The 71,085-nt window shown below is 52.8% G+C and overlaps 3 protein-coding genes across 3 annotated transcripts; 2 read left to right on the forward strand and 1 right to left on the reverse strand.

The window, feature by feature from the left end:
* The first annotated feature begins 10,452 nt into the window (after window positions 1-10,452).
* Window positions 10,453-17,834, forward strand: LOC100828086 (lysine-specific demethylase JMJ18). The gene is made up of 11 exons (XM_010233254.3): window positions 10,453-10,836; window positions 13,309-13,359; window positions 13,471-13,548; window positions 13,635-14,150; window positions 14,223-14,444; window positions 14,721-14,882; window positions 15,206-15,574; window positions 15,660-16,611; window positions 16,691-16,794; window positions 16,886-17,083; window positions 17,183-17,834. The coding sequence occupies exons 1-11, from the start codon at window positions 10,717-10,719 to the stop codon at window positions 17,504-17,506; spliced, it is 3,096 nt and encodes a 1,031-aa protein (XP_010231556.1). The 5' UTR covers window positions 10,453-10,716; the 3' UTR covers window positions 17,507-17,834.
* A 12,179-nt stretch (window positions 17,835-30,013) lies between these two features.
* Window positions 30,014-37,655, reverse strand: LOC106866053. Its single transcript, XM_014898579.2, has 3 exons — window positions 37,583-37,655; window positions 30,411-31,163; window positions 30,014-30,306 (listed from the first exon to the last, which is right to left on the reverse strand). The coding sequence occupies exons 1-3, from the start codon at window positions 37,653-37,655 to the stop codon at window positions 30,290-30,292; spliced, it is 843 nt and encodes a 280-aa protein (XP_014754065.1). The 3' UTR covers window positions 30,014-30,289.
* Window positions 37,656-43,855: 6,200 nt separating this feature from the next.
* On the forward strand, window positions 43,856-45,472 carry LOC112271070. Its single transcript, XM_024459981.1, has 2 exons — window positions 43,856-45,307; window positions 45,412-45,472. Exons 1-2 carry the CDS (start codon window positions 44,452-44,454, stop codon window positions 45,426-45,428), a joined length of 873 nt encoding a protein of 290 aa, XP_024315749.1. The 5' UTR covers window positions 43,856-44,451; the 3' UTR covers window positions 45,429-45,472.
* Window positions 45,473-71,085: the final 25,613 nt, after the last annotated feature.

Genomic DNA, 71,085 nt, shown 5'->3' on the forward strand with positions numbered 1-71,085 from the left:
CCCTATTTATGTAAAAGTACTCCCTTTGTCTTTGATCTTTAATGCATGTGATGTTATCACTTTAACCGTGCTCTATGATGCTGATCCTTGGATGACTAACAACTATTAAAACCACATGTTGTGGGGAATCACTAGTACAAAATAGGCTATACGCGATCCCCATCAGTGTCGTGTGAGGTGCACACGACACTAATAGGTAACTACCAGTGGCGGGTAACACACCACACGCCACTGATGGACCGACCGCGCTCCCCTGTCTCGTCCCACGGGTCACCATTAGTGACGGTCCAATTGGAAACCGCCACTGATAGAAAGGTATCAGTGGCGGTTGTTATTAGTGGCGGTTTCTTGTAAAGAAATGACACTGATAGGTGGTCTATCAGTGGCGTGTTTCTTAGTGAGAAACGACACTGATGGTTCGATAGTATCAGTGGCGGTTTCTTACGTGTGACCGGCACTGATAGGATTGACTTATAAATAGGCCTAGCGGCCGCTGCTGGTCGCGCGCTGCGCGTCTTCCCCGACCAGCTGCGGCCGCCATACTACTCCTCACGGCGGAGCTTTGCCGCGCCGCTGAATGGCGCCACCGGCCACCAGGTAAACCTCCTCTCTTCCTCCCCCGGCCCTCCTCTCTTCTCCTTCCTCCCCTTCTTCTTCCTCTGCCCGGCCCGGCCCCCTCTCCCCCGGATCTACTCGCGCGGCCGCCAGGCAGCCGGCGCCGCCGGCCGGCCGCTGGCCCCGTCCTTCTCTCTGCCCCATGCTCTTCTCCTTCCTCTCCCCAGCCATTCTACTTCTCCTTCCTCCCCTTCTTCTTCCTCTAGTCCCTGTCCCCGGCCCATTCTCTCCCCTGCGCGCGGCAGGTGCGGCGCCGGCCGGCCGGCCCCCGCCCACTTCTCTCTGCCCCATCTACTTCCTCTCGCCTCTGGCTCTCTCCCGCAGCAGCCGGCGGCAGTATAGGGTCTCAATCCCCATTAATTTGCCTGATCCCCATTAATTCCCCCCCGCCCCAACTCCCACTGCCCACTGCCCCCCAACTCCCACTGTCCACTGTCTGCCTCCCAGCGATGTAATTTACGACTGATTGCTTCAATTTCTTCTATGCTTTTGTAGCTCGTCTCTACGTGGTTGGATGTATGAGGAGAGAATGTCGGCTTCTTGGGTAGCAAAATGGGCCACATTTTATGATTTCGCGGTAGCTGATATGAAGAGTAAGGGCAATGTGAAGATGTGTTGTCCATGTGACAGATGTCGTAACACAGTGATGCACCTGCCAGTGGATGTTGAGATGCACGTAATGGCAAATGGATTCGTAGAAGGTTATTTTTGCTTGACTTCGCACGGGGAGGTTGCGGTAGAAGTGGATAGTGGCTTTGAAGAAGAACACATAGAGTTCGACCAAAGTGGTGAAGAATATCGTGGTGATGACGCCATGGATGAAGAAACACCAGTCGATGAAGCTCCGCGTGGTCGGATGGGGGAAATGCTAGATGACGTACACTTACAGAATCAACTGAAGGACCCCGACAATGCCACAGATGAGAAGAAGTTCCAGAAGCTAGTCGAGGACGCAAACACACCAGTGTATGACAATGCCGGCATCAACAATAATGTCCTAGAAGTGACACTTGAACCTCTTAGGATAAAGGCAAAATCTGGGCTTTTTGACAACGGCTTCACGTAGATGTTGAGTTACCTTGCTACAGTCTTTCCAGAGGGCAACAAATTGCCTAAGAGCACATACGAGGCGAAGAAGATTACCTGCCCGCTTGGATTAGACGTTGTGAAATATCATGCATGTCCACTGGATTGCATTGTATACACGGGACCGCACAAAAACAAGGACAAATGCCCAATATGTGGTACTTCATGGTACAAGAAGAAAGATGGCAATCACGACGAAGTCGATGAGGAAGAAGTGAGGAAAGGTCGGCCGGCGAAGATCGTCTGGTATCTTCCGATGGGTAGTCGGTTTGAGCGTTGGTTTCAGAACTTGAAGGATGCGGTGAGACTGGTCTATCACGATCCGAGTGAGAAGATGTACGATCCAGACGGAGAGTACCGTACAGACAATACTGAAGCTGGGATCCTCAAACACCCAGCCGATGCGGCTCAATGGAGGACCTTGGACGCGGAATTCCCAGATTTCGCCAGTGATCCCAAGAACCTAAGGCTAGGGCTGAGCACTGATGGAATCAATCCATTCGGCAACATGAGCAGCACGCACAGCACATGGCCGGTGATCATATTTGTGTACAACCTTCCTCCATGGTTAATCATGAAGAAGAAGTACATCCACCTGTGTATGCTCATTCAAGGCCCAAAGCACCCCGAAGCTGACCTAAATGTTTATCTTCAGCTAGTGAAGGATGAGCTTGCTAAACTTTGGAATACAGGTAGAAAGGTTTGGGACGCTCGCAGGGAGGAGTACTTCACCCTTAGAGCAGCGTTGCTAACTTGTGTGCATGACTACCCAGCAAACGGTAATACATCATGCCAGTGCACAAAAGGGTACAAGGCATGTACAAAGTGCACGGAGAATACAATATCGGAGATGTTGCCCACATCACGCAAAATTGTGTACATGGGACACTGACGGTGGTTGCACCCTAAAGACCCGTGGAGGCTTGATGCGGAGAGCCTCAACGGAAAGGAAGAGCATGAGGGTAAACCTAGGGAAAAGTCTGGTTTTGAAATCTACGATATTGTCAAGGATCTGGAGGTTAGGCCTGGGAAAGCAGAAAATGTCAAAGATAAGGATGGCCCGGACACCTCCGTGTGGAAGAGGAGGTCTGTATTCTGGGGCCTGCCATACTGGCCACACTTGCGATGCCGACACAGCGTTGATGTGATGCACGTCGAGAAAAATGTATGTGACAGCGTGTTGGGATTGCTGATGAACATCCCTGACAAGACAAAAGACGGACCGAAGGCAAGGAAAGACTTGGAAATTTTGAAGATACGGAAAGAACTGTGGGCAGAAGAAGAAGAGTCACCGGAAGACAAAAATGGTTTCGTGACGGTGACTACACGTTTTAATCCTGCTTGTCACAATTTGAGCAAGGACGAGCTGCATAGAGTATGCGAATGCTTTCGAGGCATCAAAGTCCCTTCGAACTACTCCCCGACCGCCGTCCCTGACCCGGCCCGACAGCCGTCTTCCCCGACCGCCCCCGAACGCCGCCGCCGTCCCTGACCGCGCCGCCCTCTTCCCCAACCCCGACCGCCGCCGTCTTCCTTGACCTCGTCCCCAACCGCCGCTGTCTTCCCCAACCCCGTCCCCAACCGCCGCGGCCGTCCCCGACTGCCGCGGCCGTCTCCCCCTACCCCGTTCGTAAGCCCTAAGCCCTAATTCGTATTGCCTCCTCTGTTCTTTGCTCAAATTCAATATAGAAATGGAGTGTTGCCTCCTCTGTTCTTTGCTCAAATTCATGCTCAAATTCAATATAGATATGGAGTGTTACCTCCTCTGTTGAAGCTCTGTTCTTTGGATGATTTAGCTTATCACTTTTACATTGTTTTAGTTTGGATGATTTAGCTTATCACTTTTACATTGTTCTTTGGATGATTTAGCTTATACATTGAAGCTCTGTCTGCGCGTAAACCCTAACATTTCCTGCTTTGCATGATTTAGCTTGCCGCATCTAAATTATATGGCAAGTCATTAGCTATGGATTCATGGAGCATATAGCAGCTTGTGTCATTTCAAAGCTCGATCATCAAGTGATGTCAAAGTTAGCTCTCTATACTGTTAGAACTACAGTTTCAACCTCTGTTTATTTTGAATGTTTGTGACTAATCTGTTTCTGAAACTGCACATAGATAGAGCAACCCAATTGTTAAACATACAGCAACCCAATAGATAGAGCAACCCATTCTGCCTGCCACGGTTTCAATAAAATTTGTCTTAGTGTAGTAATTTGTTTGTCTTAGTGTAGTAGGTACTCAAAATGGCTAGGACTAAACAAACCCGTCGAAGACCACACCCAATTGTTGAACTCCGGCAAGAAGCACCTCCGCAAGATGACAGCGAAGAAGCACCTCCGCAAGATCATAGCCAAGAAGCACCTCTGCAAGATCATAGCCAGGAACCGGAAGAAGGTCCGAATGAGACATATTCAAGTGGATATTCTTCTTCGGGCTCATCACTTAGTGGTGTCGGCTCTTCAAACCCAAGTGACGAAGAGCAACCCACCGATGGGGAAGTAGAACCTACTCCCTCGTCTAGTAAGGAAAAGAAGGTTACCAGGCGAGGGAGCCACATTTTGAAGGACGATGTCTATGTCGTCACTAGGATTTCTGCTAGAGGCCAGCCTTTGAGTCCTGAGAAGGCAGCTGATACCTTCAGCAACACCCTAGGGGCCATTGTCCGGCAAAATTGCCGTATAGTTCACAAGTGGACCCAGGTTTCTAAGACGACAAAAGAACTTTGCTTCAACGATGTCTGGGCCAGGTTCAAGGTTAAGCCCGAGCATGTCAAAGATGTTCATAGAGCCGCCAACCAAGCAATGCGTAGGGGCATAAGTAACTGGCAATCCAGTGCTAGAAAGCATTGGCTCGATGCCTCCATTGAGAAGGTTAAGGAAAAATGGCCTTCCATTACCCCAAAAGATTGGGCATCTTTCAAGAAGGAATCACAGGACCCCGACTTCATTGCGAGGCAAGAGAAACATATTGAGATGCGCAAGAAGAAGAAGCACAACCACCATCTCGGAAGTCGTGGGAAAGAGGGCAAGAAGAAGGTTTGGGACAAGAAGGACGCCCAGTTGGCCAAGCTTGGCATAGTGCCTCCTTTGAAAGGGAAGCTTAAGCATCAACGCACCAAAGATTTCATGCGAATGCATATGAGAAAGGAACAGTGGACGGGGCAAGAGGATTTGGAAGAGGACCTCCAAGAAGTTTGGGTAAGGCAATGATTACAAGTGCTCATGTTATAGTGTAGCTTCCTATAACACCGTCAATACTCACTTTACCTTTGTCTTACTATTACAGGACCGAGCTATTGATCATGAGCAAAGGAAGGAGGAGCTGTCAGAAGGCTCCAACGACTCGGTCCATAGCAAGAGGTGGGAGTCGACTCTGACCTATGGCTTAAACAGGCCCGAGCATACAGGACGTATACTTGGGGAGGGAGAAGGTGCACCATGGAAGAAATTTTTCGGCCAGGATGATTCCAAGTGCCAAAAAAGGAAGTGTTGCGACAACGATGATATGCTCGAAAGGGCGGAGGAGGCCGGAGTAGTTGGCGCAGCGAAAGCTCTCTCTGTGCTACTCAATAGCTTACATGAAAGTGGCGTCGACGTTAATGCGGTGCTGCAAAAGTCCGGTGCGCAAGGCATTCAGGGACTATTGCTTCAAGGTCTCCCCACGCGCAATCGGGGTCTGCAACGTCCGCCTAGGAGCAGTAGCGTTGCTTCCGGGTCTGCCACTACCGATGTTCCAATACCTAATCCGGGTCCAAGCGACAACACACGGTAAGCATCTTTGCCTTACCTACTTCACTCCTTTCATTGCTCAACAGTCTTTCACACAATGTTACATTGTTACGCGCAGGATGGCATCCCTTGCCGGATTCTTGTGGACAAGGATGGCACGATTGAGGTGGCCGCACACGGCATCTTGATGCCTAGACAAACACCGGCGCTTTTGCATGGAATAGTCATGCCTGATGACCATGTGAAGGTGCAGGTAAACTCCGTCGTCGAGCAACATGTTCAGTACATAGTCCCTTATCCTCCAGAGGAAGACGTGGATACTCTAGGCGCATGCGAGAGCAACTTCATTGCATGGCCTAGGAGGTTGGTAACGACACGGAGCATGCCTTCTCCTACTCCATCTCCATCAGTGAGAAAAGGTGTGTCTCCATCTCTTTCAAACAAGCGAGCTCCTTCTTCATTGCCTCTTGGCTACTCCCCAGGCATGCCGTCCCCTGTTGACCCCTCGGATTTCCAAGACCCTGAATTAAACTCGTGCCCTGCTGACGTCGATGGCGCAAAAAACACCCAAGTGTCGCCGCCATATGAGAGAGCACGCCTACCCAATAGGCAACCAAGCCTCCCTCCACCTCAGATGGAATCACTGTTGGGGGCCGCGGAGTCAGCGTTTGGCTGCAAGATCCCCCAGGTCTACAAAGATGAGGAGATGAAAGTCTTCAAAAGCAGGCGAGGCAACACAAAGAGAGGGAGGAGGGGAAAGGGCTGCAGAAAGGACACCGAGGAGAAGGGCAAGGATCCATTTCATGTGCCAGAAGTCGATGAGAATTGGGAAACAAGGCCAGATATTTCAAGCTTGGACCGCTTGCCTCAATATGGGTCCAGATTGGAAGATGGGTCCTATCTCGTGAGTAGAATGGGGGACAAATATCTCATTACTACCCTGGACGACCAATGGTAGGGCCCAATAACCTTCGTGGCTTGCCCTGAGAGATGCAACAACTTCACGAGTTTTATATGAGCCAATCGAGGGGTTCTGCACAACATGCCCAGCAACTAAACGTTCTAGTGCCAGAGGACTATGGCTTCTTTAACCCAGTAGAGGGGGGCATGCAGAAAGGTTCCTTCACTTTCGCACTGGATTTCGTGGATATGTTTCACCTTTTCAACCGCCAGAAGCTTGACGACAGCTTGCTAAGGCTGTGGTGTGTGTACTACATAAGGGAGGCCATGCGGATAAAGAAGAACGATGTGGTCGTGCTAGACCCATTACCATTTTCCTACGAAATGATCGGTCCTGGAGAGCATAATGATGTTTCAAGAGATATGTCGCAATTGTACCTTCAGCAAGCAATGCTCAATACCGAGACCGCGACTTCATCCTTTTAACCTACCATTTGGAGTAAGTTTATTTAATAACATATACCTATTTGTTGATCCACTACATTGTTATCCTTGCCTATAACTATTTGTTTCTTTTCAAAATAGGGAACATTGGGTCGTAATAATCATTTGTGTACCGTGGGGCACGGTTACGTACTTTGATTCACTCCGAAAAAGCAAAGATGAACCACAACGCCATTGGGGACCCATCCGAAATCTGATCGACTCGGCTTGGGATTCAGCAAAGAAGGACGGGTTTCCTACCTATGGCAAACATAGGCTCCAATACAATTATAGGTTCCCCTGGCTGCAGCAGCCTCAAGGCACCGTGTACTGCAGCTACTACTGCACCCACCACATCGAGAATTGGATCACCGACTTCAAGCCCGCATGGAGGACGTCATTGAAGGAGCTGCACAAGAAATGGAATGAGGAGATGCGGGATATACACGATTCAGATTGGCTTGTCTACAATATCCAAAGGGACATGGCCAAGATAATCAACGGGGAGGTGATTGATGACGCTGGCGATTTCTACGCAGGACCAATTGCTCGGTCATAGGAGCTTAAACTTTGTAATCCATTCATGTAATATGATGATTTGCACTCATTGTCTCTATAACTTAACAATGTAGTGCTACATGAAGGTTTTTATTATGCATATGGATGCTGTTTTGATATATATATGCTCTGGAATGAACTGTGTATATTTCTGTGTATAATTGTGATATATTAACCTGGGAATTAAACAAATTAAACAATTTTTTTCAGTGCCGTAAACCTATCAGTGTCGGGCCACAACCGCCACTGATATCCAATGGAAACCGCCACTGATAGACTATCTGGGCCTGTTGCGTGGCTCGCCGGGAACCTATCAGTGTCGGACGTCGACCGCCACTGATACCAAACTGCAACCGCCACTGATAGAATATCTGGGCCTGTCGCACGGCTCGCCAGAACCTATCTCTGTCCGGCGCTGCTCGCTTTTGGTGTCCCTATCAGTGGCGTGTGTCGGACACGCCAGGCCAGAAGTCAGTGGCGTGCTCCCCGCACGCCACTGATAGCCAATTTTGCACGACACTGATAGCCTGTTTTGTACCAGTGAATCCAAAAGATTTCAACCATCCAACTAGCTAAACCTAGCATCACATATCGTTTCAACGATGTATGTTGCACAACAATTTCTTACTACTGTCTCTGATCATTTTGTACTAAATCGAAGACACTTATTATGCATCGGGTTGAGCGAGAAATACGACTACTAGTTTACCTAGCCGCCTAACCTTTTGATTTCTGTTTTTAGGACCTAACCTATTAATTATGGAAACACCGTTGGTTGCATGTGGAAACACTGAAAAGTTTTAGCTCGAATTAACCTCACTAATCTGAAGTTATCGTTGGAGTTTTTCTTTCACCAATATTTTTTATGTATTAGTCATGTACTACTACATGTATCAGTTAAGAGGGAGTATTAGTTTTGTGAAACTGTGCTCTACCGCCCACCGTCAACTTGTAAGTCGACAACAAAAGTCCAGAAGTCCGGAATCCAATGTCGAGCCGCACATCAAAGAGACATCTTCTTGATCGGCTGCTGCTCGCTTTTGGAGTTGAAGTCCCACCGGAATTGCAATTTCCTTGTGGGTGTTTGCAGTCCCTGCCGACACCCACCTGAGGTGCTGCCCGTTCCGAGCCGGCCGACATCTGCCCTCGTGGCCTCGCCAGAGCCGGGACCCCAAAGGTATTTACTTCTCTAGCAGAATTGGAAGCGGCAGCCAAACTCAAGTGATTCGTTCCTTGTGGTGGAACCAGCCCATCCAGGTTCAAATCCCAGACTTGGTGACATGGGTGCTCGCATTACTTGAAATTGTTCCAGGCTTTAACCGGCATTCTGCTTTCAGTGGGAGTGACGTGCCCGTCAACTACGAGGCGTCTGCGGTCACTTCGTTAATCTCAAGATGATCGGTCGGTGGCTCAGTTTTTCGGAGGTGCTCATAGGGATAGTGTGTCCGTGCGGCGTTCATAAGGGTGAGTATATGTGCGTGTGTACGAGTGTTTGCGTTTATACTGTGTTTCTTAAAAAGAAATGGAATCAGCAGTCGAAGCTTTTTCTCGCGTGGAAAGGAACAGACGGGAGGAAGGACCGAGCGAGACGAGAGGCTGGACAGATCGATCGATTTGATCGGCCTCAGACTCGCTCGGGCTGAGTTGGGACCGACCAGGCCAAGCCTAGAAGAGCGAAGAGGGCGCAAGAGGCCCCGTCGGCTGTTCCGGTGGCGCAACGACGGGTGGAGGGGTACGGTGCTTCTGCTGCTTGGTGGCCGGGCTTGGGCCGGTTCCGGCCGGAACTGGAGCTTGGATGCGGCGGCGGTGGTGCCGTGTCTTGGTGGTCGGCGGTGCTTCTCGGCGCAGCGGCGGACGGCGGGCTCTCCGGCAGTTGCTGGCTCTGTCCTGTCGTCGCGTCGGCTCGTGTTGTGCTCCTCTGGTTCTGGGCCGTCCTGCGTCCTGGCAAGGGTTTGCATCTGCGGGTTTCGGCGCTACTCTGCGGATGTGCTTTCTAACGCCACTCCTTCGTGGGTGTGCGTGGCTGCGGCATTTCTCGCAGGTTGGTTGGCCGCGGTTCTGAGAAGAGGGTGGCGTAGCCTCGGCGAAAGCCGCGCTACAGCCTTGGCTAGGGCAAACGATGATGGGCGTCGTTCAACTCCTTGGAGGCATCATTGCTTTGGCTTTGCTGCTCTCTTCTCGTTGGCAGAGCTCCGTGGGAAACCTCCAGTCCAGTGGTGGATTGGGCGATGGTGACCTCCAGTCCAGTGATGGATTGGGCGATGGTGACCTCTAGTCCAGTGACGCTCATTGCGTCGCTTCCTTCTTTGGTGGCATCGTTTTTGGGGTTCTCACCTGTCGTGAAACTAGTGGTTGTTGGCGGGCTGTCTGCATGGTGTCCGTTGCCGACTTTTGTGGCAGCGACGGCGGTGTTGGGAAGAGGTGGGGCTGCGGCTTTGGTCCTGGTAGTCAGTCTTTCCGACGTGTCCGTTGGCTTTCTAGAGTTGGTTGCTTCGTTGTTGGGGAGTCGGAGTCAACAGCTCAGAGGAGTGATACGTGGTCCGATCTTTGGGATCCTTTTTCAACGCAGGCCTTGCATATCGATCCTCCGAAACTCGCCATCAGAATTGGCGTCTTTGGTTCGCTAGCGAGGGTGGCCGGTTGTTTGGCATGGGTCGATGCAAACTTGCATGCCTGTGAGGGCAGAGTACCCGTTCTTGGAAGCTGGTGAAGGAAGTCGGAGTCGCCAGTTCAAGAGGAGTGTTTGCGTGATGACGATGACTTCTGCGTGCAACCTCGACGGAAATCTTCTTTCAGCAGCGTGCGTTGAGTGAGTGTGGGTGTTCAGGTCGGCCGTGTGGTCCTTGGTACGGTCATGTTTCAGGACGGTGCTATGAACATTTTGTTACGATTTTTATCCGGTTTTCCGTTAATTAAGTGAGTAATTCTATTCTTCTTAATTAACTCCGGAGCGAATTATTTTTTCCGTTACGACAAAAAGAAGACCCAGTCGGAGACAGGACATTAAGAAGGAAATAACGCTTTGGTCTCCAGATAATCGAATCGAGTGTTCGTTCTCAGGCCACGATCGGTTCCTGACACGGGCGATTCGAAAAAAAAAACAGCCCGTCGGAGCTCCGAGAGCCGGCGCCGGCGAGCCCGGGCACGTGCCCTAGGTGCCCCCACGGTGGGCTAACCTAAACCGACTCGGATATAGCGGCCGGTCGCAGCACTCCTTGTGCGGGTCCCTGGGTGCAGGGCACGTGCGAGGTTCGTTACCTCTCCGTGAAACCAAAGCGCGACGCAGTGGTGAGGACTTCTCCTTTCCGCGATAGCTTCCTCTGACCACCAACAAATCTCGCCCATGGGTTCCTCCTCTGCCTCCCCTATGGAGGAGGAGGGCAGGCACCCGCGCCGTGAGAAGAGGCGAATGCGCTGCCGCACTGCCTCGCAGGAGCCCGGCTCCACGGCCTCGACATCTCAGGTACCGGTCTCGTCGATATTACATACCTTTAGATCAGACCATGCTTTTTTTTAATACCATATACGTGTCTCTTCCTGTTCAAGAACTGTTCTTGGTGACCCCTATGGTTTTGTTGGGGAGCACTAGTGCTGTTTGGTTTGATTGGTAAGATATAATCTGTGTTCTGTTTCTCTGTATGAATTGTGTTTGTAGTTTCCTCCTATGAACTTGTATGCGTCAGTGGTGATTGAATTCTAGGGCAATGTTAGCTCGTTGGATCTGTGCAGTAATGAGATGTGAATTTGTGGAGGGGATGTGCTTGATGCTAGCTCCCGTTGGTCGATGTGAAAACATTAGCCGAGCCAAATCCGCATGGATTAGAACTATGGGGTTAAAAGTGGTGTGCAATTTGGATGCCCGACCGATTTGCATCTGTTCTAGCATGTCTTAGAATTTTGGGGTTCAAAATTGTTGCAATTTGGATGGTTCGACCATTAGCATCTGTTACCAAGTAATAATCGTTTGTGTTGATGTGCTTGATTTGCGCGAGAAAAGGTCAAATGTCCCCTCAAAAGTTATGTTCATTCCATAGACTGCAGTGCAAAATATGGGTAGATCTGACCTGGTCAATTTGGTTCTTGACCTATTGGGAATACAATTTTGTACTCCTGTTCTGGTTGGGTACTAACTCTGCACAAATTGATTGGAAATTCCATGGATTATGTTGAAGAAAGATAGAGATCTCGACCTATGAAGTAATTTGACTAAGGGTCCTTTCGGGAGCTCTCCAGGCTCCCAACATCCCAAAATCTTGCTCCATGATCCTGGTTCCTCGCTCCACTGCTAGAGATCCTGAATTTAGATTTTGTTCGGCAACATTCAGCGTTCTGGAGTCTGGATTCCGTTTATGAGCCAGCCTGGAAATCGAGCTCTGCAGCCCACAGGTACAAACCCTTCAATTTTCGGCCACACAGTTTTATTTACCCACCAATGCCACAGGTTCACCCAGCTGCCTAACCTATCAATTATGGTGACACAATTAGTTGCACGTCAAAACTAATTTGGAAAGCATTCACTCTATTATAGAAACCTTCAATTGACTAAAAACCAATCTCACTAATTTGAAGTTAATTAGTTTTGGACAGTTTTCTGTTGCCAATATTTTTTCTATATTAGTTATGCACGTACATATATTAGTTTTGAGGGACTATTGGTTTTGTTAAACTTAAAACTGCTCTAGCCTAAACCGAGTAGGATATAGCGGCTGGTCACGGCACCCCGAGCACAACTCCTTGTGTGCCCCCCCCCCCTCCCCTGGGTGCAGGGCATGAACCGAGTAGGATATAGCAGCTGGTCATGGCACCCCGAACAAAACTCCTTGTGTGGTCACCCTCGGGTGCAGGGCACGAACCAAGTAAGATATAGTGGCTGGTCACGGCACCCCAAGCACAACTCCTTGTGCGGTCCCCTGCCCCCCACCCCATCCCACCCCCCCGGCCCTGAGCACGTGCTAGGCTCCTTACCTCCCCCATAAAACCAAACCGCGGTGCAGGGGTGAGGACTTCTCCTTTCCGCGGTAGGTTCCTCTGACCACCAACAAATCTCGCCCATGGTTTCTTCCTCTGCCTCCCCTATGGAGGAGAAGGGCGGCGGCCTGGGCAGGCCCCAGCGCCGTGAGAAGAGGCGGATGTGCGGTCCCGCTGCCTCGTCGGAGCCGGGCTCCATGGCCATGACATCGCAGGTACCGGTCTCGTGGATACTACATACTTGTAGATCTGGCCATTTTTTTTCTACCATATGCATCTGTTCCTGTTCAAGAACTGTTCTTGGTGACCTGTTTTGTTCAGGAGCAGTAGTGCAGTCTGGTTTGATTGATGAGATGTAATTTGTGTTCTGTTTCTCTGTATGAGTTGTGTTTAGAGTTTTCTCTTCTGAACTTCGATGCGTCAGTCATGATTGAATTCTAGAGCAATATTAGCTCAGTGGATCTGTGCAGTAGTGAGATGCGAATTTGTGGAGGGCATGTGTTCGTTGCTGGTTCCCAGTGGTCTATGCGAAAACATTAGTCGAGCAAATTCGCATGGATTAGAGCTATGGGGTTAAAAGTGGTGTGCCACTTTGATGCCCCAGCCGATTTGCATCAGTTCTAGCATGTCTTAGCATTGTGTGGTTCAAAATTGTTGTGCAATTTGGATGGTTCGACTATTGTCATCTGTTCCCAAGTAATAATCGTTTGTGTTGATGTGCTTGGTTTGTGGAAAAAGATCAAATGTCCCCCCAATAGATCATCTTCATTGTATAAATTGCAGTGCAAAATCTGGGTACATCTGACCCGATCAATTTGGTTCTTGGCCTATTGGGAATACATTTTTGTACTCCTGTTCTGTTTGGGTACCCCCGCTGCGCAATTAATTGGGAGCACATCCAATCATGTTTGTACGTTTTGCAGTTAAGTAAAATGTTAATTCAGAAATTTCGACTATTCTTTCTTAGGACCTCTGCTCATCAAGGAGTTGTGAGGAAGATGGCGGCGGAACGGCAACTGTAAGCCCTTGAAACGTTTCAACTTGATTAGCGCAAAGCTGTCATTTCCTATCCCCTGTATTTATATTATTATTAATTTGCTTGTCTCCTTTCCTTTCGTTTTATGGATAGACCCATGGAAAGTGGAATCCATATGAATCACACAGACCTGAAATTGATGATGCTCCTGTTTTCACCCCAACTGAAGAGGTTTGTGGTCTATTCTCTTCGCTACAAGAATTATGTTATGCGGTATGCTGTTTTGGATAACAATATATAATCTTCTTTCACATCAGGAATTTGAAGATCCCATTGGGTACATTACTAGCATTCGTCCACAAGCAGAAAAGTATGGAATTTGTCGTATTGTTCCACCGCCTTCTTGGAGACCACCATGTCCTCTAAAGGAGAAGAGTTTCTGGGACTGTACAGAGTTCAATACCCGAGTTCAAGAAGTTGACAAGCTTCAAAACCGGGAACCCACAAAGAAAAGAACACAACCTCGAGTTCAGAAGAAAAGAAAGCGAAGAAAGCGTCTGAGGTTTGGGATGTTTCGCAGGCGACCTAGCGCAAATGCCTCAGAAAATGCTGACTCGGAAGAGAAGTTTGGTTTTCAGTCGGGCTCAGATTTCACACTAGAGGAATTTCAGAAATATGCAGACGAGTTTAAGCAGCGGTATTTTGGAATGAAGGGAAGTGATGAAATTTCTCTTTCTGAAATCAAGAACCACAAAGAAATATGGCGACCATCAGTTGAGGAAATTGAGGGAGAATACTGGCGGATAGTAGTATGCCCTGATGATGAAGTCGAGGTACTCCGATTTCTTATATGTAGATTTTGTTATTATTAGGATTTTACTTTGTACTGATGGTTCTTTGACTAGGTGGATTATGGGGCTGACTTGGATACTGCAACGTTTGGTAGTGGATTCCCGAAATTGTCTCTATCAGATGCAAATAAGCAAGATCCATATTGTTTATCTTGTTGGAACTTGAATAATCTGCGACGGCAGCATGGGTCTGTTCTTTCATTTGAAACGGAGGATATATCTGGAGTTGTAGTCCCTTGGCTTTATGTTGGGATGTGTTTCTCATCATTCTGCTGGGTAAGATTATCTCTTTTCTATTTGTCATCCGTGGTGTGAAGATACAATAGTATAATGATTCTAAAATTTTGTACTTGAACGAACCGTGAAGTAATATGGTCGCTTTAGACCTTGCTCGTCGAATGCATATTTAGTATTGCTGCCTCATCTTTTGTGCTATGCGATCCTTTTGGTATGTTCCATGACATCATAGTTTTATATAAAAAGAAGTGATAACTGTGTTTATGGCACATGTTCTCATATAGTCATATATCTTTGTTATTAACGTTGTTGCAGCATGTGGAAGATCATTTCCTTTATTCTCTGAATTACATGCATTTTGGTGAACAAAAAGTATGGTATGGTGTTCGCGGTGATGACGCGGTGAAGCTGGAAGAAGCTATGAAAAGGAACTTACCAAGACTATTTGAAGAACAGCCGGATCTCCTGCATGAACTGGTAACATTTTTATGATCTGTAATGACCTAGTGATTCTGATAACCTGAACTCATTGTTTGTAAACTAAAAATTTCAGATACAATAACATTATATGCCCTTTCCTTGTGCAGTGGTACTTTATTTGGTTCGGTGCCTGCTTTTAATCATAATATTGTCACGTCTTATAATTGGATTACTATTAGAATAAACTATTTTACTGCTAATCTCCACCAGCATGTAGCAAAATATGTTCATAACTTCATATGCTAACAACTCATCTTGGTGCATTATACAATTATATATTTGCACGTTCACCCATTTCTTTCTGAATTTTCCTTGTGCAGGTTACACAGTTATCCCCTTCTGTTCTAAAGTCAGAAGGAATTCCTGTTTACCGTGTTGTTCAGAATCCTGGCGAGTTTGTTCTGACACTACCGCGAGCTTATCATTCTGGGTTCAACTGTGGGTTCAACTGTGCAGAGGCAGTAAATGTTGCTCCTGTGGATTGGCTGCCCCATGGACAGTGTGCAGTCGAGCTCTACAGAGAGCAGCGGCGCAAGACATCAATATCGCATGATAAGTTATTACTAAAATCTGCTCAAAGAGCTCTCAGACAACTTTGGATAAACCTTGGCAACTGCAGGAGTGGTCAGACAGAGTATCTATGGCTGGATACCTGTGGAAAGAATGGAATGCTGACAAGTGCAGTTAAGGTACTTCTTAATTTAGGCATTTACTATTTGTCAGTTTTCACTAAAAAAAGTAGTTATTACTTGTACTTTTGGTTCATTATTTCAGACAAGGGTCAAAATGGAAGGTGCAGCACGGGAAATGAATGCTGTTTTGCAATGCAAGAAGATGGATCAGGATTATGATTCGACAGACCGGGAATGCTTTTCATGCTTTTATGATCTCCATTTATCTGCTGTCAGTTGCAAATGTTCACCAGACCGTTTTGCTTGCTTAAACCATGCAAATCTTCTATGTTCATGTGAAAGTGGCAGAAAATATTTGTTATATCGATACAGCATGGAGGAGCTAAATGCTCTTGTTGCAGCTCTGGAGGGAGATTCAGCTGCAGTGTACCGGTGGATACAGTTCGATCAAGACTTTCTTTGCCAATCTGGTTCTAGGCAGCAGCAGAACAATATGAACTTCAGTAAAAGCAAAGAGTTACCTGAATCAGCAATTGATCTGAACATTGGTTGTGGCTTTGATGACTTTCATGACCTTGATAAGATAGCAGGAAATCAGAAAGAAAAGAAAGTTCAGAATAAATGTGCTGATGTGAACATGGAAAATAAATCTAGTCCTGGAATAAAAAATGAGCTAGTGCGTAGTTCTGACACATCCAATGCAGCATGTTTCTCGAGCTCTTCATGTACAGCTTCAGAAAAGCATGACAAGGACAAAATAGCTATCGATTCAGAGTCTACGGTGACAGCAATAAACCCACCTGTTTCAAATTCCCAATTTTCACAGTCCTCCAAGTGTTTATCTGAGTTGTCATGTCCAAAAGGAAATTCTACCCCAAGTTCAAAAACTACTAAGAAACTGTTTGGTTTTGATATTGAATGCAATGTGGCCAAGACTTCGGATTCCCAGGTAAGTCAACTGGTCAAGCCTTCTACAAGCCAGCTTGATGAAGTCTCCAGGCCAACGATATTATGGAGTACAGTTGAGCCACTTGAATATGGTACAGTGATGGTAGGCAAAAACTGGTGCAACCATCAAGCTATCTTTCCAAAAGGTACATGCACTAAATATTGCAATCAGTATTTTCATTGTAAATAAAAATGTTAAATTAAGAAGAAATGGCATCTTCGCAGGGTTTAGGAGTCGAGTTACATTTCACAGTGTACTAGATCCAACAAAGACATGTGGCTACGTTTCAGAAGTTCTTGATGCTGGACTTCTTGGACCATTGTTTAAGGTATATGTGAATCTAAATGCCTCCTATTTTAAGTCTTGGACCTCTTTTGCTTTCTTCTGACATGACGGCTTCCTTCCCAAACTAATCACAGGTGACTGTGGAGGACCTTCCTGAGATTTCTTTTACTCACACTTCTCCAATGGAATGCTGGAACAGCGTGAGGGACAGAGTGAATGAAGAAATAGAGAAGCAGCATAGGGTTGGAAAATCTGGCGGACGCGCTATATTATCCACCAATTCTGTAAATGGGCTTGAAATGTTTGGTTTCTCTTTCCCACCAATCATTCAGGTAGATTTCTGAGAGATGCATAACTCCGTTTTTCTGAGATGATCACGTTGGAGCATCAGGTTATTGAAATTTACTAAGAAATTGTTTGCTGTTTCACAGGAAATCGAGGCTCTAGATCCCAATCACAGGTGCTTAGAATATTGGTTGTCGAAGCATATGCCTCCTGTGAAAGAACTCCCTTCAGGGTCTGTGAATGGCATGAATAATTCCCCTATAAGGTTACCTGGGGTTGATATTACCAGTAATGAGTCAGAACACTCAAGTTTCCGCCATAACTCCTGTGCTGAGGAGGTTAAACTCGGTAGGCTGCTTAAGAAGGCTAAACTACCAGAAGAACCAGAATTAATTGACACAAGCAAAGTATTCAGCAGCCAAGAGCATAGCAGTAGCAACTGGAGTGGCAGTCGCCACTGTGCAGGATGAGTCGAAGATAAATAGTGTCTTGGATAGGTGAATCATTTTTAATAAGTCATGTTAGAAAGCTTCCCTAGGGAACCATTAGAATTGAACTAGAGCCACCATTGATTTGCATCCTTGTAGACTTGCATTACCTGATCTTCCATTAAGCCTGGCATGATCCCAATTTATTCTAACTCGATGGCAACAAGTCGTTGTGTTTTCTAGTCTGTCCTGATTAGGCTGGTTCGTCGTAACCAATGTAACAAGTTGATCATTCGTTTATCAAAAGTTTACATGTACATAACCTTGTTGCTGGAAATTGGAAAAGAAATGAAGAAATTGTTTTTCATTATATGGTGCATTACATTACTGCCAATTTGTGTGAGACTAGTAACTTTTTTCATCATATCATGGATTGGCACTTGGTGGATCTCACCTCATTTTCATAGCTAACATGGCAAGCAATTATGTTTTGTCCTTAATAATGGCGATGAATATATTGCACCCTTGATTTCCATAACATACGGTTGATAACTTGGTAGATTGTCAATTGTGGCCTCGGGTACAGTTCTAAAACTCCATTTAAGTACGTAGGATAATGCAAAATGTCATCTAACGCGTGACCGTACACGTGCTGGCTGGGCGAGTTGCAGAACATAGCAAGCCAACCCTGTCAAAAAAAAAAAAACATCCCCAGGTGAGAGACTCTTTGGAAATCTGTAATTTGAAAATAAAATATTTCTCAAACTACGATATGTATTCATTGTCAGTTTTGTTTTGCGTTTTTCTTCTTTTCTTCTTTTCTTCTTTTTGCGAATAGACAATTTTGTTTTGCCTCGAAAGTTACCACCCATACGAAAGTTATCTATGTCAATCTGATTGGTCTGTTAGAGATACCAAAGTGGCTTGTTTTGGCGAAACGTCAACATGAACTCTTTAGCACCTGTATAAAGGTGTAACCAATAATCTATTACAATATATTAAATTGAAATCGGTGATGATGGGTGATCGGTGTTGGTCGGTCAACTTCATTAAAATTACAATCAATATGTCACTGCCCCTTATTTTCTTTCCCTCCCGCCTTATTCACGATTTCAGTAGCAGAAATTCTACGGTTTAGATTTACCGAAAGTTATCGTACGGTCCAAATTTGTCACAACATAATACAAACAGTCCTAAAATAAATCAATCTTCTTAGCATGAAATCCAAAATTCTTCGTATCCATCTCAGTATGGAAATCAATCCGAACCCAAACAAAAAATCTCGGTATCAATCTCAGTATAGAAATCAATCCAATCGAAAAATCATTGTCCAGACTTCGCCTCCACCGGCTCGTGCTTGATACACTTTCCGTTGTTCCATAGCATCGCACGGGTTCTTTTGCTAGTATAGACAATACCAACTTAAATTCCGCTAGCTAGTCCTTTCACGTTTTCCAAAAATTTAACAGCGAAGTGGTGACGTCACACTAAAATGGCCGCGACTGCCATCACTTTTGTATTGCTTGCTTGTCTTATTTTTGCATCACTTGTTTATCTGATACGTCAAGATACTAACATATATGGATTGCATAATATAAAACAATATATTATAATATTATGATATATTTTAAGCATATATTTGTTAGTTTATAGTGACGTGCAATATATTACTCCCTCCGTCCCATATTAATTGACTCAAATTTGCTCAAATATGAATGCATCTATGCCTAAAAAGCGTTTAGATACATTAATAGAATGTCACTTGATATGAGACGGAGGAAGTATACAGTACTAGTATTCGTATACACCATAATGGGTATTTAGCTGCCATATAGCTGGCAATAGTTAGATCACCACGTCCAAATTAAGAACACACATCTACAGCTGACTTCAGTACAGCAAAAACCACGGAACCGAGTATAGCGAGATCGTATCCACACAAACGTCAGACACAAGCACACGCAGGGACACCGTAGGAACTGACAAAGAGAACAACGAGCTAGAAAGAAGGAAAAAGAGGCACCGGAAGATAAAGACCCATCGACATGCGTGAGACCCAACGAAAGCCACGACCAACGCGCACAGATCAGACTGCGTGGCTGCGTCTGCAATAAAAAACGGGATGAAGAGAGCACATACAATAAGCTAATTAAACTAAACAAAGAAACATCCGAAAACAAAAAAAGCTGAAAAAGAATCAACAAACTAATTAGACCAAACAAAGAAACAATCGAAAACAAAAACAGCCGAAGAACAAACATACAACCACTATCCCAAACGTGTCTCATCAACGAAAGAGCGAACAAGGCCATCAAAGGAAAGCAAAAACAAAGTGAACATAGGAGAGGAAGCAAAGCGGTGAACACCCTGACCCAGAAGAGCTGCCGGGACAAGCGAAAACCCACGAACAGGAACCACCCAAACACGAAGAAAAGAGACATTCAACGGACATGCACCTCTTCCCAGAAAACAATATAGTCAAACAAATAATTCCAAAGCATGCAATGACTGCACAAACGCAATCACAAAACATAGACAACCCTCCCAAGGCAAACACAAAAAAAAAGTTGAACTATGTGTAGCTTAGGTGGTTTGCTTTTTTACGGTGGAACCAACTCACCTAGGTTCAAGTCATATACTTGGCACGTGCGCTCAGATTTTCTAAATTTATTTCAATATTTAATCGACATTATTTTACTATTCTTTCAGTGGTCGGTGGTGTATCCACCAACAGCGAGACACCTGTGATGGATTCATCAACATCAAGATCTGCGTGCTCAATCTCTCAAAGGTGCTCATAAGGATAGGATGTGTGTGCGTTCACAAGGGTGATTGTACCCTCCTTTTTTTGGCAGCAACGGGTCATGACCGACAACAACTGGTGAAGGCAACTTAGAGTAATCATTGATGCTTAACAATGAAGAACGAAGCATTCAGCAGAGCCCGATAGGCGAGAAAGAACAAGAGCGAAAACTATTGAATAATTAGGTAATTTTTAGTGAATATTTAATCCAGAAAAGCATGGCATAAGCCATGTATCATATTATATCATGCAAAATAGACAAGCTAAATAGTAATGCACAACAACAAAACAGGTCTAATTCCACGGCATGAATAATATAACTGCTAATCATAATCAACAAAAAAGAGCAAATTACGTACGGTACGGTGCTCTTCTCCTGAGTTGGTTGTTCCTTGTTGAAGTCGGTGATGAGCCTAGCAGCATCGATGTTCACACTAGCTACGGTAGCTGCCGCCTTGGCAACCTCCTGTGCAGCGGCCGACAGTGGCGGATCCAGCACAAAGGTCTAGGGTGGTCCACAAGTGACATTGTTCATATAAATGTATTTTGTTTTATTGTTTTATCCTTTTTGCCATGGCATACCTGAGGTATAAAAAAATTTCAGGGTGGTCCACCCTCTGGATCCGCCACTGGCGGCTAGCGCTTGTTTGTGCCTAGGTAGCATCAGTTACCTGTTGTTTGATCTGCTGCTGATGTTGGAGTTGGGCAGCCTGTTGCTGCGAAGCTTGACGATAGCCTGAGCCGCGGGATCGGTGTTGTTGGGAACGATGTTGGCAATTGGTGATGAAGAAGTCGATGAAACAACGACGTGATGAAGTAAGCAGTCGAGTAAGAATGCTCCCCAAAAGCCTTATCGACCGTCTCCCGGGCAGGATCTCGAAGGTCGGGTGACGTGGTTATGACTAACCACGTACTTGACTCGAGTATACCCGGTACAGCCCAGCTGGGGGCCCACAAGGAAGCCTACTTCGACTCCAGGAGTTTACATGCCAAATCTTGCGACTCAAGATAAGAAAGGTTAATTAGAGTATATCTCCTCATTGTAACCGAATTGGACTCTACCTGAGATCTGAGTTCCTGCATATATAAAGGACTAGGAGGGGGAGCCAAGAGAACACCCCAAATTAGATACAAGTCGCCTAGACGCACTCGTCGACTCGGTGCATCTAGACTCTGCGGCACCCATTGTAATCGACTCATCAATACAGATCTGACAAGCAGGACGTAGGGGTATTACCTCATCGAGGGCCCTGAACCTGGATAAATCGTGTCCCCTATGTCCTTGTTAGCCGACGAGTTCGCCAATACACACTCAAAATCTTTCCTTGACACAAGTCCATCAATATGGACATTGTCGAAGTTACATCTTCGTCATTGGTGCCGTCTGTGGGAAAGACGTGTGTTGGAAACACGACCTTGGCGGTTCCAGATCCAGCAGAACCATCATCGACTCAGGCAGAGTCGACGATCCTCGAGTCTTCTGCCGCTCGCCTCCAGTCCAACCCCGCAGTCTTGGACAAGCTTGATGCCCGCTTGGACCTCATATTCGGCGAGTTCCATGTCCGATCCGGTATCCTTCGATTACCGTGTCCGACTCCTTCGACTCCGGAAGAATTGCTTCTCCTTTCTTCTTCAGAGAAAGACCCGCCGACAAGCTCGTCGGAGCTACTCAAGGAGGCAGAGCAAGTCCCCTCTTGGACCTGCTCTGATTTTAAAGACGATCCATCCTCACGTGCGGACAGCCCCGTCCCTAGCGACGCTGGGGATCGCTCAGAACAAGGGAGTTTCCATGACAACCTCACCTCGCCGGGTTCACCCGACGAAACAGAGCAGGTTTCCCTAGGAACCTGCTCCGATTCTGACAGCAATCCACCCCAGTCTGCAGAAAGCCCCGTCCCAGGCGACGTCGGCAACTGCTCAGAGCGGGAAGGCTACCATAGCAGCAGCGATCTTGCGCCCGAGTGCGCCATTGCTCAAGTCTTCATGACAAATCCCGTCGCCCCAAAGCAAACTCCTCCGGTCGCGAGTGCATCCGCAAGTCTACCGACTGGATATTCTGCGGCAGAGAAAGCTCGAGTCCAGGCAGCTCTTGAGTCGGGAGTCCTCATGAAGGATGCCACCATCGCTGAGTTGCAATTATATGCCAACTCACTTGCCAGGCCCAACGTGACCTGAACAAAGAAAAGGAGAATTTCGTCAAGCAAAAGCTTGAAGCGGAGAGGCTGAAGAAACTGGATGAAGATATCCAGGCACACAAAAGAACTCGCCCGGGTTCACTCAGTGACTTTGATGGAGCCACACCTCCCAGAGATCTCCCCAGACGAAACATCTCGCGTCGTGATCACACGACCCGAAACCTGGCTCCAAGCTTCATGTCAGTTGACGACCACGGCGATATGATACCAGAAACCCCGGAAGCTGCCTTACTTGCAGCCAATACCTACGTACAAACAATCCAGCCACCCGACAGTGACCCGTGGTCGTGGCTTCACAAACAGATTCTGGAAGGATTGAATAAAGTGGGGGCTTCTTGTATCAGCCAATATTTCAACAATCGAAGGTAGCCGCGGGACAGGACTCCATCCCGCCCCGAAGGAGAAATCCAGGATGACCTCGACCCGCCTCCCTAAGGTCGTAGGGAGCGCGACTCGCACCCGAGGGAAACATTGGGGTCTCCCCGGGTCGCAAACTGCGATCGGCGAAACAGGTATCGTGTCGTACCAGTGGCCCACGGGGTCCGACTGATACGGGACGCGTGGGTCGCCATTGACGAAGCCCCGTCAGGAAGGCCACCCGGGAAGCGGCAAGTCCGGGAAGCTTGCCCCAAGGAGACGGCCTTTGGCGAAGTTAAAGCTAAGGGCCAAGTACAAGATGCTCACGGGAACCTTGGTCCCGGGAAGCCGAAGGAACGCCTCCCGGCAGCTAGCAGGTGCGCTAGCCGGGAGGGTGCACCCCAGCAACCCGCGCCCGGGCATGCAGGCGGGACCCGCAGAACAGTGAAGACAGGACAAGACGGCGGGCGCAGTGCATTTAATGCACTGACAGGAGTTTTATCAGCAGGCCTAGGCTTGCTTAGCAAGGCTAGGGCGACTACCCTGAGAACCATTTTTTCTACCGTGTACACTGGACCGGGTGCTGCATGGCATCCAGCATGGATGAGCAAAAGTGTATTCCGTGTGGCTGTGACACGCGTCTAGGCAACGTGTCACGCTGCATGCATTGGCACCTGTGGTATCCCCTTGTCTATAAAATGAGGACCAACGCCACCGGTCAAAGGGTTCCAACCCGAGTGATTAGAACATAGCACAGCGTTCACCTAAGTAGCCAACCCGGGAATTCCCCGGATGATCTGTACGCACCGAAACTTGTGAATACAACTCAAAGCAGGACGTAGGGTATTACTGAAGGGGCGCGTAGAGATAAACAAAAACTTTTCCTACGCGAACTCCCAAGATCTAGCCGAGGTAGAAGGCCACGAGGATTACCACTAGACGCGCAGTTGCGGATTATTGATGCGGCGCCTTGATGCAGTGCAGTCCCTCGATCCGATCCAGCCGATCCAATCCCGCGATCGTCGAAGTGCTGAACGTACAGCACCTCTGCCGGTATCCACACGTGCGAGGAGGAGCTCCGGCGGCGGACTGCTAGATCCGGTGCGACGGTTGAACTGAATCGGGCTAGGGTTCTCAACGCATGAGAGTGGAAAAAACCGTGCCCTTTAGGCATCCCACGCCCCTGCTTATATATCGAGTGGAAGTGGGCTCCAAGCCTTGTGGCCCATCCACCCTGCGAGTCCAACTCGCATTGTCAGCCCAATTCCAGTTCGGGTCCAACCCGACCAAATACTTGCTCCCGCTCTTAAGTGTGTGACCCCACAGGCTCATGGCGACTTGGACACGATTGGAGTCCGACTCACAATCGATCAATCGGTAGCGGCTCCTAGCAGAACGTGCCGACTCCCAAGTACCATCGAGTCATGACGACGTACCTTCCAATGTGACATACGTCTTAGTCCCTTTTTGCCTCACGATATACCTTGTCGAACTATAGGCGATTAATCGTCATCCCTTTAATAGTTCAACTCTCTTCTCGATCTGTGATATACGATTCATCCGACTAACTCTTAGTCGATCGACCCGGTTAACAATTAACCAAGTCGCGCATGGCCATGCTTCCCGAATCATATCACTCGAGAGGGCCCAGAGAATATCTCTCCAGTCGGAGGGGCAAAATCCCATCTTGGTTATCCACATCACACAGCTTGATTCTCAGTCAACCCGAACTCTGCCTTTATAACTGCCCTGTTACGGAACAACGTTTGACAGAACCTAAGTTGGTGATCCACAACTCGGATTGTGCGATAACCTCAGGTCTAAGGATTACATTGATTGAGACATGCAAATGACGACCTACTCGTTGCATCTCAATATGGGTCAGTCCGACTCGCTAAACTCTTTAGCCGAGTCCGTGTAAGCTGGAATGACATCACCATGCCCATGACAAGTGGAACCGAGTCATCAGCCAACTTTCACATTAGTCTAGGTTATGTGTCCAGCACAACCTCAATGACTAAGGACAACTTAGTATGAACAACATGAATACATAGTTCCACAATCAAATCACATATTCAATGATACATATCAGATGTTCAAACAAGGACAACTCAATAATATTTATGAATACATTGGGAATTAAATCATACATGATTGCCTCTAGGGCATATTCCCAACAGCTCGACGTGTGGATCTCCAAGTTCTGCGACGGGGAGATAGCATCGTGCGCCAGGGAGATCGCCGATACGATCCTCCCCTTGGTGCACCACCACCACCCCGACTTCCCCTTCGAGACGCTGCTGGACGCGTGGTCGGACAGCGAGGACGGCCCCTCCCACACCAGGGCAGTGGGCATGTTCGTCGATGAAGTGGTGGAGCGGATGCAGAGGAAGCTGGAGCCGGAGCCCCATGCGGAAGACCCCGGCAACCAGCCGTCATAGTCCCCTGCAAGCTTTTGTTTTTCCTTTTGTTTCATGCAAGTGGCGCTTGGTGCTATTGAACAATTATGGTTTTATTAGTCCATGTAATCATTTGCTACTTTCATAAATCTTGCTTTCTGGTTCTATTTGGCACTTGCTCCTGGAATTGACTCGTGGGGTGGGTCTTCCTGTCCTCATGTGTTGCGCTTTGTGTTGCCGGGGACTCACACACTACCCACTTAACCAGACCAGGGACCTAGGACGGACCCGCGGTGCCAACCTGGGGCCAAGCAGCAGTGGCAAGCCACTCCGCTTGCAGGTTAGCTACTCCCAAGCACGCGCCCACGCGACGGACCCGCAAGCCGCATGAGGAGCGCACTCCCCCCGCAAACGTCCTTCTAACACTCCAGACACACGCCAGACCTGACCCACACCAACGAGCCCGCGTTGAGTATTAGAAAGCTAGACGCCTAGGATAATGCACTTAGCTGTCTTTTCTCATGTCGAACGTATCATTTGTGCACTTGGAACGCCTGCTGGAGGGGCGCGGCAAGGACGTTGTGGCCATGCACCCATTGGCGCTGAGCACTGATGGCATGCACCACCACAGTGTCTCCGCGGCAACCCTCGCCTTGGAACCGCCTACTGGAGGGATGCGGTAAGGACACTGCTGCCAGTGCACCCATCGGCACTGAGCACTGATGGCACGCACCACCACCGTGTCTCTGCGGCCTCCCTCACCTTTGTAGCCATCTCCTTAGCTTTGCTCTGAGTTGCTTCGTGGCCACCATGCCCTTTTGTAGGCACAGTGAAAAATCCTGCCACCACGCGCGCCGAGACACCACAGCACCCGTGGCGACACCCTCCTGCGGTAACAACCTTGAAGCGGTCGCCACGCACCAGTGGTCCCCGCTAGACGACACGGCCCATGAGTACTCCACGAGCATCACCGTGTGTCCGATCCCTATCCTTATCCTGCATGTCAGATTCTTACCAAGCCCAAGATGCTACGAAAAAATTCGAAATGCACGAAAAAATGGTACAGAAGGGTCGATACCAAACTTGGGTGTGAGTACTCTTTCGTTCCCAAGACGCTGCTGTCGCATGGTGTGCGTTGCGGGGGACCCGGCAATGACACGACCCCATGTCGGAGTGATCCGGCAACGGAATTTCTGTTTTCCAGGCTCCGGCAGCCCCCTGCTAACAGCCTTCCCGAGTGGTTGCTGTCCGCTCTGGCCCCGGACGCCTCCGGGTGCGCAGGGTGTGAGCCCCCGGGCGTCGCTCGCGACGCGGTACGCTGATGGTGCCGCTGTCGCTGCGTATCCTCGGCCCGCGACTCGACTCGCCGGCCGGTGCGGGCGGCATCATGGGGCAGGGGCGTCAGGGATCGCTCCGGCGATCGCCGGCGTGGCCGATGGGCCTACGCAACCTGCAAAGTAATGTACACCGAATGCATGCAAGCTAAGAACACATGCACACACGTTTTTACCCAGGTTCGGGCCACCCGGAGGTGTAAAACCCTACGTCCTGACTGTCTGAACTGGTATTGACTACAGATCAAGTGTTTACATGTTGCCAGGGGGTCCCCGGGCGCTATCTTTCTGGCTAAGTGCTCTTCACTGTTTTTTGGTACTGCTAATGGCTAAGCGTGAGTCCGTTTACCCGTCCGAGTCCGTGTAAGCTGGAATGACATCACCATGCCCATGACAAGTGGAACCGAGTCATCAGCCAACTTTCACATTAGTCTAGGTTATGTGTCCAGCACAACCTCAATGACTAAGGACAATTTAGTATGAACAACATGAATACATAGTTCCACAATCAAATCACATATTCAATGATACATATCAGATGTTCAAACAAGGACAACTCAATAATATTTATGAATACATTGGGAATTACATCATACATGATTGCCTCTAGGGCATATTCCCAACAATTACACCCCCGGGTGGCCCAAACCTGGGTAAAACTTTTGTGTCTACACTTCGTGTCTATCGCCACGTCGGCGATCGCCGGACCAATCACCTCGCCCTCCACCGAACCAAAAAGGGGGTGCTCGGCATCCCCGGTGTCGGAGACCGTGCTCCGACATCTGGCGTGCCAGGTAGGAGGGCGTGCAGAAAGCTTTGGTTAACCGCCGGCGTCATCGTCGTCAACATCGGCTTCTTCGCCTACGACATCTTCAACGACTAGCTCGCCATGCCGCCCAAGAAGGCAGACGAGCCTCGGGTCGACTTGCGCGACACTCTCGCCATGCGCACTCGGTCCCATGACGTTGCGCGTGCATCACAAGCACAAGGGGGGGACCAGGGATCCCCTCCACGGTGGCAGCAGCAGCAGTCGCAGCTGCCACCTCCACTTCCTTGGCCGTCGGCAGACAACCGGCCGAGGGCGCCTGCGGCTCCCAGTGCCGGAGCCAGCCGCGCGAGCGGCCACAATGCCGCATGCGCCAGCCAGTGAGTCCACTCACAGGCCGAAGACACGCAGCGGCAGCTACACCATGAGCACAGCGCGTCGCGAACGAGAATCATCTGAGTCGGTGAGATAACTCGCATCCGTGTAACCCTTTACACTGAGTTCATCCTCACTTCCATAAACTAGGAACATGTCCTTAGTCCTTCTCAAGTACTTAAGGATGTTTTTAACTGCTACCCAGTGGCTTTCGCCAGGGTCAGCCTGGTATCTGCTTGTTGCACTTAGAGCATAGGAAACATCAGGCCTAGTACAAATCATGGCATACATGATGGATCCGACTGCCGAAGCATACGGGATCGCACTCATCCGATTTCGCTCATCAGTTGTCGAAGGACACTGAGTCTTGCTAAGCTTTACACCATGGGACATCGGTAAGAATCCCTTCTTAGACGATTCCATGTTGAATTTCTTCAACACTTTGTCCAAATATGTACTTTGACTCAATCCAATGAGCCGCCTAGATCTATCTATATAGATCCTGATTCCCAGTATGTAAGTTGCCTCACCCAAATCTTTCATTGCGAAACTCCTTTCCAATGATTCTTTGGTTTCTTGCAACATCAAGACATCATTTCCCATCAATAATATGTCGTCCACATATAAGATTAGAAAATTTACTTTGCTCCCACTAAACTTCTTGTACAAACAAGAATCATGATCGCTCTTGATGAAGCCAAAAGATTTGACTACCTCATCAAAGCGAATGTTCCAATTCCGAGATGCTTGCTTCAGTCCATAAATGGATTTCTGAAGTTTGCATACCTTGTCAGCGTTAGCCGGATCGACAAAACCTTCGGGCTGTATCATATACACGTCCTCAGTTAAATTTCCATTGAGGAAAGCCGTCTTGACATCCATCTGCCATATCTCATAGTCGAAATAGGTTGCTATAGCTAACATGATCCGAACCGACTTAAGCATCGCTACGGGCGAGAAGGTCTCGTCGTAGTCAACTCCTTGAACCTGTCGGAACCCCTTCGCGACAAGCCGTGCTTTATAGACAGAAACATTTCCATCCATGTCAGTTTTCTTCTTAAAGACCCATTTGCTCTCGACGGGTCTTGCACCGTCTGGCAGATCAACCAAGGTCCAAACTTGATTTTCATCCATGGACTTTAACTCAGATCTCATGGCTCCAAGCCATGACTCAGAATCAGATCCCACCATCGCTTCCGAATAAGTTGTCGGCTCATCACTGTCTAACAGTAATACTTCACGAGCACTTTGCAATCTAGCAGATCTCCGTGGTTCTGGTGCTTTTACCGGCATAGATACCACGACCGGCTCAGCCTCTAAGACTGTAGCTGACTCGCCTCTAGCAGGTTCCTCCCGAATTTCTTCGAGTTGCACTGTGCTCCCACTGACTCCCCGACTGAGAAACTCTTTCTCAAGGAAGACACCGTTCCGAGCGACAAACACTTTGCCCTCTTCTCGGTTGTAGAAGTAGTACCCTAAGGTTTCCCTTGGATACCCCACGAAAATACACTTATCCAACTTGGCCGTGAGCTTGTCCGACTGAAGTCGCTTGACGAATGCTTCACAGCCCCAAATCTTAAGAAAAGACAAACTCGGCCTTTTGCCAGTCCACATCTCATGCGGTGTCTTCTCTACCGATTTCGATGGTACTCTGTTTAGTGTGAACGCTGCAGTTTCTAGACAATATCCCCAAAATGACAAAGGTAGATCTGTTCGACTCATCATTGATCGTACCATGTCCAACAAGGTCCGATTCCGCCGTTCTGATACACCGTTCCTCTGCGGCGTACCCGGTGGAGTAAGCTGAGGAACTATTCCACAACTCTTTAGATGGTCATCAAACTCATGGCTCATGTACTCGCCTCCACGGTCCGACCGTAGAAACTTTATTTTCTTGCCGAGTTGATTTTGTACCTCACTCTGGAATTCCTTGAATTTCTCAAAGGCTTCCGACTTGTGTTTCATTAAATAGACATATCCATATCTACTCAAATCATCAGTGAAGGTAATGAAGTACTCATAACCACCTCTGGCTGTCGTGCTCATTGGGCCACATACATCACTATGTATTAGATCCAACAAGTCAGACGCCCTTTCACAACTCCTTGCAAAAGGCGTCTTGGTCATTTTGCCGAGTAGGCATGACTCGCATGTCTCGAACGACTCCAAGTCGAACGAAGTTAAAAGTCCATCATCATGGAGCTTCTTCATGCGCTTCCAACTTATATGACCAAGCCGACAGTGCCAAAAGTAAGTCATATTCAGATCATTTGGTTTTAACCTTTTCACATTTATGTTATAGACTGATTCACTATCAAGATTCAAAATAAATAACCCGTCCAGGACGGGTGCAAAGCCGTGAAACATATCTTTCAAATATAAAGAACAACCATTATTCTTAATATTCGACTCATAACCTTGTCTCATTAAACATGAGGCAGAAATAATGTTTCGACTAAGCACTGGAACATAATAACAATTATTCAGCTCCATTAAGAATCCTGAAGGTAAATGAAGTTGCATCGTGCCGACTTCCAACGCAGCGACTCTCGCTTTGTTGCCGACTCGAATATCAACCTCGCCTCTTGCCACGCTCCTAGTTCTTACCAGCCCCTGCAACGAGTTGCAGATGTGAATTACTGATCCGGTATCATATACCCATGAACTGTTAGGTGCATCAGCAAGATAAATGTCTATAACATTACAAACAAGCGTACCTGAGTTAGAAGTCCCACTTCCACTCTTGGCTTTGTCAGCCAAAAACTTGCTGCAGTTCCTCTTCCAGTGCCCATCCGTCTTGCAATAGAAGCAAGTGGATCCAGCTGCAGGAGATGGCTTAGTCCCTGAGGCAGCGCTCGGGACAGAGTCCTGAGTTTTGCCTCCTGACTTAGCCTTCTTCTTCTTAGTCCAAGAACCCTTCTTGAACTTAGCCTTATTCTGCACCATCAACACTTGACTGGTGCCTTTCTTGAGGTCAGCCTCTGCTGTCTTGAGCATCCCATGTAGTTCAGTGAGCTTCTTATCCATACCATGCATGTGATAGTTCGAGATGAACGGAGCATATGCACTAGGAAGAGAGTTCAGAACTATATCTGTAGCGAACTCATCGCTTATGGGAAAACCCAGCCTATCCAAAGACTGCACGTAACCAGTCATCTTGATCACGTGCGGACTTAGTGGATCGCCGTCTTTGAGCTTACAGCCAAGCAAAGCTTGAGAGACTTGATACCTCTCGGTCTTTGCCTGAGCCTGGAACATACTTTTGAGGCTTTCGATCATATCGTAGGCCTCAACATTCTCGAACTGCTGCTGCAAGTCCGGTTCCATGTGTGCAAGCATAAGACAGCTAATTTCCGTAGACTCATCTCTAGCCTTACGGTGGGCATTCATGACAGCGACTGTCGCATCTTCATCAGGCTCATCTGGGAGTGGAGTGTCTAGAACATGGTCCTTCTTTTCTTGCTTGAGGACTATCCTCAGATTACGATACCAGTTGGTGAAATTAGTTCCATTAAGTTTATCTTTCTCTAGGATCGACCTCAACGCAAAAGTGGACAAATGAGGAAGGTTGCTAGGTGCCATTGATCTACAACAGAAAATATGCAAAACACTTAAGACATGTATTCATAAAAGAGCAGGAATATTAAACGCTTTAATACTTATGCTCCCACTAGAACCAACATCTCTCCGATGGTTACTAAGTGATTCAGGATCCTAAATAAGCAAAACGACTAGTGAGCTTTAGCATCACCGCTAGCCGCCAAGTGATCTGGGTAGGCAACACCTTGCCAATCGCATCTCATACGACTCCTGTTAGTCGGGTGGCATCACATGCCTCGGCTCCCGACCTACCTCGCCCCGAGCCCCACAACCGTTGTGATGGACTCGTCTAGCTTACCAAGTGCTTCCGCTGTAAGAGTCCGACTCAAACCCACCTAGTTGGAAAGAATTGGTAGCACCTCAATTTCATGAGCCCACTACCAAGAATGTCCAACTTGTGATGGTGCAGCACTTGGCGGGGCGACCGACTAGACCTTCTTTGAGAGATTTAAACTACCAACTATCTAATAGAGGTAAAACTGAGACATAACAATAACACAAATAAAGCAATTATAATGTGAAATGGTATGGCTCTCTTCATGGTGATCTCCATCTCCACAAAGCTTGTAAGTAGACTCGTGCCAATTCTTGTCACGTGCCGCCTTACTCCATGTCGCCGACTTGTACATCGGATTGCATGTCCTCCAGGTTCTCCAAGTAGCTACACTAGCTAGTGAACGGAAATTACATGGAAAATTCGACACGCAGGTCGTTATACAATAAATGACAGCACCTAGGCTCCAGCCGGCTGACAAAAAACGTGACACGCAGATCACGTATGGAATACACACATCACATGCACATAAGCCATACCATTCACAACATCCTGCAAAACAAGTTATGCATAGAAACGATATCTATCGGCGTTGTGAATCTCGCAACGACATCTAAGGCGCTACGACAGGGCGAAGCCGGCGGTCCGATCTGTGTTTCGGAAAACGCAGATCAAATCTGCATTCCGGTCATGGATTTCTTCATCGGATAAAACAATTTTACCCAGATCCGATCTGTGTTCCGATTCGACCAAACTCTTTGATCTTCGATCACCGCAACTGGATTTACGTGTCACAGTATACCCCGATGGCGGAAACCGACCGGTAGGGGTATGTCGTTCCACGACCTTAGCAGTATGATCACGGACAACAGATCATCCATATCCCCGAGTATGATTGATCCAATCAACCTTGTACAAAACCGATCTATCTCATAGACCGACCACCAAAACAGCAACTAGATCCAATCTAATGCCTACTGCATATCACATATGCGCGATCAAGGGCCTAATACCAGAAGCTACCGCTCTGATACCACTGAAGGGGCGCGTAGAGATAAACAAAAAACTTTTCCTACGCGAACTCCCAAGATCTAGCCGAGGTAGAAGGCCACGAGGATTACCACTAGACGCGCAGTTGCGGATTATTGATGCGGCGCCTTGATGCAGTGCAGTCCCTCGATCCGATCCAGCCGATCCAATCCCGCGATCGTCGAAGTGCTGAACGTACAGCACCTCTGCCGGTATCCACACGTGCGAGGAGGAGCTCCGGCGGCGGACTGCTAGATCCGGTGCGACGGTTGAACTGAATCGGGCTAGGGTTCTCAACGCATGAGAGTGGAAAAAACCGTGCCCTTTAGGCATCCCACGCCCCTGCTTATATATCGAGTGGAAGTGGGCTCCAAGCCTTGTGGCCCATCCACCCTGCGAGTCCAACTCGCATTGTCAGCCCAATTCCAGTTCGGGTCCAACCCGACCAAATACTTGCTCCCGCTCTTAAGTGTGTGACCCCACAGGCTCATGGCGACTTGGACACGATTGGAGTCCGACTCACAATCGATCAATCGGTAGCGGCTCCTAGCAGAACGTGCCGACTCCCAAGTACCATCGAGTCATGACGACGTACCTTCCAATGTGACATACGTCTTAGTCCCTTTTTGCCTCACGATATACCTTGTCGAACTATAGGCGATTAATCGTCATCCCTTTAATAGTTCAACTCTCTTCTCGATCTGTGATATACGATTCATCCGACTAACTCTTAGTCGATCGACCCGGTTAACAATTAACCAAGTCGCGCATGGCCATGCTTCCCGAATCATATCACTCGAGAGGGCCCAGAGAATATCTCTCCAGTCGGAGGGGCAAAATCCCATCTTGGTTATCCACATCACACAGCTTGATTCTCAGTCAACCCGAACTCTGCCTTTATAACTGCCCTGTTACGGAACAACGTTTGACAGAACCTAAGTTGGTGATCCACAACTCGGATTGTGCGATAACCTCAGGTCTAAGGATTACATTGATTGAGACATGCAAATGACGACCTACTCGTTGCATCTCAATATGGGTCAGTCCGACTCGCTAAACTCTTTAGCCGAGTCCGTGTAAGCTGGAATGACATCACCATGCCCATGACAAGTGGAACCGAGTCATCAGCCAACTTTCACATTAGTCTAGGTTATGTGTCCAGCACAACCTCAATGACTAAGGACAACTTAGTATGAACAACATGAATACATAGTTCCACAATCAAATCACATATTCAATGATACATATCAGATGTTCAAACAAGGACAACTCAATAATATTTATGAATACATTGGGAATTAAATCATACATGATTGCCTCTAGGGCATATTCCCAACAGCTCGACGTGTGGATCTCCAAGTTCTGCGACGGGGAGATAGCATCGTGCGCCAGGGAGATCGCCGATACGATCCTCCCCTTGGTGCACCACCACCACCCCGACTTCCCCTTCGAGACGCTGCTGGACGCGTGGTCGGACAGCGAGGACGGCCCCTCCCACACCAGGGCAGTGGGCATGTTCGTCGATGAAGTGGTGGAGCGGATGCAGAGGAAGCTGGAGCCGGAGCCCCATGCGGAAGACCCCGGCAACCAGCCGTCATAGTCCCCTGCAAGCTTTTGTTTTTCCTTTTGTTTCATGCAAGTGGCGCTTGGTGCTATTGAACAATTATGGTTTTATTAGTCCATGTAATCATTTGCTACTTTCATAAATCTTGCTTTCTGGTTCTATTTGGCACTTGCTCCTGGAATTGACTCGTGGGGTGGGTCTTCCTGTCCTCATGTGTTGCGCTTTGTGTTGCCGGGGACTCACACACTACCCACTTAACCAGACCAGGGACCTAGGACGGACCCGCGGTGCCAACCTGGGGCCAAGCAGCAGTGGCAAGCCACTCCGCTTGCAGGTTAGCTACTCCCAAGCACGCGCCCACGCGACGGACCCGCAAGCCGCATGAGGAGCGCACTCCCCCCGCAAACGTCCTTCTAACACTCCAGACACACGCCAGACCTGACCCACACCAACGAGCCCGCGTTGAGTATTAGAAAGCTAGACGCCTAGGATAATGCACTTAGCTGTCTTTTCTCATGTCGAACGTATCATTTGTGCACTTGGAACGCCTGCTGGAGGGGCGCGGCAAGGACGTTGTGGCCATGCACCCATTGGCGCTGAGCACTGATGGCATGCACCACCACAGTGTCTCCGCGGCAACCCTCGCCTTGGAACCGCCTACTGGAGGGATGCGGTAAGGACACTGCTGCCAGTGCACCCATCGGCACTGAGCACTGATGGCACGCACCACCACCGTGTCTCTGCGGCCTCCCTCACCTTTGTAGCCATCTCCTTAGCTTTGCTCTGAGTTGCTTCGTGGCCACCATGCCCTTTTGTAGGCACAGTGAAAAATCCTGCCACCACGCGCGCCGAGACACCACAGCACCCGTGGCGACACCCTCCTGCGGTAACAACCTTGAAGCGGTCGCCACGCACCAGTGGTCCCCGCTAGACGACACGGCCCATGAGTACTCCACGAGCATCACCGTGTGTCCGATCCCTATCCTTATCCTGCATGTCAGATTCTTACCAAGCCCAAGATGCTACGAAAAAATTCGAAATGCACGAAAAAATGGTACAGAAGGGTCGATACCAAACTTGGGTGTGAGTACTCTTTCGTTCCCAAGACGCTGCTGTCGCATGGTGTGCGTTGCGGGGGACCCGGCAATGACACGACCCCATGTCGGAGTGATCCGGCAACGGAATTTCTGTTTTCCAGGCTCCGGCAGCCCCCTGCTAACAGCCTTCCCGAGTGGTTGCTGTCCGCTCTGGCCCCGGACGCCTCCGGGTGCGCAGGGTGTGAGCCCCCGGGCGTCGCTCGCGACGCGGTACGCTGATGGTGCCGCTGTCGCTGCGTATCCTCGGCCCGCGACTCGACTCGCCGGCCGGTGCGGGCGGCATCATGGGGCAGGGGCGTCAGGGATCGCTCCGGCGATCGCCGGCGTGGCCGATGGGCCTACGCAACCTGCAAAGTAATGTACACCGAATGCATGCAAGCTAAGAACACATGCACACACGTTTTTACCCAGGTTCGGGCCACCCGGAGGTGTAAAACCCTACGTCCTGACTGTCTGAACTGGTATTGACTACAGATCAAGTGTTTACATGTTGCCAGGGGGTCCCCGGGCGCTATCTTTCTGGCTAAGTGCTCTTCACTGTTTTTTGGTACTGCTAATGGCTAAGCGTGAGTCCGTTTACCCGTCCGAGTCCGTGTAAGCTGGAATGACATCACCATGCCCATGACAAGTGGAACCGAGTCATCAGCCAACTTTCACATTAGTCTAGGTTATGTGTCCAGCACAACCTCAATGACTAAGGACAATTTAGTATGAACAACATGAATACATAGTTCCACAATCAAATCACATATTCAATGATACATATCAGATGTTCAAACAAGGACAACTCAATAATATTTATGAATACATTGGGAATTACATCATACATGATTGCCTCTAGGGCATATTCCCAACAATTACACCCCCGGGTGGCCCAAACCTGGGTAAAACTTTTGTGTCTACACTTCGTGTCTATCGCCACGTCGGCGATCGCCGGACCAATCACCTCGCCCTCCACCGAACCAAAAAGGGGGTGCTCGGCATCCCCGGTGTCGGAGACCGTGCTCCGACATCTGGCGTGCCAGGTAGGAGGGCGTGCAGAAAGCTTTGGTTAACCGCCGGCGTCATCGTCGTCAACATCGGCTTCTTCGCCTACGACATCTTCAACGACTAGCTCGCCATGCCGCCCAAGAAGGCAGACGAGCCTCGGGTCGACTTGCGCGACACTCTCGCCATGCGCACTCGGTCCCATGACGTTGCGCGTGCATCACAAGCACAAGGGGGGGACCAGGGATCCCCTCCACGGTGGCAGCAGCAGCAGTCGCAGCTGCCACCTCCACTTCCTTGGCCGTCGGCAGACAACCGGCCGAGGGCGCCTGCGGCTCCCAGTGCCGGAGCCAGCCGCGCGAGCGGCCACAATGCCGCATGCGCCAGCCAGTGAGTCCACTCACAGGCCGAAGACACGCAGCGGCAGCTACACCATGAGCACAGCGCGTCGCGTGCGACACCGACGGAGTCTCGCCCCACTCACCCGAGGGCACCGGGTGACAGGTCGGAGGGCAGCCGGTCGGAGAATCGACAGCCTCCCGCCCAGACCCCGGCGGAAGATATCATAGCCGCGCGTGTCATGGTGTGGCTCCCAGCGCCAGAGCCAGCCGCGCGAGCGGACACAATGCCGCACGCGCCGGCCAGCGAGTCCACTCGTCCAAGCTTTCACCCGCAACTTCAGGTCCACGTACAAACGACCCGTCTCCCTCAAGCAACTCCGAGCTTGCATTCAAAAAGAGGGAGAATCCATCTGTTCGTACATCCAGCGCTGGACCAACACCAAACAGGCTTGTGAGGAAGTCTCCGATGAAAGCACCATTGACGCCTTCAAACGAGGACTCCGACTCCGACGAGTCGAACTCAAGGAAGAATTGGGTCGTGTGCGGCCCACAACCATCAGCTATCTGATGGAAATCGCCAATTGATGGGCTGGCGGTGAAGACTCAGTTCGCAATGAGTGCCACCGATCTCCAGAAGAAGAGGGTGATCGTGGTCACGATCGAAGGAGGAAGCGCAAAAACCGAGCCTTTGAAGAGTCACACCCACCTGAATTCATCGCAGTGGCGTCTCCGTCAGATTTTGGCTCTCGGGAGAACGGAAATCGCGGTGGAGGTTTTCGAGGTGGTGACAAGCGCAAGCAACAATGGCAGAGAAAAGGGAACCAACCCACCCTTTCTCAACAACTAGCTTCCCCTTGCCCATTTCACGTCTACAGGGATGAGCAAAGCAACATCAAACCAAGTCACCCTCTAGCCGAGTGCCGGCGTTTCAAGGAACTACAGGCTGAGTTTGCCAGGACACAGCAGTCGGCAACCAGTGCTTGCTTCTCACAATTACCTGGGATGTTTCCATACCCTAACGAAGGAGTCAATGCACCCTTGCTGCCTCCCATACCAGGAGCTCTAGCCATCGGTGCTCCTCCTCCGCCTCCTCGCCCAGCCAGTTTTGCCAGTGTAGTGCACCCAATTGCACTTGCACCGCCACTAGAAGCGCCGACAACGGTTGCCAGTTCATATCCGACTCCGGTCGGTCACATCTGCATGATTCAAAAAGGGAAACCCACAAATAGGGTCCAAAAGTCCATAACTCGGCAGGTCCATAGGGCCGTGAGGTCACCTCCCTCTTCAACGGAGTACCTCGACTGGTCTGAAGTGGAGATCACGTTCTCCAGAGAAGATCACCCACCCTGCATCCCGCAACCGGGAAACGCAGCACTGGTGCTCGACGCACAGATCGGGGGCTACGTGTTGAACAAAGTGTTCATCGACGGCGGAAGTGGGTTAAACATTATCTATGCCGACACCCTACGAAAGATGAATCACTCAACAACAAAGCTGGCTCCCACAAAGACAACCTTCCATGGGATCATCCCAGGAAAAGCAGCCACTCCACTGGGCAAAGTTAGCCTTGACGTGGTGTTCGGCACACCCGACAATTTCAGACGCGAAAGACTCGACTTCGAAGTGGTCGACTGGCCATCCCAGTACCACATGGTCTTGAGTCGCGTCACGCTAGCACGCTTTATGGCAGTCCCGCATTACGCTTACCTTAAGCTCAAAATGCCTGGACCCAACGGCGTGATAACTATCTCTGGAAGCTTCCTGCGGTCCGATCACTGCGACTGTGAATTCCATAAAATTTCCGAGTCACTTGCCGCGCAGGACCAGACTGGCCAGGCCAACTTCTTAACAGACGACGACCAAAATTCTGTCCTTAAAAGGGTCATTGGGGCCACAGGCGGTGTAGACTTGAAGACAGAGGAAGCACAGGCCTCTTCATCAAAGGGCGCCAATGCTGGCTCAGCCAGCGGCCCTATCAACTAAGGGGTACTGGCTCGCTAGGCTCCCCCAATTGCAACAACGGGATCCCCCTCTAGCAGGCGCACTAAAACAACGAGCACACCAAGCCGGCTTCGCAGCCCATGCAGTGTAGCTCAAAAGCCCCTGCCAAAGAGTAAGTCAGTTCAAACACATACCTGTGGGCTCATCCACGCCTCGACAGGGCTGTTCAGCCAACTCGACTGCGGGATATGAGAATCAAAAACCTCCCGCTCAGACTCCAATCCAGAGCAGCGGACTTAAGAAGCAAGACGCGAAACGCCATGCAACTGCGCCGCCAACGCGCCAGGCTTTTTTACTTGATTTCTTTTTTAGTTTCTCATCTATTTGTCCTCTTTTCTCTGCATTTTCAAGTACCTTCTTGTACCATCGATACGTAATAAAAATATTTATGCTCCTATACTCAGAGTCTTTTCCTTTTACTTATCTTGTTGCGATCACATCACACTCAGAAATGAGAGATCGATCCCAAAACTTGTCCTTGGATGCACCCGACACTCGGGGGTTGCGTCCAATCGACGCAAACTTGTCATTGGAGGCACCCGACACTCGGAGGCCGCCTCCAATCGACCCAAAACTTGTCATTGGACGCACCCGACACTCGGGGGCTGCGTCCAATCAACTCCAAACTTGTCAGTGGACGCACCTGACACTCGGGGGCTGCGTCCAATCGACCGCAAACTTGTCATTGGATGCACCCGACCCTCAAGGGCTGCCTCCAATCGACCCAAAACTTGTCATTAGACGCACCTGACACTCAGGGGCTGCGTCCAATCGACCGCAAAATTGTCAATGGATGCACCCGACACTCAGGGGCTGCGTCCAATCGACCCAAAACTTGTCATTGTACGCACCCGACACTCGGGGGGCTGTGTCCAATCGACCGCAAACTTGTCATTGGACGCACCCGACACTCGGGGGCTGTGTCCAATCGATCCAAAACTTGTCATTGGACCCACCCGACACTCGGGGGCTGCGTCCAATCAACGCAAAACTTGTCATTGGACGCACCCGACACTCGGGGGCTGCGTCCAATCGATCCAAAACTTGTCATTGGACCCACCCGACACTCGGGGGCTGCGTCCAATCGACCCAAAACTTGTCATTGGACGCATCCGACACTCGGGGGCTGCGTCCAATCAACTCCAAACTTGTCATTCGACGCACCCGACACTCGGGGGCTGCGTCCAATCGACCGCAAACTCGTCATTGGACACACCCGACACTCGGGGGCTGCGTCCTATCAACCGCAAACTCGTCAATGGACGCACCCGACACTCTGGAGCTGCCTCAGATCGACCCAAAACTTGTCATTGGACGCACCTGGCACTCGGGGGCTGCATCCAATCGACCGCAAACTTGTCTTTGGACGCACCCGACACTCGGGGCTGCGTCCTATCGACCGCAAACTCGTCAATGGACGCACCCGACACTCGGGGGCTGCGTCCTATCGACCGCAAACTCGTCAATGAACGCACCCGACACTCTGGGGCTGCCTCCAATCGACCCAAAACTCGTCATTGGACGCACCCGACACGGGGGGGCTGCAACCAATCGACCGCAAACTTGTCATTGGACGCACCCGACACTCGGGGGCTGCGTCCAATTGATCCCAACATTGTCAGTGGACGCACCCGACACTCGGGGGCTGCGTCCAATCGACCACAACATTGTCAGTGGACACACCCCACACTCGGGGGCTGCGACCAATCGACCTCAAACATGTCATTGGGCGCACCCGACACTCGGGGGCTGCCTCTAATCGACCCAAAACATTGCCATTGGACGCACCCGACACTCGGGGGCTGCGTCCAATCGACCGCAAATGTCGTAGCCGGGGGCTTAGACATCGGGCATGCGAGGCACCCCCTTTTTGGTTCGGTAGTGAGCGCTGGGGATCTCTTCGGCGATCGCCGACGAGGTCAATGATGATCTTACAATGCACCAGCCTGTTTACCCAGGTTCGGGTCACCCGGAGGTGTAAAACCTTACGTCCCGCTTCTGAGTTTTTATTAGCCAACGAACAAGTGTTTAGAGGTTGCCGGGGAGTCCCCGGGCGCTCTCTTCCCTTTCTGCTAAGTGGCTGCTTGCTACTTTTAGCTAAAGACCCGAACTCTAACTCCACTGGAGTGCAATCCCCAAAAAGAACCCGGACCGTTGGCGTTGGTGCATGGGGGACAAGTGTCGAGCAAAGACCCTAGGCAGCTTGCCCTTGCTGTGCTGGCATGCATGCATGGTACGAAGCACTGTAACTCGGGCGGACGTGCCTTGGATTCACAGCGGGCCACTCACTGTGGGCTGACTTGACAGGGAACCACCCTTCTGTCGGAGCATTTAATGCTTGCTTGTGCCATACTCCACGCCCTGACCAGCCCTGTGCAAAAGGTGCCTGCTAGGTGGCCACGTGGTGCCAATACTCTGCTTGCCCTGGGCGCCGGCCCTGTTGTAAGCGCCTACGCCGGGAGGGTGCCCTGACGGGAACCTTTGCGCTGCCATCCGAGGCGACCCCCGCAGCCCGGCTAGTCCTGCCGGGCTGGTGGCTTCCCGGGCAGCTTGCACCGGCTTGCCTGTGGTGCAGTCCTTGCGGAGAGCAAGCAAGGCGACCCACGCGTTGCGCAATGGTGGCACCCCGGGTGCCACTGGTGCGACAGTAGCCCCCGAGCATGGGGGACAGCGGTGAAGAATATCCTTAAGTACTTGAGAAGGACTAAGGATATGTTTTTGGTTTACGGTGGTGAGGATGAGCTCGTTGTAAAGGGTTACACCGATGCTAGTTTCCAAACCGACAAGGACGATTATCGATCACAATCTGGATACGTGTTCGTCTTGAACGGAGGTGCGGTGAGCTGGAAGAGCTCTAAGCAAGAAACGGTGGCCGACTCTACAACAGAAGCTGAGTATATCGCGGCTTCGGAAGCCGCGAAAGAAGGCGTTTGGATCAGAAAGTTTGTTTCTGAGCTTGGAGTGGTTCAGGGCGCGTCCAATCCCATGGACCTCTACTGTGACAACAGTGGTGCTATTGCACAAGCCAAAGAACCACGACATCACCAAAAATCCAAACACATACTCAGGCGTTACCATCTCATACGGGAATTCGTGGAGAGAGGTGACGTTAAGATATGCAAGGTACACACGGATCTCAATATTGCCGATCCGTTGACAAAGCCTCTCCCGCAGCCAAAGCATGAGGCGCACACACGAGCCATGGGTATGCGATACTTGGATGATCGACTCTAGTGCAAGTGGGAGACTGTTGGAGATATGCCCTAGAGGCAATCATGTGATGATGTTATTTCCTATGTATTCATGAGTTATTGTTATTGTCCTTGAACATCATCACTGATATGTATCAATAAATACGTGATTTGTTTGTGAGACTATGTATTCTATGATGTTGTTCTAATGGTCCCTAGTCATTGAGGTTATGCGGACACATAATCTAGACTAGCAATGTGAATCAGTATGATGACTATGTTTCACAAGTCATAGGGCAAGGTGTTGCCGACTGATAGCATGGACTCGACAATGAGATTGTTGAGTCGGACAGACCCGCACTGAGACACAACGAGATGATTGTCATTTGTTAGTCTCAAGTACGATGTATATGCCAGTCCTAGACCTGAGGTCATCGTATGAGCTTGGGATGTGAATCGGCCTACTTAGGGGTTGCCAAACGCTACTCCGTAACTGGGTGGTTATAAAGGTAGCTTTCGGGTTTGCTGAGAAACATACTGCGAGTCATGGTTGATCAAGATGGGATTTGCCCCTCCTGTTCGGAGAGATATCTCTGGGCCCTCTCGAGTGATCAGATTCGGAAAGCATGGCCATGCGACTTGGGTTAAGTGTTAACCCGTTCGGGAATCTGTATCACAGGAACGAGAAGAGACTCGAGCTATCCACAAGGATGACACGCACTCGCCTTGAGCTCGACACACATATCGCGAGGCAAAAGGAATGTTGCATATGACACATTGTATGGTTCGTCAATATACCTTGTGGTTACTCGGGAGTTGGCACGTGCTGCTAGGCGCCGCTACCAACTATCGACTTGAGTCGGTGCCAGTGGACGAGTAAGGTGTTACTCGGGCCCGCAGTCCGAGCTCGTAGTCGTGGCCGACTGACCGCGAACCTGAAGGGTCACACGCTTAAGGGGTGGGAACCGAGTTGGATCGGATCCAACTCGTATCGGGCTTGGACTCCTAATGGGCCTCAAGTGTTGAGCCCACTAGGGACGTCTATATAAGTGGAGGAGACCAACCCGTCTAGGGTAACCCCAGTTCAGACGCGAGTTAGACTCGGCCGTCGCACCTCCACGCCCAAAGCCTTGCGATCGGATCTAGCAGTCCGCCGCACGGAGTTCCTCCCTGTACGTGTGGATACCTCGGAGGCGCTGCACCTGCGGCGCTTGGACGAACTGTTCGTGGGATCGGCGAGGAGGAGCAGGCTGTTCGACTACTCGGCATCGACGCGCTACATCGACTCTACTTCCGCTACGGGTCTGCGCGTCTAGTGGTAATCTCGTGATCCATTATCTACAGCATTGATCCGGGCGGAAGCGGTAGAAAATTTTATTTTGTGCTAGCGTAGCATACCGCGTTCCCCAACAGTGGTATCAGAGCCGATGCTGTCTGTTTTGGATTCGAATTACGTGCATAAGTGTTATGCGGTTAGTAGTAGATGTGATCTATTGCTATCTTGGTGGTCGATCTAAGTGTTAGATCGGTTTTGTAGTCAATCGATTGGATCGATTGTACTCGGGGATCATGGATATTCGATTCTGATAATCGTGATGTAGAAGGTCGTGACACAACATACTCCTACCGGTCGGATTTCCGCCATCGGAGTAGACAGTGAAACATAAATCCGGATACAATTCATGAGATCAATGTGATTGATCGAATCGGAATAGAAATCCATGAAGGAAATTTCGGATTGGATCTGAAAAATTCTACCGCCGTGCTATCTATTCATAGCGCCTTAGTTGTTGTTGCGAGTTCACATCAATTCGGTAGAATAGGTTTCTACGCTTAACTTGTTTTTGCAGGATTGATGTGAATAGTATGGCTCATATGTATGTGATGCATGTGTGTAATATTTGCATGACCTGCGTGTCATGAGTTTGTCAGCCAGGCTGGAGCCAAGGTGCTGTCTTTATAATTGTATAACGACCTGCGTGTCGGCATTTGATGTCATTCTCCATGTAAATTCTTTGCTAGATACTAGGTGTAGTCATTTAGTATGAATTGGAGGACGTGTGCACCATGGCGGCTTGATGAACAGGTTCCTGGAGATGGAGATCACCATGAAGAACAGAGCCATACTATTTCACATGTTAATTTGATTATCTGTGATGGTTATTGCTTTGTTTACTCCTATGCATGTTATTGTGTTAGAGTAGAATGATCCCTCAAAGAATGTCAAGTTTATTTACCTCCCCAATAGCTGCAACACCACAAGACAAGTACATTTGGTGATGGGCTCATGAAATTGGGGTATCACCATTTTTCCTTGTCGTTGGTGATGTTCGTGTCGGACACTTACATGCGAAGCTTTGGTTAACTTGACGGGGCTATCAAAACGGTTTTGGGCCTCGAGGTGAAAGGAGTCGGAGCCGGGGCAAGTGTTGCCTACCGACTAACAAGAGTCGTATAGAGATACGATTGGCAAGAGTTGCCTACCGAGTGATTCAATCGGCTAGCAGTGATGCTAAAGCTCACTAGACGATTGGTTGATCTTGGATCTTGAATCACTAATGATCAATGGAGGGATGTTGATTTTAGTGGGAGTATATTTCTATTAAATTGTTTAATATGAATTACTCTTCATGAATACTTGTCTTAGTGTTTTTGCATTTTCTGTTGTAGATCAATGGCACCACCTCAATTGTCCAGTTTTGCTTTGAGATCTGTTCTTGAGAAAGATAAACTAAATGGAACTAACTTCACCAACTGGTATCGGAACCTGAGAATCGTTCTCAGGCACGATAAGAAAGAACATGTCATAGAGAACCCACTTCCAGAGGAGCCGGCTGATAATGCCACTGCTGCTGTTAGAAACGCCTATCAACGCTCATGTGATGAGTCGATTGAGATCAGCTGTCTGATGCTTGCCTATATGGAGCCCGAACTGCAGCAGCAGTTTGAGAATGTTGAGGCTTTCGATATGATCGAGACTCTCAAAGGCATGTTTCAGACTCAGGCTAGGACCGAAAGATTTAATGTCTGGAGGTCCTTCCTGGAGACTAAGCTGAAAGAAGGCGAACCCTTGAGCCCACATGTAATCAAGTTGGTTGGTTACACGCAAAGCTTGGAGAAGCTGGGTTTTCCGCTGAGCCAAGAGTTGGCCACGGATACAATTCTGGCATCTCTTCCGCCAAGCTATGCGCAGTTCGTTCAGAACTACCATATGCATGGTATGGAAAAGAAAGTCACTGAATTGCATGGGATGCTTAAAACAGCAGAGGAGGATATCAAGAAAAATACCAAGCAAGTGTTGCTGGTACAGGGAAAGCCAAAGTTCAAGAAGAATTCTTGGGCTAAGAAGAAGGCAAAGAAGGGAAAGGCTAAGGATGTGATCCCGACCCCTGCCCCTGCTGCGCCTAAGGCTGGACCGGACTCAGAGACCGTATGCTTTTTCTGCAAAGGCACCGGTCATTGGAAGAGGAACTGCAGCAAGTACCAGGCCCACGTGGCAAAGAAGGGTGGAAGTGTGACTTCTACTTCAGGTACGGTTGTTGTATGTGTTATAGACATTTATCTTGCTGATGCACCTAACAGCTCTTGGGTATTGGATACCGGATCGGTTGTTCACATTTGCAACTCGATGCAGGGGTTGGCAAGGACTAGGAGCGTCGCAAGTGGAGAGGTTGACATAAGGGTTGGCAATAAAGCAAGAGTTGCAGCGTTGGCCGCCGGGACTATGCAACTTCATTTACCTTCTGGATTTGTTATGGAATTAGATAATTGTTATTATGTTCCTGCTTTAAGTCGAAACATTATATCTGTCTCAAAGTTGTTGAGTCATGGTTATGAATTCAATATTAAGGGCAATGGTTGTTCTTTTTATTTGAAGGATATGTTTTACGGCTTTGCACCTGTTGCGAACGGGTTATTCATCCTTAATCTTGAAGGAGAATCTGTCTATAACATTAATGTCAAGAGGCGCAAGCCCAACGATCTGAATCAAACCTATTTTTGGCATTGTCGTTTGGGTCACATAAGTGACAAACGCATGAAGAAGCTCCATGGAGATGGACTTTTAACTTCGTTTGATTATGAATCATTCGAGACATGCGAGTCTTGTCTACTAGGCAAGATGACCAAGTCGCCTTTTGCAAAGAGTTGCGAGAGGGCGACCGACTTGTTGGAACTCATACATACTGATGTGTGTGGACCAATGAGCACGACAGCTAGAGGAGGTTATCAATACTTCATAACATTCACTGATGATTTGAGTAGATATGGATATGTCTACTTAATGAAACATAAGTCGGAAACCTTTGAAAAGTTCAAGGAGTTCCAGAATGAAGTAGAGAACCAACGTGGCAAGAAAATAAAGCTTCTACGATCTGATCGTGGAGGCGAGTACTTGAGTCACGAGTTCGACGATCATCTGAAGAGTTGTGGAATTGTTCCACAGCTCACACCGCCGGGTACACCACAAAGAAATGGTGTGTCGGAAAGGCGGAACCGGACCTTGTTGGACATGGTTCGGTCGATGATGAGTCAGTCAGATCTTCCCTTGTCATTTTGGGGTTATGCTCTAGAAACCGCAGCGTTCACACTAAACAGAGTACCATCCAAGTCCGTAGATAAGACACCATATGAGATATGGACTGGAAAGCGTCCCAGTTTGTCTTTTCTAAAGATTTGGGGCTGTGATGCATTTGTCAAACGACTTCAGTCGGACAAGCTCACTCCCAAATCAGACAAGTGCATATTCGTGGGATATCCAAGGGAAACCTTAGGATATTACTTCTACAACCGGGCAGAGGGCAAAGTGTTTGTCGCTCGAAACGGTGTCTTCCTTGAGAAAGAGTTTCTCAGTCGAGAGGCAAGTGGGAGGTCAGTGCAACTCGAAGAAGTTCGAGATGAGCCAGTAGGGGATAACTTGACAGGTGATGTCCGTGTGACTGAGCCAGTCGTCGTACCCACGGCCAATACAGCACCGTATCCACGAAGGTCGGAAAGACTACGTAATATACGCAATGTGTTGTTGCTAGACAATGACGAGCCGACTAATTATGCAGAAGCGATGGTGGGTCCTGAGTCCGAGTTATGGCTTGAGGCCATGAGATCCGAATTAAAGTCCATGGATGAAAACCGAGTTTGGAACTTGGTAGATCCGCCAGAGGGTGTAAAAACCATTGAGTGCAAATGGATATTTAAAAGAAAAACTGATATGGATGGAAATGTTCAAATCCATAAAGCTCGACTTGTCGCAAAGGGTTTTCGACAAGTTCAAGGAGTTGACTACGACGAGACTTTCTCGCCGGTAGCGATGCTTAAATCAGTTCGGATCATTCTAGCTATTGCTGCATATTTCGATTACGAGATATGGCAAATGGATGTCAAAACGGCTTTCCTTAACGGAAATTTAACCGAGGACGTGTATATGATACAGCCCGAGGGTTTTGTCGATCCAAAGAATGCTGGAAAAATATGCAAACTTCAGAAATCCATCTATGGATTGAAGCAAGCATCTCGGAGCTGGAACATTCGTTTTGATGAAGTAGTCAAAGGGTTTGGCTTCATCAAAAATGAAGAAGAACCTTGTGTATACAAGAAGTTTAGTGCAAACTCAGTCGTATTTCTAATCTTATATGTGGATGACATATTATTGATTGGAAATGACATTCCGATGCTAGAAGCCGCCAAGGACTCATTGAAGAAAAGTTTTTCAATGAAGGACTTGGGAGAAGCGGCTTATATTTTGGGAATCAGGATCTATAGAGATAGATCAAGGAGGCTTATTGGTTTAAGCCAGAGTACATATGTTGACAAAGTGTTGAAGAGGTTCAACATGAATGACGCAAAGAAAGGGTTCTTGCCCATGTCGCATGGTATAAGTCTAAGCAAGACTCAGAGTCCTTCGACTTCTGATGAGCGAAGTCGGATGAGTGCGATTCCGTATGCTTCGGCGGTCGGATCCATCATGTACGCCATGTTGTACTCGACCGGATGTTTCCTATGCTCTAAGTGTTACGAGCAGGTATCAGGCTGACCCCGGTGAGAGTCACTGGACAGCGGTGAAGAATATCCTTAAGTACTTGAGAAGGACTAAGGATATGTTTTTGGTTTACGGTGGTGAGGATGAGCTCGTTGTAAAGGGTTACACCGATGCTAGTTTCCAAACCGACAAGGACGATTATCGATCACAATCTGGATACGTGTTCGTCTTGAACGGAGGTGCGGTGAGCTGGAAGAGCTCTAAGCAAGAAACGGTGGCCGACTCTACAACAGAAGCTGAGTATATCGCGGCTTCGGAAGCCGCGAAAGAAGGCGTTTGGATCAGAAAGTTTGTTTCTGAGCTTGGAGTGGTTCAGGGCGCGTCCAATCCCATGGACCTCTACTGTGACAACAGTGGTGCTATTGCACAAGCCAAAGAACCACGACATCACCAAAAATCCAAACACATACTCAGGCGTTACCATCTCATACGGGAATTCGTGGAGAGAGGTGACGTTAAGATATGCAAGGTACACACGGATCTCAATATTGCCGATCCGTTGACAAAGCCTCTCCCGCAGCCAAAGCATGAGGCGCACACACGAGCCATGGGTATGCGATACTTGGATGATCGACTCTAGTGCAAGTGGGAGACTGTTGGAGATATGCCCTAGAGGCAATCATGTGATGATGTTATTTCCTATGTATTCATGAGTTATTGTTATTGTCCTTGAACATCATCACTGATATGTATCAATAAATACGTGATTTGTTTGTGAGACTATGTATTCTATGATGTTGTTCTAATGGTCCCTAGTCATTGAGGTTATGCGGACACATAATCTAGACTAGCAATGTGAATCAGTATGATGACTATGTTTCACAAGTCATAGGGCAAGGTGTTGCCGACTGATAGCATGGACTCGACAATGAGATTGTTGAGTCGGACAGACCCGCACTGAGACACAACGAGATGATTGTCATTTGTTAGTCTCAAGTACGATGTATATGCCAGTCCTAGACCTGAGGTCATCGTATGAGCTTGGGATGTGAATCGGCCTACTTAGGGGTTGCCAAACGCTACTCCGTAACTGGGTGGTTATAAAGGTAGCTTTCGGGTTTGCTGAGAAACATACTGCGAGTCATGGTTGATCAAGATGGGATTTGCCCCTCCTGTTCGGAGAGATATCTCTGGGCCCTCTCGAGTGATCAGATTCGGAAAGCATGGCCATGCGACTTGGGTTAAGTGTTAACCCGTTCGGGAATCTGTATCACAGGAACGAGAAGAGACTCGAGCTATCCACAAGGATGACACGCACTCGCCTTGAGCTCGACACACATATCGCGAGGCAAAAGGAATGTTGCATATGACACATTGTATGGTTCGTCAATATACCTTGTGGTTACTCGGGAGTTGGCACGTGCTGCTAGGCGCCGCTACCAACTATCGACTTGAGTCGGTGCCAGTGGACGAGTAAGGTGTTACTCGGGCCCGCAGTCCGAGCTCGTAGTCGTGGCCGACTGACCGCGAACCTGAAGGGTCACACGCTTAAGGGGTGGGAACCGAGTTGGATCGGATCCAACTCGTATCGGGCTTGGACTCCTAATTGGCCCCAAGTGTTGAGCCCACTGGGGACGTCTATATAAGTGGAGGAGACCAACCCGTCTAGGGTAACCCCAGTTCAGACGCGAGTTAGACTCGGCCGTCGCACCTCCACGCCCAAAGCCTTGCGATCGGATCTAGCAGTCTGCCGCACGGAGTTCCTCCCTGTACGTGTGGATACCTCGGAGGCGCTGCACCTGCGGCGCTTGGACGAACTGTTCGTGGGATCGGCGAGGAGGAGCAGGCTGTTCGACTACTCGGCATCGACGCGCTACATCGACTCTACTTCCGCTACGGGTCTGCGCGTCTAGTGGTAATCTCGTGATCCATTATCTACAGCATTGATCCGGGCGGAAGCGGTAGAAAATTTTATTTTGTGCTAGCGTAGCATACCGCGTTCCCCAACAGTCACGTTCCGCGGCCGCGACAAGATGAAGTCGGAGTTCATTGTGCAGAGCGAGAAGAAGATCGAGAAGGAGTGGCGCCGGAGCTGGTGTTGGGTTCGCGTGGATGAGCCCGACGAGTTCATTCACACGCCCACCGAGCTACCGGTGAGTAACGGCAGCTGGCGGGACCGTGACAGTCGGGACACAGAGCTCCTTCCCATCATCAAGAAGATCAAGGCCCTGCGGCTAGCGGGCTCACCGATCGGGATGTGGCGCGTACCTACATCAGCCGACGCATCACGCCACTGCAGCTGCGGTCCCGTCGCGCGTGGATGTACATGGGGCCCGGCGACTCCACGCGCCTAGATAGCGTGGGCTGGACACCGGAGGTGATCCAGGAGTGGGTGAAGGGAATCACAGGCAAGGACATTCCATTCGCGGAGCTGCCCCTGGGGGCTCAATCCCTTCACGCTGGCGTCGCGGGCCTCCATGACATCATCGGCGGCTACCCACCATGCAACGGGTGGGGGCTAATGTCCGATCCCCCGGTCCCAGCCCCGAAGCCTCCGCCACCCGCAGCCCGTGGGAAGCAAGTGGCTGAGGAGAGCGAGGGGGGGATTAGATTCAGCTGGCCCGGCGACGAGTCCTCCGGGGACGAGCCTGGCGGCATTGCCGGGGCCAGGACGGTCCTCCCCGAGGCGGAGGTGGAGGACGAGGACGACGTGCCGCTAGTGCGGCGACCGAGGGCGCCGGCGGCAGCAGCTTCCTCCGCAACGACTACGGGCACCCTGGCAGCTGCCGCGGCAACTCCACGAGGGTCCGCGGCCCCACCAAAGCGGGGGATCTTCACAGGTTACTCGCTCAGGATCAACCCCCCAAGGTAAGCTGATGGTTCCTCCCCCCTTCTATTTACGAGTTTGTGCTTGCCTTGATTCCTTTGTTTCTTCGTTGACGCCTTGCAGGGACAGCGCTCCAGCCGGAGCCGGAAAGAGGGAGAGAACCGACTCTACACCCGCCGCGCCCAGCAAGAAGCCGCGTACGCGGGCTAGTACTAGTGCCAGCCAGGCCAGCACGTGGGCCCGCGACGCCGCCACTACGCCCGCTGCCGACCCGGTCCTAGAGGAGGAGGTACGCCCGCCACCACTATGCCCGTAGCAGGTACGGTCCCCTCTCCTGATTCCACTGTACACGCTCCTTTTGCACGCTGATCCTTAACCGTGTGTTTATCTTGGTTGCACGCGAGACCCAGCCTGCGGGGGATAGTCCGACAGCAGAAGCCGGGACGGAGGGGGACAAGCCTCCTCCCACAAGCAGGGCGACCCCACAAGGTAATCACCCCGAACTCCCTTGTGCTCGTTGCCGGGTACCCCATCTTAGCTTGAGATACTCATTCTGCTCTTGTCGCAGGTCCCGATGCACCCACCACGGGGGCGGACGACATCGTGATCGACCTCACCTCTGACGCCGAGGACGCAGAGCTGAGGGACGAGCCCGAGGTGGCCCCTGCGCCAAGCCCCGCCACCCCAGATACGACGGTGGTAGCACCTCCCGCCGCTACCGGAGGGGCGCTCGACGGCACGTCCCTGGCCCCGCAGACCAGAGGTGCGGACCCCGCAGCCGCTCAGCAGGAGGCGACTCCTGCCGGGGGCGTGGCCCCCCCACCAGACCCGCAACCCACTAGCGCGGGTGTGGAGCAAGACGTGGCTGGGGAGCAGCAGGCGGCTCCCCTGCAAGGGGACGATGCTCCTCCCGGCCAAACCATGGCGGCGGGGGTCTTGTCCTCGTCCGCCGCTACCTCCAGCCCAGACCTCGGCATCCTTGCCAGGGCGACTTAGGACCCAATCACCTGGGACCCAAGTATCTACGATCAGGGGCACCAGTTCCTTGACGCCATCAAGGAGCAGCAACTGGCGTTCGACACCTTGTTCAACAAGGTGAGGGAGCACCACGAGCTCGCGAAGGGCCAGCTGGGCGAAGTGCGGCGGGATGTCGAGAGGGAGCGGCAGGAGCTCTCCCGGCTAAGGGAGGAGACCCGCCTGGTTCGACAGCCAGGGACGAGGCCACAATGCCGGTCGTCCCCGAGGCAGAGCTCCACCGGTAACCGGAGGCCCAACGCACCGAGCACCAGCAAGTACTAGACTCACTGGCTGCGACGCAGGAGAAGGCCAATAAGGAGCACGAGGAGGTGCTCGCAACAGCTCAAGCTCGCCTCAACGAGAAGAGCGAGCTGGTCAGCAGGTACTCCTCCCAGCTCCAGGCGCTGCGCTCGAAGCTGGAGGAGCAGGCCAAGGCCGCAGAGGACGCGGCAGCGGCGAGAGAAGGAGCTCAATTCCGCTAAGGAAAAGAGCGTCCATCTCGAGTTTGAATTGTCCACCGACAGGGGTGAGCTCGTCAAGATGGGCGAGGACAATGTGAGCAAGGCCAAGGAGATCGCGCGGCTCGCGAAACTCCTCTGCAAGGCCAAGCATGCGGTGCCGCTGGCGCAAGGCAACCATGACAAGTTGGCGGAGCAGCGACGGAGGGAGACCGAGAAGTTGCACGAGATCGCCCAGGCCGTACGCGAGCTGCTGCCAAGGTTCGAGCTGCAAGCCGCAAAGGTGGATGGTACGGACGTCAGCACCCTGATCCCGTTCTTCTCCGACATGGTGGGGAAGCTCGGGGCGTTGGACGTGTGGATCTCCAAGTTCTGCGACAGGGAGATAGCATCGTGCGCTAGGGAGATTGCCAAGAAGATCCACCCCGGGTGCACTACCACCACCCCGACTTCCCCTTCGAGACGCTGCTGGACGCGTGGTTGGACAGCGAGGAAGGCCCCTCCCACACCAGGGCGGTAAGCAGGTTCGTCGAAGAAGTGGTGGAGCGGATGCAGAGGAAGCCGGAGCCGGAGCCCCCAGCGGAAGCCCCCGGCAACCAGCCGTCTTAGTCCTCTGCAAGCTTTGTTTTCATTTTGCTTCCTGCAAGTGGCGCTTGGCGCCGTTGAACAATTATGGTTTTATTAGTCCATGTAATAATTTGCTACTTTTAGGAATCTTGCTTTCTGATTCTACTTGGTACTTGCTCCTGAAATTGACTCGTGGGGTGGATCTTCCCGTCCCCGTGTGTTGCGCTTTGTCTTGCCGGGGACTCGCACGCTTTCCACTTAACCAGACCAGGGACCCGGGACGGACCCGTGGTGCCAACCTGGGGCCAAGTGGCAGTGGCGAGCCACTCCGCTTGCAGGTTAGCTACTCCCAAGCACGCGCCTATGGGGCGGACCCGCAATCTGCATGAGGAGCGCACTCCCCCCGCAAGCGTCCTTCTAACACTCGTGCCACACGCAAGACCCGACCCACACCAACGAGCCAGCATTGAGTACTAGAAAGCTGGGTGCCTAGCAGAATGCACTTAGCTGTCTGTTCTCATGTCGAGCATATTAGTTCTATACTTGGAACGCCCGATGGAGGGGTGCGGCAGGGACACTGTGGCCGTGCACCCATCGGCGCTGAGCACTGATGGCATGCACCCCCACAGTGTCTCTGCGGCAACCCTCGCCTTGGAACCGCCTGCTGGAGGGATGCGGCAAGGGCACGGTGGCAGTGCACCCATGGGTGCTGAGCACGGATGGAATGCGCCACCACCGTGTCTCTGCGGCCTCCCTCGCCTCTGTAGCCATCTCCTTAGCTTTGCTCTGAGTTGCTCCGTGGCCACCATGCCCTTTTGTAGGCACGGTGAAGAATCCTGCCGCCACGCGCCTGAGCTACCACGGCACACGTGGCGACACCCTCCCGCGGTAAGAACCTTGAAGCTGTCACCATGCACCAGTGGCTCCCCGCTAGACGACACGGCCCGTGAGTACTCCACGAGCATCACCGTGTGTCCAACCCCTATCCTTATCCTGCATGTCAGATTCTTACCAAGCCCGAGATGCTGCAAAAAAAAAATCGAAATGCACGAAAAAACGGTACAGCACAGACATCCCTCCTGCCTCCCAGCCCCCGGGCACAGAAGGGTCGATACCAAACTTGGGTGTGAGCACTCTTCCATTCCCAAGATGCAGCTACTGTGTGGTGCGCGTTGCGGGGAACTCGGCAAAGGCACGACCCCGTGCCGGAGTGATCCGACAATGGGATTTTCGTTTCCGAGGCTCCGGCAGCCCCCTGCTCACAGCCAAGGATGAAAGAGCCTTTTGTGCACCTAGAGCAGGAGACAGAAGAAAGAACATGCAATAATCGAGACAACTTGAAATTCAGAGAAAAACACTTATCTTTATTCATAGAAACTAGCGGATTACAACCGGGGATTGCCCAGCTAGACTAGTTCGAGAGGCATGCTGCAACAGCATCACCTGTGGGTCAGGCTCCGCCGCTTCACGGGTAGAACTTGCGCAAGTGCTCAAGATTCCAACTGTTTTGCACCGGCAAGCCTTCTTCGGTTTCCAGCCGGACAACCCCCGGCCTGGTCACCTGCACTACCCGGAAGGGGCCCTCCCATTTCGGAGCCAACTTGTTCCCGGCCTTCGTTCCTTGTATCCGGCGCAGGACAAGGTCTCCGATCTCGAGCTCCCGAGTACGGATCCACCTGTCATAATAACGGCGGAGTCCCTGCTGATAGCGTGCAGCTCGTACAGCAGCCCGGCATCGAAGTTCTTTGATGAAGTTAAGATCGTCAACCCTCCGCTCGTGTTGGCTATGGTTGCCGTACGCGCGTACCCGAGGAGATCCATGCTTGAGTTCGAGGGGCAGCACCACGTCTACCCCGTAGACAAGGGCGAAAGGAGTTTCACCCGTTGCCCGGCTAGGTGTGGTCCTGATTGACCACAGCACGGCCTAGAGTTCTTCGACCCAATGCTTCCCGTGGCCTTTGAGCTTGTCAAAGGTTCTCGTCTTGAGCCCCCGCAGCACCTCTGCGTTGGCTCGCTCCGCCTGTCCGTTGCTACTCGGGTGAGCAACAGAAGCGAAGTGGATCTTGGTGCCCATGCCCTCGCAGTAGGCTTGGAACACGGCGCTCGTAAATTCTGTGCCATTATCGGTGATGATGCCGTTAGGCACACCAAACCGGCACACAATGCCCTTGAAGAATTTGATGGCCGCCTGAGCGGTCACCTTCCGCACTGGCTCCACTTCCACCCACTTGGAGAACTTGTCGATGGCCACGAGTAAAAACTCGTCGCCGCCAACCGCTCTCGGCAACTTGCCGATGATGTCCAGCCCCCAGACCGCGAACGGCCAGGAGGATGGAATGACTTGCAGGGCTTGTGCCGGCTGGTTACTCTTCTTTGCATGGAACTGGCACGTCTCGCACGTCTTGACTTGTTGCTTGACATCGGCTAGCGCTGTAGGCCAGTAGAAGCCGTGCCGAAAAGCCTTGCCGGCTAGAGCCCGGGAGGCCACATGGTGCGAGCATGTGCCTCGGTGTATGTTTTCCAGAAGTGCGCGCCATTCGTCTTGGGGCACGCAGAAGAGCTTTAGTCCATTTGCACGCCTCCGGTAGAGATCCCCGTCTACCAGAGCATACATCTTGGCTTGCCGGGCTACGCGCTTCGCGGCAACGTCATCTTCAGGGAGGGCTTCCCCCTTGAGGTAGCGGGCGATGCCCGTCGCCCAAGGAGGGGTTTCCCTACTCATGCATGCCGCCACATCGGCGGCATGGACCTCCGCTGTTGCGGGGTTCCCTTCGGTTGCCGGGGGGGCTTCCCCGGCAGCCGGCTTGGGAGTGACTGAAGGTGCAGTCTGCCTGTGCCAGAACACTCCCACCGGGACTTTCCGGCGCTCTGCTGCCCACTTGGACAGTTCATTAGCCGCGAAGTTATCCTTGCGCTTGATGTGCTCGAATCACAAACCCTTGAACTTGCGTTCCAACTTGCGGACTTCATCCACGTACGCTGCCATCTGCGGGCAGTCGTAGTCCTTGTTAACCTGGTTGATCACAAGTTGGGAATCCCTGCGAACAACCAGGCGCTTGATATCGAGGGCGATCGCCACCCGCACACCCGGCGAGCAACCCCTCATACTCAGCCGTGTTGTTGGTGGAATTGGGGAAGTCGAGTTGGATGGTGAATTTCAACTGGTCGCCCGTGGGTGACTAGATGACGAATCCGGCGCCAGTCCTTTGCAGGCTGAACGCTTCGTCCAGTTGCCGGGCAGGCTGGTCTCCGGCTCCTCTTCTTCTATGCCCATCGAGGTCCACTTTACAATGAAATCTGCCAGAGCGGCACTCTTGATACTCTTGGTGTTCGTGAAGTGCAGATCAAACTCTGACAACTCCATCCTCCACTCGGCCACCCTCCCGGTGGCTTCACGGTTGGTGAGGGCCCGCTCAAGGCAGAACCCTCACACCACCATGACACGGTGCACGGAAGTAATGGCGCAGCTTGCGTGATGCATGCAGAATCCCTAGCAAGTGCTTCTGCACTTGCGGGTACCATACGCGGGCGTCGCGCAGCACCGTGCTGACGAAGTACACGGGGTGCTACACGAGTCGTTTGCGTGGTGTCGACGCCGCTGGCTCAATGGCAGTTATCGGGTTCGAGGCGGTTGCCGGGGCTGGCTCAGCCCCCCGCCCCGCAAGCTCAGCTCCCGGGAGATCTTCTTCTCTCTCAGCAACCAGCACTGAGCTGATCACTTGGTCAGTTGCCGCTAGGTAGAGCAGCAACGGCTCGCCCGGCTTGGGGGCGACGAGGATTGGCGGCGACTTCAGGTATCGCTTCAGGTCCTGAAACGCCGTCTCAGCCTCGGAGGTCCAATCAATTGGGCCCTTTTTCTTCATTACCTTGAAGAAAGACAAGGCGAGTTCGCCCAGCCTTGAAATGAAACGCCCCAGCACGGCTAAACAGCCGTTGAGGCGCTGAACGTCCTTCACCCTGCGGGGAGCCTCCATCTTCTCGATAGGTTCTATCTTCTTTGGGTTGGCCTGAATCCCCCTTTGTGAAACCAAGAAGCCCAGAAGCTGCCCCGAGTCTACACAAAAGATGCATTTCTCAGGGTTCAACTTGAGCTTGATCCTGCGGAGGTTATCAAACGTCTCCCGCAGGTCATCAATAAGTGAGTCCCCGCGCTTTGACTTGATGACGATATCATCCATGTAGGCCTCAACGATTCGGCCTAGCTCGGGTCCCAAATACTCGCACAACGCATGCTGGAATGTTGAGCCCACGTTCTTCAACCCAAAAGGCATGCACGTGTAGCAGTAGCAGCCAATCGGGGTGACCGTTTTTTCCTCGTCCTCGACTGCCATCTTGATCTGATGGTAGCCGGAAAAAGCATCCAAAAAACATAGCAAATCGCAACCGACAGTGTACAGGGAAAGGGTCTTTGGGACAAGCACGATTAAGATCGGTAAAGTCTACAAACATGCGTAATTTATTTTCCCCCTTGGGTACTACCACTGGATTCGCTAGCCAAGTGGGGTACAGTACTTCCCTGATAGCCCCCGTAGCTTTCAGCTTGTCCACTTCTGGTTTGCGCTCCTGTGCTTGCCGGCGGATGTTTTGCTTGACAGGGCGGGCATCTGGACGCACCGTGAGTCGATGCTCGATCACCTCCCTAGGGACTCCGGGAAGATCCTGTCGCACCAGTGGCACCCGGGGTACCACCGCTGCGCGACGCGCGGGCCCCTCTCCCGGGTTCCCGGGAAGGTGTCATCCCGGGGAGCGTCTATGAGCTCCCCGGCAAGCTACCAGCCCGAAAGGGGCTAGCGGGGCTTCGGGGAATATTCCCGCTTGGGCACTTCCCGGGAAGCTGCTTCCCAGGAGGGGGTTTCGGGTGCGTTGGGCCCGGGTGCTTCCCGGGGTCGACTTGCTGGGACTGGGGGTTCCCGGGCGTGTGCCCCCGCCTCGGGTCGTGGGGCCCAGTGGACAACGCCACGCGGGCGCGGGACGCGCGGTCCCACCAAGGCAAGGAGTAAGGCACGCGGCTCAGTAAACGAGCCGACCGACGGGTACTTACCCGTCCGATCCAAGGAACAGTGGTTGTCTAATCCTACCTTAGGGTCTTAGGCTCCTAGCAGCGGAGGTGGCACCCATGCACGCCACCAGCTCACCGGGGGGAGTTGCATGCCTCCCCGTTGGACACTTGTAGCTCATGCACCGTGGCACATGTGGCATCCCCTTTGTGTATAAAAGGAGGACCCATGCCAACGGTCAAGGGGGTTAGTCAGTTGGTCAGTTAGTCAGCCGGACACTCGTTCAGTTCCGCAAGTTCCCTTCACTGGCTCGTTAGATCGGGGATCAGTTGGTCCCAGTAGACAGTCGTCAGAAAACAGTAAGGAGTACTTAGACACTGAGAGGAAGCCCGGGAGCTTGCCCGGCAAGCTGTAAACATTTGATCCGTAATCAATATCAGCTCAGACAGGCAGGACGTAGGGTTTTACACCTCCGGGTGGCCCGAACCTGGGTAAAAAACGTGAGTGCGTATGTTCTTAGACTAGCGCGTACCCTTAGCAATCCGTCCCACCGGCCCCGTAGGGCCTCATCGGCCGTGCCGGCGATCATCGAGTCTCCGCCCCAGATGCCCCTACCGAACCCAAAAGGGGGACGTGGCCGCACGCCCCCGGTGTCGGAGCACCGAGCGACGACATCTGTGCGCCAGGTAGGGGGCACGGGAGTGGACAACGCTGGAGATCGCCGGCAGCAGAAGTTTCCATCAGCGTCGGCTTCGCTCTTTTTCGCCGACGAGTCTAGTCACCATGCCCCCAAGTGGGCTAGTGACTCCCGCATAGACCCGCGTGAGGCCCTAGCGGCGCACACGTGGTCGCACGACGTGCGACCCGAGTCGGGGGCTCAAGAGAACCCCGAGCCCTCGAGGGTGTAGCAAACGTAGCTGCCTCCGCCGCCTGCTCGACCGTCGACCGACAATCGGCCAAGGGGACCGGCTGCCCCCAGTGCCGGGGGCAGTTGGGCGAGCACTCATGGCGTCGCTCGGGCCAGCCAACGGGTTGAGTTGCGGCCCGAGGACGCCCCACGGCAGCGGCACCAGGAGCACGCAGCGTCACGGGCAACCCCTGGGGGTTCGCACACTGCACACCCGGAGGCGTCCGGGGCCAGGGCGGGAAGCAGCCGTTCGGGAAACCGGCTGCCCCCCGTGCGAACCCCGGCTGAAGCCATCGTCGCCGCGCGCGGCATGGTGCAGTACGAGCCGCAGCAGGGCACGCCGGCGCACGAGACGTGGGGCGAGGAGTTGGAAGCGCTTCTCGCCCTGGCCGCCCAGCAGCCGCAAGGCGAGGGCGTCCCGGTAGGCTCCGGCCACGGGCGGAACCCAGAGCGCGGAGATGCACCACCGGCCTCACGACAAGGGGAGAACCCTCCCCCTCCTCAGCAAGGCCAAGGAGACGGGGGCCCGGAGGGGTCCTCGAACTCATCGCCCACCATTCCGGGGGGCGATGTGTGTGGCATCTTGAATGCCCGCCAGCAGGAGGATCTGCGCCCGCGCTTGGAGTGCCAGCGCCGGCGCGAGGTGGAGTGCCAGTCCCCACAGGAGCAGGAAGACGCTCCCATGGGCCCCGAGGACGGCTGCACCGCGTTCAAGCGCGAGCTGCGGTGGGTGACGGGGCCCCGTAAGTTCCGAGCGCCCGCGCTCGGTACGTACGAAGGTTAGGGCGAACTAGTTCCCGATGGTCCTGAAAGGATCAGCGCGAACCTGGTTGCTCAACCTGCCCGCCAGGTCCGTCGCCACTAGGGCGGACCTGCGCGAGCAGTTCGTGAGCGCGTTCCAGGGCAGCTATAAGCGCCCGGGAACCATGGCGGAGCTGCACCCTATCGTGCAAAAACCAGGAGTGACGCTGCTGGCCTTCGTCAACCACTTCTGCAACCTCTCCTATTCCATCCCGGTGGCGGAGGCGGCCGCCATTGTCAACACCTTCGCCATGAACGTCCCCGATCCCAAGATGCGCGAGAAGCTGAGCACGCATCGGATCCGGACGACGCAGGACCTGTACGCCTTGGCGCACAAATGCGCCATGGCCGAGGAAGGGCGCCAAGCGCCCGAGCTGGCAGCCAAGGCTGCCGCGAGCCCTGGCGAGGGCTCGCCGAAGAAGGGTTCCCGCAAACGCAGCGCAAAGCAAGTCCTCGCTGCGGACTCGGGGGCTCCTGCCGCGAGGCCCGCGAAGAAGGCCTCACCGGGTGGAGAGTCTGGCGGGAAGCAGGGCGACGCGCCCCGCTGCCCCATCCACAGCAACTCCACCCATGACGCGCAGAGTTGCCGCGTTCTGCAGGGGATCAACCAGCGGCGGGAGCAGCGCCCCGAGGAATGCCGCGCCGCCCGGAGCCTGCTTCAATTGTGGCGACATCGGGCATCTCTCCCGAGATTGCCCGAACGACCCCAGAGCGGGTCCGAGGCCGGCCGGCAGTGGTGCCGGCAGGGGTGAACCCCAAGGGGCGCGCGGCCAACCCCTCGCTGGGCGCGAACGCCCTCCTCGGGGACGCGACAGGGCGCGCGCTGAGGAGCAACGCGGGTCCCACTATACCTGCGGCGACGAACCGGGCTTTCAGGAGCCTCGTGGCGTCGCCTGCATCCATGGGGGAGCTTACGCTCTCCCGTCCCACGCCGTGGTGAAGCGTCTTACCCGCGACGTGTGCGCGCTGTTGCCGGATGCGGAGCCGCAACAGCCGCTGAGGTGGTCGCACGTGCCGATCACCTTCAGCGCCGACGATCACCCAGCACGGCAGTTGGGTTCCGGGGTAATACCCTTTGTCGTCTCGCCGATCATTAGTAATATGACGGTGACCAAGGTGATGGTGGACAACGGAGCGGGGCTTAACCTCCTGTCCGCCAGGCTGGTGGAAAAGCTCCAGCTACCGATGGAGCAGCTGAAGCCCACCGAACCGTTCCGGGGGGTGAACCCCGGGATCGTGCGCCCGCTGGGATGTATCACGCTGCCGGTCTCCTTCGGGTCCCGGGAAGCGTTCAAGACCGAGCACATAGTGCTTGACATGGCGCATACCCTGTTGCCCTACAACGGGATCCTTGGTCGGCCAGCGCTGATCAAGTTCATGGCAGCTACATATTGCGCCTATGGCGTGATGAAGATGCCTTCCGTCTATGGGGTCCTCTCCATCAGGTGCGACCTCAAAGACGCGGCTTGGTGCGTTGGCGAGGTCGTCCAGGCCGGTGCCGTAGCTGACGTCGGCGACGAGGATGTTGTCGAGGACGACGGCTTGTCGGGTGATGCCCCGGCAACGAAGAAGGCCCGCGCCACCCGGCAAGGGCTTGCCGGGGGAGGCGCAGGCTCGAGCTCACGCCCCGGCAAGGGGCAGGGGCTCCGGGAGGAGGCCGCCAAAGTGAAGAAGCTGCCCGTCCAAGCCGGCGACAAGGAGCGCACCGTTACCGTCGGTGCGAACCTGGCCGCCAAATAGGAAAGCGCCCGCATCAACTTCCTCCGGGATAACGCCGACGTGTTCGGCTGTCAACCGTCGGACCTTCCCGGAGTCCCCAGGGAGGTGATTGAGCATCGGATCGCGGTGCGCCCGGATGCGCACCCCGTCAAGCAGAAGATCCGGCGGCAAGCACAAGAGCGGAAAGATTTCATCAAGCAAGAGGTGGGCAAGCTTAGGGCTGCCGGGGCAATCAGGGAAGTTTTGTACCCCACTTGGCTGGCTAACCCTGTAGTAGTGCCTAAAGCAGGGAATAAGTTTCGCATGTGCGTAGATTTTACCAATTTTAATCGTGCATGCCCCAAGGATCCCTTCCCTCCCCGTATCGACCAGATAGTTGATTCTACCGCTGGTTGTGATTTGCTGAGTTTTCTGGATGCTTTCTCCGGCTACCATCAAATCAAGATGGCGGTCGAGGATGAGGAAAAGACAGCGTTTATCACCCCGGTCGGCTGCTATTGCTATACATGCATGCCTTTCGGGTTGATGAACGCGGGCTCCACATTCCAGCGTGCCCTGCGCGGATGTTTGGGGCCCCAGCTAGGCCGCAACGCGGAGGCCTACATGGACGACATCGTCATCAAATCGAAGCGTAGGGACTCGTTGGTTGATGACCTACGGGAGACGTTCGACCACCTCCGCAGGATCAAGCTCAAGCTGAACCCTGATAAGTGCAACTTCGGTGTCAACTCCGGGCAGCTTCTGGGTTTCTTGGTTTCACACCGGGGGATACAGGCCAACCCGACCAAAATAGAAGTCATCGAGAAGATGGAGGCCCCCCGCAAGGTGAAAGATGTCCAACGCCTCAACAGCTATGTTGCCGCGTTGGGATGTTTCATCTCTAGGCTGGGCGAGCGTGCCTTGCCTTTCTTCCGGGTAATGAAGAGGAAGGGTCCAGTCGACTGGACTCCCGAGGCCGAGGCGGCGTTCCAGGAACTCAAGCAGTACCTGAGGTCGCCGCCCATCCTCGTCGCCCCCAAGCTGGGCGAGCCGCTGCTACTCTACCTAGCGGCAACTGACCAGGTGGTCAGCTCGGTGCTGATTGCTGACAGGGAGGAAGACGTCCCGGGGACTGGAGCTGCGGCGCAGGGGGCTGAGCGGCCTCCGGCAACCACCTCAGACCTGGGGACCGCCCCCGAGTCGACAACCTTGGCACCGCGGAAGCGGTTGGTTCAGCGCGCGGTGTACTTCGTTAGTACGGTGCTGCGCGACGCGCGGACGAGGTACCCGTAAGTACAGAAGCTCCTTCTGGGGATTCTCCTTGCGTCCTGCAAGCTGCACCACTACTTCCAGGCGCACCGCGTCACGGTGGTGTCTGGGTTTTGCCTCGAGCGAGCCCTCACCAACCGTGAAGCCACCGGGAGGGTGGCCGAATGGAGGATGGAGTTGTCGGAGTTCGACCTCCACTTCGCCAACTTGAAAAGCATCAAGAGCATGGCCCTGGCGGACTTCGTCGTGGAATGGATGTCCACGGGCGTGGAAGAAGGTGAGTTGGAGACCAACCTACCCCGCAAGCTGGACGAGGACCGCTGGGTCCTCTACTTCGACGGTGCGTTCAGTCTCCAGGGAGCGGGGGCCGGGGTCGTCATCGAGTCACCAACAGGGGACAGTTTAGGTTCGTTGTTCCACTCGACTTCGCTAACTCCACCAACAACACGGCATAGTACGAGGGCCTGCTTGCCGGGTTGCGGGCAGCGGTCGCCCTCGACATTAAGCGCCTGGTTGTTCGCGGCGATTCCCAGCTCGTGATCAACCAGGTGAACAAGGACTACGATTGCCCTCAAATGGTGCCGTACGTGGAGGAGGTCCGCAAGCTGGAACGAAAGTTCAAGGGTTTGCGCTTCGAGCACGTCAAGCGGAAGGATAACTTCGCTGCTAACGAGCTGGCCAAGATGGCAGCAGAGCGCCGGAAGCCTCCGGCGGGGGTGTTCTGTCAGAAGCAAGTGGCTCCTTCAGTCGCCCCCCAGCCGGCTGCCGGGGATGCCGCTCCGGCACCCGAAGGAACCCCTGCAGCAGCGGGGGTCCATGCCGCTGATCCGGCGACATGCGTTGGCAGGGAGATTCCCCCCTGGGCGGAAGAAATCACCTGTTATTTGAAAGGGGAGGCTCTCCCGGAGGATGACGTCGCCGCGGAGCGTGTAGCGCGGCAAGCCAAGATGTATGCTGGGGTAGATGGTAACATCTACCGCAGGCGTGCGAACGATGTCAAACTCATCTGTGTGCCGCAGGAAAAAGGATGCACACTGTTGGAAGACATACATCGAGGCGCATGTTCACACCATGTGGCCTCCCGGGCTCTAGCCGGCAAGGCGTTCCGGCATGGCTTTTACTGGCCCACGGCCCTGGCCGATGCGGAGCATCTTGTGAAGACGTGCGAGGCGTGCCAGTTCCACTCAAAGAAGAGCAACCAACCGGCGCAGGCCCTGCATGTCATCCCGTCCTCATGGCCATTCGTGGTCTGGGGGCTGGACATCGTCAGCAAGGTACGAAGGGCGGTTGGCGGTTACGAATATTTGTTCGTGGCCATCGACAAGTTCTCCAAATGGGTGGAGGTGGAACCAGTGCGGAAGGTGACCGCCCAGGCGGCCATCAAGTTCTTCAAGGGCATTGTGTGCCGGTTTGGTGTTCCTGACATCATTATCACCGACAACGGCACGCAATTCACGAGCGCGGCGTTTCAAGCCTACTACGAAGACATGGGCACTAAGCTGCGCTTCGCGTCCGTTGCTCACCCGAGGAGTAACGGACAGGCGGAGCGAGCCAACGCAGAGGTGCTGCGGAGCTCAAGACGAGAACCTTTGACAAGCGCGTACGGCGACACCAGCCAACACGAGCAAAGGGTCGACGATCTAACCTTCATCGAAGAACTTCGATGCTGGGCTGCTTGTGCGAGCCGCGCGCTACCAGCAGGGACTCCGTCGTTATCACGACAGACGAGTCCGTCCCCGGGGGCTCAAGAACGGAGACCTTGTCCTGCGCCGGATACAAGGAATGAAGGCCGGGAACAAGTTGACTCCGAAATGGGAGGGCCCCTTCCGGGTAGTGAAGGTGACTAGGCCGGGGGCTGTCCGCCTGGAAACCGAAGACGGCTTGCCGGTGCCCTGGGAAGCAGGAGGGATTTGTCTGTGTTGCTTGTTTTCGTAAGTTTCGAAAAATTTTGCAGCCCCTCGAGCCTGGTAAGAGTCTAACCTGCAGGAAATGGTGGAATCTTGTACACTGTGGTGCCCGTGGGCTGCCCACGGGTCGCACCATACACCGGTGCCTTGTGGTGCGGGAGGACCGCAACACAAGGGGCTCACCGCACTCCGAGGCTTCTGAGTTGACAGGTTGCCGCCACGTGTGCCACGGTTGCCTGGTAAACATGGCGGCGGAAACGGCGCCGCGTTCGAGGGAAGGGCGCCGCGGGTGTTGCGCGGGTCCGTCGCGCGCGGTGGCAAATCTCCTCCCGCGCCTATAAAAGGCACGCCCCAACCATGGAATGGCTCAGAGTGAAGCCGGGTTCGGGGCCGTAAGGCGGGTGGTGCCATGGAGGCGCGGAGGTGGTGCTTCCCGCCGGGGCCTAGCGCCGGCGGGTGCACTGCCGTCGCGCCCCGGCTGCATCACCCCATCGAGCCTGCCCCGAGGGACGCCACAGAGGCACGATGGGAGTGCATGCCATCGGCGTCCTGCGCCGACGGGTGCACTGCCGTTGTGCCCCTGCCGCGTTTCCTCAAGTGTGCGGCTCCTGGGCGAGGGTCGCCACAGAGGCACTGTGGTGGTGCATCCCCTCAGCGTACGACACTGACGGGGTGCATTGCCACAGTGCCCTTGCCACCCCCCTCCATAGGACACCTCCGCAAGGAGCAGGGGCTGCCGCGGAGACTCTATGGTAGTGCAAGCCCTCTGTGCCTTGTGCCGACGGGTGCACTATCATAGAGACCAGGCCGCATTCCCTTTGAGAGAGCCTTTTTCGGGGGCGGGTCGTTGCGAGGACGCTGTGATGGCGCCGGTGCCAGCGCTCGTCGCCCGTTCTGGCCCATCACCGCGTCCCTGCCGCGGCCCTCGAGCAGTCTTGCTCCCGGGCAACAAGGGCTGTCACATCCCTTGGGACGAGTTCCCCAGAAAAAACCAGGTCTCCCCAGTTGCGGGGGCTGTCGCTGGGACGCTATAACTTCCTCCCCACCCGTGCCCGCCGTTCGGGGTGGGGCGAAGCCGGCGGCGAGGATGTTATAGCCGTCTTGCGGCTGCTCCCGGGGCGGAGTCCTCCTAAGCCAGGGTTCCTCCCTGAAGGCCAGGGTTCCTCCCTGAAAGCCAGGGCCCGTCGCTGAAGGCGAGGGTTGCCGCGTGAGCGTGGTGGTAGCATCGGCGGCGGCGGTTGCTGCTGGCGGCGATCCTGCCCCCGCCCTCCTGCCGCATCCCTCAGAGATCGTTTCCCTTGAACAGGTACCCAAGGTGGTTTCCTACCAAGGCAATGCCCCGTCTGCACTCTACCGCCAAGCGTCACGAGGCATTGGACCGAACGAAAAAGCTAAGTGCCTGAACATGAACGCTGAACTCGTTAAGAGCTGAACAAAACTAAGCACTGTCTCGCTGGGTGCGGCCCCAGATCCCACGCGTAGCTGGAGTGTTAAAAGGGACGCTTGCGGGGGGAGTGCGCTCCCCGTGTGGCTTCGCGGGTCCGTCCCGGAGGGGCACGGCTTGGAGTAGTTACCCCACAAGTGGAGTGGCTCCCCGCTACAGCTTGGCCCCAGGTCGGCACCACGGGTCCGTCCCGGTTCCCTGGTCTGGTCGAGGGTGAGGCGCGCGCGAGTCCCCCACCACACGAGGCAAAATACGCAAAGGCTAAAAGGGGCCGCCCCGCTAGACAGCATCAGGAACAATGAACTTGTCGAAAAAGTACTTAACTAAGAGTTAACGCTGCTTCGCCAAGTGTGCTCCCGGAACCTGCATGCGGCCGGGGTGTGAGGAGGACGCTTGCGGGGCGAGTGCGCTCCCCGTGTGGCTCCCGGGTCCGTCCCAGGAGGACACGGCTTGGAGAAGTTACCCCGCAAGCGGAGTGGCTCGCCGCCTACCGCTTGGCCCCAGGTCGGCACCACGGGTCCGTCCCGGGTCCCTGGTCTGGTCAAGGGTGGGGCGTGCGAGTCCCCGGAAACACCAGGCGTAACACGCAAAGGCTAAGGGAACCATCCCACGAGGCAGCCTCAGGAATAAGGGACAAAAAATTGAGTGAATTAACAAGCTTGATTGACTGAGTGTTGAATGATTACATGGGCTAATCGGAACATGATTGTTCAAACGGCGCCAAGCGCCTTACTTGCAGGGAAGCAAACAAAAGAAGGTACAGTGGAAGCAACGAGCACGGCTGGAGGCTGCGGTAACTAGTTGTCGCCCTCTTCGGCCGTGGGGTCAACGGGGAGATCAGACTCCGGCTTCATCTACATCCACTCGACGACCTCGTCGACAAACTCGCGCACTGCTTGGGTGTGCGTGGGCTCGTCCTCGCTGTCGGACCAAGCGTCCAGCAAGGACTCGAAGGGAAACTCCAGGTCCCGGACATGAATCCGCGGGAGGATTGTCCCGGCAACCTCCCGAGCACAGTTGGCGACTTCGTTGGCGCCATACCTGGCGATCCAGACATCGAGCGCCCCGAGCTTCCCCATCAAGTCGGGGAAGAAGGGGATCAGCGTCGTGACGTCCGTGCCGTCCACCTCCGCCGCCTGCAGCTCGAACTTGGGCAGCAGGTCGCGCAGCGACTGGGCGATCTTTGTCAGCTTCTCCATCTCGAGCTACCGCTGCCCGATCAGCGTGCCGTGATGGAGTCGGGCATCTTGCGCGGCCTTCTTAGCCTTGCTGACGCGGCCCTCCAGCTTCGCAAGCTCTAAGGCCTTGGTCGCGTTGGCCTCGCCGGCCTTGGCGAGCTCTTCCCGGATGGCGGCCAACTCGTCCTCAAGCCCGGTCACTCTGTCTTTGGCGGAGTTGAGCTCGGCCTCGTGCCGAGCCGCCGCTCTCGCCGCATCCTCGGCAGCCTTGACCAGCACCTCCAGCAGGACGCGGAGGCCTTGGATTTCGCCGCGGTAATTGGCGATCAGCTCGCTCTTCTCGTCCAGCCGCGTCTGGGCCGTCATAAGAACCTCGGCGTGCTCCTTCCGGGCCGTTTCGAGAGTTGCCGCCATCATGTCGAGCCTTCCTTGGAGCTCCACACGCTGGACCTCCAGTTGCCGACGGAGCTCGGTCTCCGGGACTTCCGGCTCCCGAGCGGCCTCCAGGGCTTGCCGGGCCAGCCGCCCCTCCTCTTCGGCGAGGCGCGCCTCCTCGCATAGCCGGGAGAGTTCGCGCCACTCTCTCTCCACGGCCTCCCGCACCTCGCCGAGTTGATTCTTGGCGGCGGTGTGGCGCTCCCTCACCTCGTTGTAGGAGGTGACGAAGGCAAATTGCTGGTCCCGGACGGCGTCCCGGAATCGGTGCCCCCGCTCAAAGACGCTCAGATCCCAGGTAAGGGGGTTCCAAGCGACCCCTGCGAGGGTGCCGAGGTCGGTGCCGGGGAGAGCCCCCGAGGATGATGAAGCCCCTGCTGCCAAAGTGGGGTTAGGCGCGGGGTCGCCAACTTGCTCCCGGGTGTCTTGCCGTCCTTCCCCGGCAACTTCCCCCGCGCCTGCGCTCAGGGACACCGGGGTTGGAGAAGGCTCCCTGCTTCCGGCGGGGGTTGCCCCCTATTGGACGATAGGTGAGCCCGTGCCGGCCACGTCCGCGGCTTTGGGCACGTCGCCAGGTGCCGTCACAGCAGCGGTGGTGTCCTCTGCGGCTGCTGTGTTCGTCGCAGCGGGGCCGGACGTGAGAGCCGTTTCCGACTCCACCTCCACCCCCGCGGCCTTGATGACCGAGTCAGGGTCGACCACGGGTGCGCCTGTTCCTAGTAGTGGCACACCTGTGCCTGCAGCAATGAGAAGCATGAGGATCGGCGATGGCTGGAGCTATCGAAGGCGAACAAGGGCGACCGGGGCGGTTACCTTGTGCGTGTTGGAGATATGCCCTAGAGGCAATCATGTGATGATGTTATTTCCTATGTATTCATGAGTTATTGTTATTGTCCTTGAACATCATCACTGATATGTATCAATAAATACGTGATTTGTTTGTGAGACTATGTATTCTATGATGTTGTTCTAATGGTCCCTAGTCATTGAGGTTATGCGGACACATAATCTAGACTAGCAATGTGAATCAGTATGATGACTATGTTTCACAAGTCATAGGGCAAGGTGTTGCCGACTGATAGCATGGACTCGACAATGAGATTGTTGAGTCGGACAGACCCGCACTGAGACACAACGAGATGATTGTCATTTGTTAGTCTCAAGTACGATGTATATGCCAGTCCTAGACCTGAGGTCATCGTATGAGCTTGGGATGTGAATCGGCCTACTTAGGGGTTGCCAAACGCTACTCCGTAACTGGGTGGTTATAAAGGTAGCTTTCGGGTTTGCTGAGAAACATACTGCGAGTCATGGTTGATCAAGATGGGATTTGCCCCTCCTGTTCGGAGAGATATCTCTGGGCCCTCTCGAGTGATCAGATTCGGAAAGCATGGCCATGCGACTTGGGTTAAGTGTTAACCCGTTCGGGAATCTGTATCACAGGAACGAGAAGAGACTCGAGCTATCCACAAGGATGACACGCACTCGCCTTGAGCTCGACACACATATCGCGAGGCAAAAGGAATGTTGCATATGACACATTGTATGGTTCGTCAATATACCTTGTGGTTACTCGGGAGTTGGCACGTGCTGCTAGGCGCCGCTACCAACTATCGACTTGAGTCGGTGCCAGTGGACGAGTAAGGTGTTACTCGGGCCCGCAGTCCGAGCTCGTAGTCGTGGCCGACTGACCGCGAACCTGAAGGGTCACACGCTTAAGGGGTGGGAACCGAGTTGGATCGGATCCAACTCGTATCGGGCTTGGACTCCTAATGGGCCTCAAGTGTTGAGCCCACTAGGGACGTCTATATAAGTGGAGGATACCAACCCGTCTAGAAAAACTCTAGTGGAGACGCGAGTTAGACTCGGCCGTCGCACCTCCACGCCCAAAGCCTTGCGATCGGATCTAGCAGTCCGCCGCACGGAGTTCCTCCCTGTACATGTGGATACCTCGGAGGCGCGGCACCTGCGGCGCTTGGACGAACTGTTCGTGGGATCGGCGAGGAGGAGCAGGCTGTTCGACTACTCGGCATCGACGCGCTACATCGACTCTACTTCCGCTACGGGTCTGCGCGTCTAGTGGTAATCTCGTGATCCATTATCTACAGCATTGATCCGGGCGGAAGCGGTAGAAATTTTTATTTTGTGCTAGCGTAGCACACCGCGTTACCCAACAGTGCGGCCGTCGGGCTTGCCAGGGCAGCCTCCCCTACCTCGCCTGCGCCTGCTGGTGCAGCCGTCCTCAGGGCCCATGGGAGCGTCTTCCTGCTCCTGTGGGTGCAGGCGCTCCACCTCGCGCCTGCACCGGCGCTTCAAGCGCTGGCGCAGATCCTCCTGCTGGCGGGCATTCAAGATACCACGCGCATCGCCCCTCGGAACGGTGGGCCATGAGTTCGAGGACCCCTCCGGGCCCCCGTCTCCTTGGCCCCGCTGAGGAGCGGGGGGGGGGGGGGGGTTCTCCCACCGTCATGAGGCGGGTGGCGCGTCTCCGCGCTCCGGGTTCCGCCCGTGGCCGGAGCCTACCGGGGCGCCCTCGCCTTGCGGCTGCTGGGCGGCCAGGGCGAGAAGCGCTTCCAACTCCTCGCCCCACGCCTCATGCGCCGGCGTGCCCTGCTGCGGCTCGTACCGCACCATGCCGCGCGCGGCGACGATGGCTTCAGCCGGGGTTCGCACGAGGGGCAGCCGGTTTCCTGAACGGCTGCTTCCCGCCCTGGCCCCGGACGCCTCAGGGTGTGCAGGGTGCGAACCACCAGGGGTTGCCCGTGACGCGGCGTGCTCCTGGTGCCGCTGCCGCGGGGCGTCCTCGGGCCGCGAATCAACCCGTTGGCTGGCCCGGGCGACGCCGTGCATGCTCGCCCGACTGCCCCCGGCACTGGGGGCAGCCGGTCCCCTCGGCCGATTGTCGGTCGACGGCCGAGGAGGCGGCGGAGGCACCTGCGTTTGCTGCACCCTCGAGGGCTCGGGATTCTCTTGAGCCCCCGACTCGGATCGCACGTCGTGCGACCGCGTGTGAGCCGCTGGGGCCTCACGCGGGTCTATGCGGGAGTCACCAGCCCGCTTGGGGGGCATGGTGACTGGACTCGTCGGCGAAGAAGAACGAAGCCAACACCGATGGAAACTTCCGCTGCCGGCGATCTCCGACGTTGTCCACTCCCGCGCCCCCTACCTGGCGCGCCAGATGTCGTCGCTCGGTGCTCCGACACCGAGGGGCGTGCGGCCACGTCCTCCTTTTAGGTTCATAAGGGGCATCTGGGGCGGAGACCCGGTGGTCGCCGGCACGGCCGGTGAGGCCCTACGGGGCCGGTGAGACAAAGTTCTAAGGGTGCGCGCTAATACAAGAACAAGTGCACACACGTTTTTTACCCAGGTTCGGGCCACCCGGAGGTGTAAAAACCCTACATCCTGCCTGTCTGAACTGATATTGATTGCGGATGAAACGTTTACAAGTTGCCGGGCAAGTTCCCGGACTTCCTCTCAATGTCTAAGTACTCCTTACTACTCTCTGCTGGCTGTCTACAGGAACCAACTGGCCAACTCACTAACCTACTAACTGTCTAACCCCCTTGACCGTTGGCATGGGTCCTCCTTTTATACACAAGGGGATGCCACATGTGCCACGGTGCATGAGCTACAAGTGTCCAACGGGCAGGCATGCAACTCCCCCCGGGTGAGCTGGTGGCGTGCATGGGTGCCACCTCCGCTGCTAGGGGCCTAAGACCCTAGGGTAGGATTAGACAACCACTGTTCCTTGGATCGGACGGGTAAGTACCCGTCGGTCGGCTTGTTTACTGAGCCGCGCGCCTTACTCCTTGCCTTGGTGGGACCGCGC

This window comes from Brachypodium distachyon, chromosome 2, assembly GCF_000005505.3.
Source record: "Brachypodium distachyon strain Bd21 chromosome 2, Brachypodium_distachyon_v3.0, whole genome shotgun sequence".
NCBI lineage: Eukaryota > Viridiplantae > Streptophyta > Magnoliopsida > Poales > Poaceae > Brachypodium > Brachypodium distachyon.

What these genes read in the sequence shown, in the direction of transcription:
- LOC100828086 (XM_010233254.3), top strand. Translation starts at nt 10,717, where the DNA reads ATGGGTTCCTCCTCTGCCTCCCCTATGGAGGAGGAGGGCAGGCACCCG. An exon ending in CGGATCTCCTGCATGAACTG is followed by an intron (nt 14,883 to 15,205) that starts GTAACATTTTTA and finishes TTCCTTGTGCAG; the next exon opens with GTTACACAGTTATCCCCTTC. An exon ending in CTTTCCCACCAATCATTCAG is followed by an intron (nt 17,084 to 17,182) that starts GTAGATTTCTGA and finishes GCTGTTTCACAG; the next exon opens with GAAATCGAGGCTCTAGATCC.
- LOC106866053 (XM_014898579.2), bottom strand. Translation starts at nt 37,655, where the DNA reads ATGGCTAGAGCTCCTGGTATGGGAGGCAGCAAGGGTGCATTGACTCCT. An exon ending in AGGGTATGGAAACATCCCAG is followed by an intron (nt 31,164 to 37,582) that starts GTAATTGTGAGA and finishes ATCTGAGGATAG; the next exon opens with TCCTCAAGCAAGAAAAGAAG.
- LOC112271070 (XM_024459981.1), top strand. Translation starts at nt 44,452, where the DNA reads ATGGCACCACCTCAATTGTCCAGTTTTGCTTTGAGATCTGTTCTTGAG.